The 72,089-nt window shown below is 42.8% G+C and overlaps 1 protein-coding gene, 1 non-coding gene and 1 pseudogene across 3 annotated transcripts; all 3 read left to right on the top strand.

Moving 5' to 3' along the window:
* The first annotated feature begins 5,354 nt into the window (after positions 1-5,354).
* Positions 5,355-20,452, top strand: LOC132230122 (DNA-directed RNA polymerases I, II, and III subunit RPABC4-like; annotated as a pseudogene).
* Positions 20,453-32,264: 11,812 nt separating this feature from the next.
* On the top strand, positions 32,265-35,028 carry CFL2 (cofilin 2). Of its 2 annotated transcripts, none has more exons than XM_059710516.1 (4): positions 32,265-32,423; positions 33,468-33,775; positions 33,897-33,973; positions 34,062-35,028. In XM_059710516.1, the coding sequence occupies exons 1-4, from the start codon at positions 32,421-32,423 to the stop codon at positions 34,172-34,174; spliced, it is 501 nt and encodes a 166-aa protein (XP_059566499.1). In that variant the 5' UTR covers positions 32,265-32,420; the 3' UTR covers positions 34,175-35,028. The 2 variants fall into 2 exon arrangements, with proteins under 2 accessions (XP_059566499.1, XP_059566507.1); XM_059710524.1 differs by lacking the exon at positions 32,265-32,423 and adding an exon at positions 32,688-32,804.
* A 24,869-nt stretch (positions 35,029-59,897) lies between these two features.
* Positions 59,898-60,060, top strand: LOC132224739 (U1 spliceosomal RNA). Its single transcript, XR_009450722.1, has one exon. It is a non-coding gene; the product is annotated as a U1 spliceosomal RNA (small nuclear RNA).
* The last annotated feature ends 12,029 nt before the right edge of the window (positions 60,061-72,089 follow it).

Genomic DNA, 72,089 nt, shown 5'->3' with positions numbered 1-72,089 from the left:
TTTGTTTAGTGCTTTTTCTGGAGTTTTTTAAAATTTATTTCAGAGAGTAAGGGAGAGGGAGAGAGAAATAAAACATCAATGATGAGAATCATTGATCGGCTGCCTCCTTACACACCCCTCATCAGGGACTGAGCCCACAAGCTGGGAATGTGCCCTGACCAGGAATCGAATGGTGACCTTCTGGTTCAGAGGTCCATGGTCAACCACTGAGCCACACTGGCCAGGCTGGAGTTTTGTTCTATTCTTTCATTTGGGACATGTTTCTTTGTTTCCTCATTTTGGCAGCCTCCGTATGTTTGTTTTTATGTATTAGATAGAGCTGCTACATCTCCTACTCCTGGTAGAGTGGCCTTATGTAGTTTGTGTCCTGTAGGGCCCAGTGGTGCAGCCTCCCCATTCACCGGAGTTAGATGTTCCAGGTGTAACACTCCACCTCCACGGGGCTGTGTGTACAGCCTGTTGCAGTTGAGCCTTGATTGCTGTTGGCACATCAGTGGGAGGGATTCACTCAGTGGAGGAGCTGCTGTGCAGGGGCCAACCCCACTAAGCAGCACTCATCTGGTGCCCAATGAGTCCGTCCCTTGAGTGTGTTGCTTGTGGAGGTGGTTGGATTGTGCTCTGGCATGGTCTGAAGCTCTCTACCTGGCATTCTAGCTCTAGGACCTTGTGCAGGCCAAGGTTACCTGCCGCTTGTGCCCTGCGTGAGCCAAAGAACAATCTGCAAATAGCTGCTACTTGTGCTGGGCTTGGAGGTGCCTGGAAAAGGTCACGCTGTAACCAAGGCAGGCTGCAGCTAGTACTGCTGCTGACTGGAGCTACTTAGCAAGAGATATGGGGCACTCTGAGGCCAGATGCTATTTGTTTGGGGTTTGTGATCCTTTGAAAGATTTTAGGAAAGTCCTCAGCGTGGTCATTTATATGGAAAAGCCACTGGAAATGGCTTGGGTAGGCCCACAGGTCGGATGGGGCAGGGTCTCAGGGAATCACCAGGGTGAAGTAAACAGTGTTAGCCAGGTTGATTGAGATTCAGATATGGCACCTGCCTGCCAGCTCTGTGAGGAAGGGATCAGCAAAGTAACAGTACTTTGTTACTTCTGTGTGGGAGAAAGCTGTCCCTCCAGCTCACACTGGACACTTCAGTTCCTCCCTGTGTGTACCTGGTGCCTTTCAAACAGCTGCCCATTGCTGCAGCTCAGAGTGAGTCAGTCAGTGAGAAAGTCTATGTATAGACCCTTTAAGAGGAATGCCTGGAACTCCAGCAGCTCTGTCTCAGCCACAATCCCCGCTGATTTTTACAGCCAAAGGTTATAGGAACTTCTCTTCCTGGCATTGGAACTTTTGGCTGGGAAACATGGGACCACCTCACTCCTCAGGGGGACCTGAGACCAGACCATTACACATCTCCACCCCTCCTACCAGTCTCGACATGGCTTTTCTTTATATCCTTAGTTCTAGGACATCCGTTCAGCTATATTTCAGGTGGTTATCAATGATGGTTCTATAGTGTCGTTGTAATTTTGATGTGGTTGTGGGAGAATGCGAGTACTACATTTACATTTACCAACTTCACCATTTTGTTGTTGTTGTTAATCCTCACCCGAGAATGTTTTTTCCATTGCTTTTCAAATAGTGGAAAGGAGGGAGGGAGGGGGAGAGACAGAGATACATCAATGTAAGAGAGCCATATTGATTGGTTGCCTCCTACATGCACCCCTAACTGGTGTCGGGGATTGAACCTGCGACACTTCTGTGCATGGGCCAATGCTCTAACCACTTAAACACACTGGCCAGGGCCCAACTTCACCATCTTGATCAGAAATCCCAGAAGCATGTTAGAAGCAGAAATGAAATACCTACGCCACACTTTGATGGTAGCTTTCCTCCAAGTAGAACATTGTCTCATTTGTTGCTTTTCTCCACTGTATTAAAATTGTTAGGCTTTTTCTTGAGAGAACAGGAGGTTTAGTGAGTTTCACACACGTGGGTACATTCTTTGATTTCCAAACAAATGAGCCGAATGCTTAGGTTGATTTCACTAACAACACCAAGAAGACTGTGCTTTCTGTATTCCACATTAGCCTTTACATGTACTGTTCAAGAGCTCGCAGTGCTAAGATATCAAAGCAGCCCTAGCCGGTTTTGCTCAGTGGATAGAGCGTGGGCCTGCAGACCAAAGGAAGAGTCCCGGGTTTGATTCCGGTTGGTCGAGGGTACATACCTTGGTTGCAGGCTCCTCCCTGACCCAGGCCCTGGTTTCTCTAACATCAATGTGTGTTTCTCTCACATCAGTGTTTCTCTCTCTTTCCCTCTCTCTTCCACTCTCCCTAAAAATCAATGAAAAAATATCTTTGGGTGAGGATTAACAACAACAAAAAAAGATATCAAAGCAAACCTCTAGATTAGAATAGATCTGCAGGAACAAGCAGTGTGTAAGTAATGTAATGGTATGCAAATGACCAAGCAACCCTTTGATCTTTCTATTCATTCTTTTCTCAGTGAAAGTTTTGTCTTTGGAGCCAGCAACCCTTTCTATCAAGGAAATTTGAAAACATATATTCAGATCATTGAACAAATCTATAAAATTTAAGATTGTGATCTAAGCCTTTGATCTAGTCAGTATTAGAGGGATATATAATACTTTTTTCCCCAGTAAAATGAAATGTTTACTACTTCTAGTCATAAAATTAGTGAAGGGCCATTGTCCAAAAAGGAGAAAAAAAAAATATATATATATATACATATATATATATATACATATATATATATATATATATATATATATTAAATTTGGTATATAATTTTTAAGATTATTTTCTTCAGCAAAAATGGGACCATGTCATACAAATCATATTTTAAGCAGCTTTTTCACTGAGCAAAATACATTGTGGATACTATGTGCTGTCCAATATTCCATTGTATCTGGGACTCACCTCAATTCGTAACCCTTCTCCAGATATCCTAGACATTCATTTATTTAACCGGTTATCTGATGACAGATTATAAAAAGTTATAATTTCCTTAGGATATTTTGGCTACCTATAATTAGCTCCTATTAGTAATGCCATTTTTATGCTTATAGCAGCTGTTTTTGTTATTAGATAATGATCGACTGATCAGAAGAGTGACAAACTAAAAAATGGATAACGGGCAATGTAGTATTTTACAGCAAATAGAGATTTAATTTTAAATATTTTTCTGCCTTGGATTCTTATGATTTTTTTTTTCTTTTGCCTGATCCCATGCACTTTTTACTATTCAGTCCATGCAATCCTCTAGGACAGGGCTTAGCAAACTTTCTCTAAAGGTCCAGATAGGAAATGTTTAAGGCTTTGCCAGCCACCTATCTGTGCTGTAACTATTTCTGCCATTGTAGCACAAAAGCAGCCAAAGGCAATATAGAAACTAATGTGTGGCTGTGTCACAATAAAACTTTATTTTCAAAAACAAGTGGTGGGCCAGATTTGGCCTGCAGGCTGTAGTTTGCTGATCCCTGATCTGGGATACATAATATAAAAATCATTTAAACAAAGGTATTGGATAATCAGGAAGAACTCTTCATTCTTTCACTAGTCCTTGCTCAGGCTACTCCTTAAAAGTCAAGATTCGTGCCCTAACTGGTTTGGCTCAGTGGATAGAGCGTCGACCTGCGGACTCAAGGGTCCCAGGTTCGATTCTGGTCAAGGGCATGTACCTTGGTTGCGGGCATACCCCTCAGGGGGAATGCAGGAGGCAGCTGATCAATGTTTCTAACTCTCTATCCCTCTCCCTTCCTCTCTGTAAAAAATCAATAAAATATATATTTTTTTTTTAAGTCCAGATTCACGTGTGCTCTCATCTTTGGTTCTCTTTTATTCTAGGTCTGTACATAGTTCCTGAACAAAATCACATATTCCCATGGTGAAACTTAGCTGGATCTCTGAAACTATGTTGGACCTCTACTTCTACCCATGGAGGAAGAATTGGTATAGGAATTTACATCCTACTATAAACAACTAGAAAACTGGACAAACTCTATGAACAAACTTTTCATACATTACACAATAGGCATTGTAGATCTCTGCAAGATCTACCTATTATTAGAGTTATCTTCCTAAATAACAAAAATAATCAATTCGATTTCTTATTTATAAATTTCCTTTCCTCATTACCTACAATGAGATTAGCTTGGCTTGCACGGTCTGATACCATTCTGTCAGCCTCATCTGTCACTTCCCACCACACCATCTTTGTACTGGTTCCTATCACACTGGACTTCATTGTTTCTCAAATATTATGACTCTTCTAAGATTCCATGCCTTTCACTTGCTGTGCCTTCCACCTGAAATGTCTTTCTACCACCACTTCACCAGCAGGAAGCAGATAACTAAATACTTGTTTAAAAACATTCAGAAAAGAGTTTCCATCTGGGATGATAATAAAATTTCTGGAAATGGAGAGTTGTGATGCTTGCATGACAGTATGAGTGTATTTAATGCCAGTGAACATACACTTAAAAATAGTTTTGTGTTGTGTATATTTTACCACTATGAAATATATAAATAAATTAAAACACCCAGAAATGCTAACTAAAATACAATGAGCACCTGTTTAAATTCATAGCTGAGTCCACAGAAAGTGGTTGAAAAACTATTGTGGCGGTGACATGAGCTGAAGCCGTAGCTATCCTGGTGAGGGCGGGCAGCAGGTGAAGGAGAGTTGATGGTCTTCATTCTACAGGGGCTTGGTTATAAAACCTACCTGGAGATAAGTCCTGGGGGTCATTCAAATCAGAGTTGAATTGAAAACCCATATAAAGCCAAAACCCACATAGGACTATTCCTTTATTAAAAATGTAGATGGGGAAAAACATATGCCAATATGTGGTCCAAAACATACCAGAAGAAAAACCAAGTTTAGAAAGTGATCCTTAGGCACACTTCCACTTCTGGATTGATGTGATCCTTTTCCCAAATCTTCCCACTCAGAATAACTAAAACCCTGGACATTATGTATATAAAGCAAATTTAAGACTAAAAGATATAGAAAAAAAAAGAAATTTAGAAAGGACGAAATAAAGACTGAAAGGTGGAGAGAAGCAGACTGAGCAAGAATCTTGGGATCCAAGGAAAGACAGTGTTGAATTCCTAGGTTTTCTTTCTGACTCATATATCCAAACAATGCTGGCAACGCTGGCAATCAGAAATACCAAATGGCACAAGTAAAACAAGAAAGCTACAACAAAAGCTTTCTTTAGCCAAAGGACCAGAAACGGAGCTGCTTAGCAAAAAAAAATTTAGACATAACCACTCCATTCCAGCCAAACACCACAGGAGAAAAAAACTGGCCTTACCGACACTCACACCAGCAAAAACTAAATGGGAAACTTAGACTTCTACCCTCATAAAGATAAAACGAGGTGCTCCAACATCCCCATGGGTGTGGTGTCAGAGAAGACCAAGTAGGAAGGCTGGACTCTCATCCCCACAGGCTGGGAATGAGGTCTGCCCGCACCCCGCCCCCCCCCCTTTCTCCACAGTGTCAGTGGAGACCATGTGAGGGGCCAGGATTCAATATTGACCAGCAATTATATGGAGCATCCCTTCTGATGTCAACAGACGCTGAGTGGGGAACTTGCACTTCTACCTGCACCTGGCAATTACAAGGTAGTGCCCCTACTTCCCAGGTCAATAGGTTAGAGAAAGCCAGCTAAGACAGCAAGTTTAAATAAGATACAGAATCTCATAATATCATACAAAAATATCCATGTTTCAGTCGAAAATTACTCATACCAAGAACCAGGAAGTTTGCAAACTAAATGAAAAAAAACAAAACAAAAAGGATGCCAACACCGAGATGGCATGCTAGAATCATTTGATAAAGATTTTGAAGCAGCCATGATATAAATGCTTCAGTGACAACATCAGAATTACATCTAAACTACAGAACAACCATCATTCAGAACTGCCTGAAATGTAGCTGGATGGAAGTCCTACAACTAGGGAATTGAAGAAAAAGCCACATTGAGACTGGGAGGAGGGGCAGAGCACTGACAGGCTGGTCCCACACCCAAGTGTGATGGATAAAAATATTGGGAGTGATATCTCAGCTGCAGAGGTCCCCCCAGGAGCGAGGAGTTCCAGCTCCACACCAGACCTTCCAGGCCAGGGGTCAAGTGACAGGAAGAGAAGTCTCCATAACTTCTGGCCATAAAGCCAGGGGGGACTGAGGCTGAAAGAGACAGAGCAGGGCTCTTTGAGTCCCAGGCAGTTCTTAAAAGGCGCAAGCACAGGCTTACTCAGACTCACTCCCTCTGAGCTCCAGCACTGAGGCAGCCGCTTGAAAGGCACCAGAGACACATGGTGAGGAACTGAATCATCTGGCATCAGAGTGAGAGCTGGGAGGGGCGGGGTGGGCAGGGGGATGCTTTCTCCCAGACAGAAGTGCTGGCAGAGGCCATTGTTCCTTTGTTGAGCCCTCCCCACACGGAGCAGGCAGGCCGGAGGCCATCTGAGACTCCACAACCTAGCACAGCCTGGCTCACACTGTTTGCCCTGCCCTGGTGATTCCCTGAGGCCACATCCCACCCAAAGTTCAGGCCCACCCAAGCTGTTTCCAGTGGTTTTTCCATACAAATGTCCTGTCTTGGTTCATGTTTCAGAGATTCCTAAAATCTCTCAAGCAGCATCTGGCCTCAGCATGCCCTGTGCCTCAGGCCTAGCACTTGCAGCAGCCAGCCTTGGTTCACAGCTTGGCCTTACCTGGGACCTGCCAAACCCAGCACAAGTAGCAGCCATCTATTGATGGCTTTGTAGCTCCCTGCTGGGTGGCCCCAAGCAGAACACAGGGGGCAGCTGACCTTGGCCTCACCCCCCGGAGGCCTCAGAGCCAATGCACCCAGTAGTCAGTTTCTGACCACATTGAAGCATCAACACCCAACCTCCTCCACAAGTGACACACTCAAGGGGTGGACTCGGTGGTCACCAGAGCCCTGCCGAAGTAAGTCCTGCTCTGTGGGGTGGGCTTCTGCACAGCTGATCCCCCACGGTGGACAGAGGTCGGTGGTCAATAGTTGCAGCCAGTCCTTGCAGTTGATTGGCTTAGGAGTAAATCTCTCCTATTGACGTGCCAACAGCAATCAAGGCTCAACTGCAAGAAGAGTGTCTAGCCCGGCCATTGTTGTTCAGTGGTTGAGCATCGACCGATGAACCAGGAGGTCATGGTTTGATTTCTACTCAGGGCACATGACTGGATTGTGGGCTCATTCCCTAGGAGGGGGCAAGTAGAAGGCAGCCAATCAATGATTCTCTCTCATCACTGATGTTTCAATCTCTCTCTCCCTCTCCCTTACTCTCTTAGATCAATAAAAATGTTTTTAAAAAGAGGGTGTACACATCCCACATAGGGTATGGGGCACACCTTGAGTGCCCAGCTTGAGTGATCAGGGAGGCTGTGACACTGGACTTTACAGAACACCTAGTACATCAGGCCACTCTACCAAACCTAGGAGATGTAGCAGCTCTACCTAATACATAGAAACAAACACAGTGAGGCTGACAAAATGAGGAGACAAAGAAACATGTCCCAAATGAAAGGACAGAACAAAACTCCAGAAAAAGAACTAAACTAAATGGAGATAAGCAATGTACTAGATACAGAGTTCAAAACACTGGTTATAAGGATGCTCAATGACCTAGTGAGAACTTCAACAGCATTAAAAAAGGACCTGTCAGCCCTGGCCAGTGATTCAGTTGGTTGGAGTGTCATCCATACACCAATAGGTTGCGGGTTGATTCCCAGTCAGGGCATATACAAGAGGCACCTGTCAATGTTTCTCTCTCATCTCTCTCTCTCTCCCTTCCCCTCTCTCTCTCTTTTTCTAAAAATCAATAAAAACATCCTCAGGCGAGGATTTTAAAAAAAGAACCAGTCAGAAATGAAGAATACAATAACTGAAATGAAGAATAGTTGATAGGGAATCAACAGTAGAAGAAATGAAGCTGAAAATCAATTCAGCGATTTGGAAAATAAGAAGACAAAACACATCCACTCAGAATAGCAAAAAAAAAAAAATAATAATAAAGAATCTAAAACAATGAGGATAGTGTAAGGAGCCTCAGTGAACACTTCAGCATTACAAATATTCACATCATGGTGCCAGAAGGAGAAGAGAGAGAGCAAAAAATAGAAAACCTATTTTAAAAAATAATGACAAAAAACTTCTCTAATCCAGTGAAGGAAGTAGACATATAAGTCCAGGAAGTGCAGAGAGTCCCAAAGAAGAGGAGCCCAGCCCAACTGGTATGGCTCAGTGGTTGAATGTTGACCTATAAACCAGGAGTCATGTTTTAATTCCCATTCAGGGCACATGCCCAAGTTGTGGGCTCAATCCTCAAGAGGGGGCCTGCAGAAGGCAGTCGGATGATTCTCTCTCATCATTGATGTTTCTACATCTCTCTCCCTCTTCCTTCCTCTCTGTGAAATCAATAAAATAACATTTTTTAAAAGATTAATCCAAAGAGGCCAAACCAAGTCACATCATATTTAAAATGCCAATAGTTAAAAAGAGAGAATCTTGAGAGAGAACCAAGATGGTGGCATAGGTAAACACTGTACTTGCTGCCTCCCACAACCATATCAAAATTACAAATAAAATACAGAACAACTATCATCCAGAACCACGGGAAAGCTGGCTGAGTGAAAGTACTACAACTAGAGAGGTAAAGAAGAAAGCACATTGAGACTGGTAGGAGGTGTGGAGGCGTGGCACTTCGGTGTGCCTCCTTTTTAATCAGGAAGGACATACAAGCTTCCACTTACTCTGAGGTCCAGTGCCAGGTGAGACTCTGGGGGACCCAGACACATACAGGGAGAAACTGGACTGTCTGGCATCAGGGCAGGAATGCAGGGGCAGCTTTCTTCCAGACAGAGGTGCTCCCAATGGTCATTGTTCCTGTGCTGGGACCTCTCTGGTTCAAGGCTGACTGGCAGCTATTTCTGTTTGCTCCACCTCGGATATTCCCTGAAACCCCGCTCCACCCAATTTACAACCCCACTCAAGCTGTGTGCAGTGGCTTTTGCATATGAACGGCCTGTCTTTTCTCAGGCTAAAACCTGTCAAACAAGCTGCAGCTGCGTCAAGGAGTCCCAAAGCTATCAAAAGAAGGCCCAAGGCCAGCAGCAGCAGCAGCAGCCTGCCTTGCTTCACAGCTGGGCCTCATTTGGGCACTTCCAAACCCAATACAAAAAGGAGGAATCTGCAGATCTCTCTGTAGCTCCTGCTGGGTGGCCCCAGGCAGTGGCTGAATTTGCACCTCCCTGGAGACCCAAGAGCCAGTGTACCCAGTGATCAGTGTCAGACCATACCAGATTACAACTCTTCACATCCATAAATGACATATTCAAGGGGCAGACTCAATGAGCACCAAAGCCCCACTGGAGCAAGTCCTGCCCCATAAGGGTGTGGCCTGCACAGCAGCTCTTCCATTGTAGGCACAGCTGGTCCTTATGGCCAATTGGCCTGGAGGTCAATTCCTCCCAGTGATACCAACAACAATCAAGGTTTAACTACAGCAAGACTGTGCACACAGCCCACAAAGGGGTGCACCAAGAGTGTCTACCACCTCAGGTGATTGGGGAGGCTGAGCCACTGAGCCCTATAGGACACCTACGACACAAGGCCACTCTATCAACTCAAGGAGACATAGCAGATACCCAATACATAGAAAGAAACACAGGGAAGCAGCCAAAATGCAGGCACAAAGAAACCTGTCACAAATGAAAGAAATGGAAGAAAGCAAACTACTGGATATAGAGTTCAAAACCAAACTTATAAGGTAACTCAAAAATCTTCTAGAAACCTCCAAGGAACTTAGTGAGACCTTCAAGGATCTTAGTGAGAATGCCAAAAAATGGAAAAGGACCAGTCAGAAATTAAGCATACACTGACTGAAATAAAGAATAATATACAGAGATTCAACAGTAGACTAAAGGGTCCCAAGAATCAAATCAAATATTTGAAATACAAGGAAACAAAAAACACCCAACCAGAGAGCAAAAGGAATCCAAAAATATGAAGATAGTGTAAGGAGCCTCTGGAACAACTTCTAGCATACCAACATCCGAATTATGGGGGTGCCAGAAGAAGAGAGAGAGCAAGATATTGAAAACCTATTTGAAGAAATAATGACAGAAAACTTCCCCTCCTGGTGAAAGAAATAGACTTACAAGTCCAGAAAGTGCAGAGAACCCCAAACAAGAGGAATCCAAAGAGGACCACTCCAAGACACATCATAATTAAAATGCCAAGGGCCAAAGACAAAGAGAGAATCTTAAAAGCTGCAAGAGAAAAGCAATTAGTTACCTACAATGGAGCTTCCATAAGACTGTACCATAAGCTGATTTCTCAACAGAAACTTTGCAGGCCAGAAGGGATTGGCAAAAAATATGCAAAGTAATGAAAAGCAAGGACCTACAACCAAGATTACTCTACCCAGCAAAGCTATCTTTTAGAATCAAAGGACAGATAAAGAGCTTTGCATTCAAGACAAAGCTAAAGGAGTGTATCACCACCAAACCAGTATTATATGAAATGTTAAAGGTTCTTCTTTAAGAAGAAAAAGAAGATAAAATATAAACAATAAAATGGCAATAAAAACATATATATCAACAATTGAATCTACAAACAAAAAGAACAAGCAGAATAGAAACAGACTCATAAATACAGAGAATATTTTGACTGTTGCCAAATAGGAGGGGGGTTGGGAGTATGCGAGAGAAAGGTGACAAGATTAAGAAATACAAATTGTTTGTTACAGAACAGTAATGGGGATGTAAAGTACAGCATAGGGAATAGCGTCAATAACAGTCTAATAACTATGTATGGTGTCAGATGGATGTGAAGCTTACTGGGATGATCACCTAGTAAGTTATGTAATGTCTGGGGTATATCACTGAAGCTAATGTAATAATGTATGTCAACTGCAATTTAAATTTTTTAATGCCCTAGCCAGTTTGGCTCAGTGGGTAGAGTGTCAGCCTTTGGACTGAAGGGTCCCTGGTTTGATTCTGGCCAGGGACACATGCCTGGATTGTGGCCTCAATCCTCTGGGGCGTGCAGGAGGCAGCCAATCAATGATTTCTCTCATCATTGATGTTTCTATCTCTCTTTCCCTCTCCCTTCCTCTCGGAAATCAATAAAATAAAAATTAAAATTTTTTTAATGATTTAAAAAAATATAACAATCACATTCAAAGAGTGATGAAAAAAGTATCTTGTCTGGATACTACAAGGTTAAAGACAAAAATAACTATATAAATGATGTAATATAGTTAGTAAACATATTTTCCACAGGAATATGGGTTAGCAATTCTGACACTACTTGATGTGTATACTAGAACTGAATAAGTAAAAATATTGTTGAAAAAGAAAAAGAAATAAGAAGTACTCAATAATTATAAACACACTTGAAAGAAATGAAAAAAATAGAAAAGTTCCGTGTACTAGTTTTCTATTGCTGCTGTAACAAATTACCAGAAACTTAGCAGCTTAGAAAATGCAAATTTATTAGTTGGTTACTGTAGGTTAGAAGTCTGACATGAGTCTCACTGGGCTAAAATAAAACTTCTGAATTGCTGCTTTCCTATTTAGGAGTTCTAGGGAAGAATCCATTTCCATGCTCTTTCCAACCTCCAGAGGTCATCCACATTCCTTGGCTTATGGCCTCCTTATTGCATCTGTATTACATTTCTCTGTACCTCTCTTCAATACTCACATCTGCCTCTGATCACTGCCAGGAAAGGGTCTCCTATTTTAAGGACCAGTGTAATTAGATTATACCCACTCAGACAATTCAGTATAATCTCCCCATTGGAGGTTCTTAAATTAATCATCTCTGAAAAGTATCAAGAGAAATAAAAAAAGTACATGGAACAGAATGAAAATGAAAAGAAAAAAACAGCATAACAAAATTTGTGGAACACAGCTAAAGCAGAACTTTAGAGGGAAATTTATAGTAATAAGTACATCCATTAAAAAAGAGGAAAATTCTCAAATCAATAGTATAAGCTTCTAGCCCTAGCCAGTTTGACTCAGTGGATAGAGTGTTGCCCTTCAGACTGAAGGGTCCCAGGTTCAATTTTGGTCAAGGGCATGTACCTTGGTGGAAGGCAGCAGGCTCAATCTCCAGCTCTGGTCGGGGATTGTGTGGGAGGCAACCAATTAATGTGTCTCTCTCACATCAATGGTTCTATCTCTCCCCTGCCCTTCCACTCTCTCTAAAAATCAATGGAAAAATATCTTTGGATGAGGATAAATAAAATTATAATAATAATAATAATCTATAATAATAAAAATGTACGACCTACCAGATGAAGTCACAGCTGCGAGGGCCAAGGCACGCCACAGCTGCAAGAGCCGAGTCCCTTGCATGAATTTCGTGCATCAGGCTTCTAGTAATAATAATCCTATCTAATAAAAGAGAAACATGGTAATTAGCCATACCTCCGCTACCCTTCCCATTGGCTAATCAGGGCGATATGCAAATTAACTGCCAGCCAAGATGGCGGCCGGCAGCCAGGCAGCTTGAAGCGAACAGGAGGTTTGATGCTTCAGTGACAGAGGAAGCTGATGTTCCCCGCCTGCCACTGCCGGCCTCTGAGCTTGCAGTTTGAAACATTGTTACAAATATAGAAGCTAAACAAAACCCCAGAAACCTGCTTTCAGCCAGCCGAGATCTCAGAGCTGGAGTTGAAACAGTGTTTCAATTATAGAACCCAAACAAACCAGATACCTGCTTTCAGCAGCCGAGGCCTCAGAGCTGGAGCCAAGCCTCAGAGCTAAAGCTGGCCCAGAATTAAAAAAAGAAAAAAGAAAAAAAGGAGCAGTTGGGAGCTTCAGTCACCTGCCAGCCTGAAAACAGCCCTCAGCCCCTCACCCAGACTGGCCAGGCACCCCAGTGGGGACCCCCACCCTGAAGGGGGTGTGACCAGCTGCAAACAGCCATTAGCCCCTCACCCAGGCTGGCCAGGCACCCAAGCGGGACCCCCACCCTGATCCAGGACACCCTTCAGGGCAAACCAGCCGGCCCCCACCCGTGCACCAGGCCTCTATCCTATATAGTAAAAGGGTAATATGCCTCCCGGCACCAGGATCAGCGTGACAGGGGGCAGCGCCCAAACCCCCTGATCGCCCTGCGGCTCTGTGACAGGGGGCGGCGCCCCAACTCCCCCCCATGGGCCCTGCTCTGTGTGTGACCGGGTAGAGCCATAACCTCTCCATCGGCCCTGCCCTGAGTGTGACAGTGGCGGCACCCCAACCCCCTGATCCGCCCTGCTCTGTGTGTGACAGGGGGCAGTGCCCCAACTCTCCTATCAGCCCTACTCTGTGAGTGACGGGGGGAGCTCCTCAACCCCCTGATCGGTCCTGCTCTGTGCATGACAGGGGGGAGCTCCCAACCCCCTAATCGACCCTGCTCTGTGCGTGACAGGGTACGGAGCCCCAACCCCCTCTGATGGGCCCTACTCTGCGAGTGACAGGGGGCAGCGCCCCAACCCCCTGATTGGCCCTGCTCTATGAGTGACAGGGGGTGGTGCCGCACCCTCCCCATCGACCCTGCCTTGAGTGTGACAGGGGACGGTGCCCCAACCCCCCAATCGGCCCTACCCTGAGCGTGACTGAGGGTGGCATCACAACATCCCGATCCGCCCTGCTCTGTGCATGACTGGGGGCAGCTCCCCAACTCCCCAGTCAGCCCTGCTCTGAGCCCGACCAGGGGCTGCACCTAGGGATTGGGCCTGCCCTCTGCCACCCGGGAGCAGGCCTAAGCCAGCAGGTCGTTATCTCCCAAGGGGTCCCAGACTGTGAGAGGGCACAGGCCGGGCTGAGGGACCCCCCCTGCCCCCCAAGTGCACAAATTTTTGTGCACCGGGCCTCTAGTTCTATATAATAAGAGAGGGATATGCTAATTAGCCCAAATATGCTAATTAGTCATGACCAGTATGCAAATTGACTGTCACTCCAACACACAAGATGGTCATGTGGTCAAAGATGGCTGCCACAAGATGGCCACCACAAGATGGCCATCAGGGGAGGACACTTGGGAGTGACCGGGACTGCAGGGGAGGGCAGTTGTGAGAGACCAGACCTGCAGGGGAGGGCCATTGGGGGTGATTGGGCCGGTAGGGGAACAGTTAGGCATCAATCAGGCTGGCAGGAGAGTGGTTAGGGGGTGATCAGGCTGGCAGGCAGAAGTGGTTAGGGGCAATCAGGCAGGCAGGCAGGCGAGCGGTTGGGAGCCAGCAGTCCTGGATTGTGAGAGGGATGTCCACTGCCTGTTTAGGCGTTTAGGCCCTGTGGGATCAGGCCTAAACATGCAGTCAGACATACCTCGAGGGGTCCCAGATTGGAGAGGGTGCAGGCTGGGCAGAGGGACACCATCCCCCATGCACAAATTTTGTGCATCAGGCCTCTAGTAATAATAATATAAGCTTCTCCCTCAAGATTCTAGGAAAAGAAACCCTTGGGGCTAGTCATATCTGCTGTACCTAACAGAAACAAACTCAAAACTAGTCATATCTGCTGTGCCCAACAGAAACAAACTCAAAACTAGTCATATCTGCTGTGCCCAACAGAAACAAACTCAAAACTAGTCATATCTGCTGTGCCCAACAGAAACAAACTCAAAACTAGTCATATCTGCTGTGCCCAACAGAAACAAACTCAAAACTAGTCATATCTGCTGTGCCCAACAGAAACAAACTCAAAACTAGTCATATCTGCTGTGCCCAACAGAAACAAACTCAAAACTAGTCATATCTGCTGTGCCCAACAGAAACAAACTCAAAACTAGTCATATCTGCTGTGCCCAACAGAAACAAACTCAAAACTAGTCATATCTGCTGTGCCCAACAGAAACAAACTCAAAACTAGTCATATCTGCTGTGCCCAACAGAAACAAACTCAAAACTAGTCATATCTGCTGTGCCCAACAGAAACAAACTCAAAACTAGTCATATCTGCTGTGCCCAACAGAAACAAACTCAAAACTAGTCATATCTGCTGTGCCCAACAGAAACAAACTCAAAACTAGTCATATCTGCTGTGCCCAACAGAAACAAACTCAAAACTAGTCATATCTGCTGTGCCCAACAGAAACAAACTCAAAACTAGTCATATCTGCTGTGCCCAACAGAAACAAACTCAAAACTAGTCATATCTGCTGTACCTAACAGAAACAAACTCAAAACTAGTCATATCTGCTGTGCCCAACAGAAACAAACTCAAAACTAGTCATATCTGCTGTGCCCAACAGAAACAAATGCAATACTATTCTGGATGGACTATGCCTCAGTCCATGCTGTATAATATTGCAGGTAAAGCCCCACTGAAAATGAACCCACCGTCCAAAACTACACAAACAATATAATGAGTGTCCACTGAGTGGCAGTGTGGTGTGACCAGCATAGTGCAGGCTTTTTTTTATTGTTGTTAATCCTCACCCGAGGATATTTTTCCATTGATTTTTAGAGAGAGTGGAAGGGAGGAGTAGAGAGGGAGAGAAACATCAATGTAAGAGAGACACATCGATTGGTTGCTTCCCACAGCCAGGGCTGGGAATGCAGCCTGCAACCAAGGTACAAGCCCTTGACCGGAATCAAACCCGGGACCCTTCAGTCTGTGGGCTGACACTCTATCCACTGAGCCAACTCAGCTAAGACTGTAGGCTTTTTTTAAAAAATATATTTTTATTGATTTTTTACAGAGAAGAAGGGAGAGGGATAGAGAGTTAGAAACATCAATGAGAGAGATCAATCAGCTGCCTCCTGCACACCCCCCACGGGGGATGTGCCCGCAACCAAGGTACATGCCCTTGACCGGAATCGAACCTGGGACCCTTCAGTCCACAGGCCAACGCTCTATCCACTGAGCCAAACTGGTTCGGCAAGACTGTAGGCTTTTAATGCAGAGATACCAGGGTTCAAAACTGGCTGTGTCTAGTCAAAATAACTACTGTAATCTTCAGTTTCGTCATCTGTAAGATGAAGATGACACAATATTCATCACGGTACTTTTGTAAGGGTTAAATGAGAATAAAAACATGCAAAAACTCCTGGTATATAGTACCCAATTTTTAACTTTTTCATTTTAATGAATTTCTCTTGAGATTTAGTTTCAGGAGAAAACAGTTTCTCCTTACCAACTTTGTGCTTGTTTTAATTAGCTAATTAGAGCTATTTAACACAAGGACTTTCCCTTTTGCCTTGACCAACAAGAAACTTAAAACTAAACCTTATTGTTTCATCATCCCTATGCCCCTTAAAAATTTGAAATATAATATATGGATAATGAAGTGCAATATCTCAACTCTGTGTCTTTTAAGCAACTTTAAACTCTTTTTTGGAGGAATTACAGTGTAAATAAATAATGGAATGATGCCTTACAGTCATTTTCTCATTGTTTCAGACTTTGTCAAACTTCATTCAACTATCTCATCTCTGTAATTTTTCTGTTTAACCCAAGCTTGGAAATCTCTATTTGAAGAGTTCAAAAAGCAATATGACTCAGAATGATTCAATCTGTATTATGGTAGCAAATGAGCTTACACTTTCAAAGTTCATGGATGCTGATGCCAGGATATGGACCACATGATGAGGAATGTACCAGTGGGTAGTAGAAGTGACAAACTCATCAATGACATTTTTTTTTTCTCAGAGCAAAATGGAAGCTGCAGAGATAATTAAGTACTTGGTGTTCTCTTTCTCATTTTATAATGGTTCTTATTTTTTGTGGTTACGAAAAGCTGAGGATTAGTAATGGTGAGAATATCTCTTCTCTGTGTCCCTCACAAGTAGCTATTCTTTACCATAAAGACAAATAAGCAAAGACAACCAGAATGTACTTCTTAGAACAATGTATATCTGCTTTAAGAACTATTGCTGAATTGTCTGCTTAGTTTGCCCTTAGGGTTAATAATGGGTTAGTTGAGCCTTTATGTAGAAAGAGTCGGGCAAATAGAATACCAAACATATTGTGGATACTCAATAAAATACTATGGCTGTGAAATTCGCAAGAAAGAAAGCCAAGAGATGCATGCTGGCTTGAATTACAACAGGGTATTTCACCTCATCCTGAGATCGCCTGGATCTCAGTAAGACTAGACAGACTCTCTTTGATTCTGAACAAGAAAAAAATTTTTTTTCAAACCACATTCTTCTTCCTAATACTCTTCCTCCATTTCAACTCAGATTTTTTTTTTCTCTCTCCCTCTCTAAAGTCTAGACTAACTATGGCAGAGTCTGCAAAGTACTGTATTTGTTTAATTCACTGGGTGGCCTAACAATGCTAACTCTTGGAACACATAAAGATAAAGGGTCCACCAGTCCAGACCATTTCTTGACAATTTCTTGGAGGGAAATGAGCAAAATACAAATCAAAAGAACATCTGAAAATCCATCCTGTATAATAGAAAGCAAGAGATCTATAACTAAAGCAGTTGTTAGTTGGTGGACTCACTATGAACAATTTGGCTACATCTGGTAAAATTAGAGGAAGTATGGTGAGAATTCACATGTGTTGGAAATCCCAGCAGATCAAAGACTCTTAGCTTAACTCTTTCCTAGTAGATCTAAAAACATCTGCCACTCCACGACCCCCTCCCACCTCAAATGTCTTCCTCTCTAAATGTGCATGTTACGTTGAAAGGAGGAATTCCAAGAGCAGAGTATAATGATCTAACTTTTTGAGATGAAGGCTTTAGCAAAATTATTTTACTAGATAAATAATGCAGTTATCACATTACAAAAAATTTTTGGCCCATGGTCAAAAAGCAACCACAGATTTCAAAATCATTTAATAAATGTCAAATATTTCCTTTGGTTATTCCTATTCATAGACAATAATCAGCTTCATTCTTTAAATTTGGATCAAAAAAGTCTGTTTCCACACAGCCAAGACAAATGTCCTTGTTGGTTTGGAAAGGGCTTTCCTAGGACAAATGCTGTTATACCGGTAGGCCCCCGCCAACTACACAAGCATTTCTTCTTGAAGTAAAAGTCTTCTTCTCTGGTCTTCTCCTATGGTGTTCCTTCAGAGACACCAGGGATTAGAGGCCTAAATGAGAAAAACAAACAAACAACTTTATATAGAAAAATATTTTTATATCAAGATTGGAAAGAATTTCCTCTATATTTTATGCTTTTTATTATGGGAAAAATTTAACATATACAGAATTAGATAGAATAGTATAATGAACCCCCATTGCTCAGCTTTGACAATTACCAACTCATGGCCAATCTTGCACCAGCAACTCCCTCCTCATATTATTTTGAGGAAAATTTCACGCATTACACTATTTCATCTGTAAATATTTGAAACTGCATCTCTAAAAGAAAAGGGACTCTACCCAAAAAAAGACCTTAATATCATTATTACACTAAAAAAACTTTTATACTAATTACCTAAGCTGGTCAAATTGCTGGTCGGGAAGGATTTCTTGAAAGAAAGGAAGAAGTCTCTTGGGAAAGGAGGGAGAAGAAGCCAAGGAGAAGGAAAGGAAGAAAGGGAGGGGGGGGGGGCGGGAAAGAATAAATAAGACAAACCATAACTATAAAGCAAAAGGCACAGCTCTAAAGGAATAACTTGATGCATTCTACCACATAATTTTTTAACTTATTTATTTGAGATACCATAAACAAAATTAACAAATAGTCCAGAGAATGGAAGAAGATATTTGCAATGCATATAACAGGCAAATGGTGGTTATACTGAATATATAAAGAACTACACAAATAAGGAAAAGAAAAATAATCCTAAGAAAATTTTATAAAGTATGTGAACTGGCATAGCTAAGGATGGTCAATAGCACCAGTAATCAGGGAAGTGCAAATTAAAATCATAGTGAAATACCAGTTCACACAGTCAAACTGGTAAATATTAGAGCCAGACATATACTAGTGTTGGCAAAGAAGTGATCAATGGGGACACATCCACCACTGATATGAGAATAAATTCCCCTAATCTATATCAGGGACCCCTGTTATTTTCTCCATAAAGACAGGGACCATAAGCTTGAAAATACTGGATTTGATAGAAACAAGAGAAAAGAAAATTGATAATGGTAGATGCCATTATCAAAATTTTTTGAAAATGTACAGAAAAGGGAATCACAGAGTGAAGAGTTTGTCGGTGCTGTGGACTAACAGTGGACACTCAGAAGGACATCCAACCGCCAAAGCATCAGCCAATGATATATATCTGTGGAGAATGTCATATATGAAGTGAAATTAAATCCAGGGATACAATCAGATACAGAGAATGTAGATACAGAATAATGTGCAAGAAAAGGACTAAAAGATTGGTGGTTTTTGATGCTCAGTGAAATATGGAATTCAAAAGAATATCTTTGTTCTCATTTGGACTTGCTGTAATTGTTGTATAACTTTTGATTAGTGTACTTATCTTTATTAACACAACTATATACACATGATTTCATTTTTAAAACAATATTGTATTTAGGTATCTATTCATAGTTTATAGCCTGGCTGGCAAGGCTCAGCAGTTGAGCATTGACCTATGAACCAGGAGGTCACGAATAGATTCTCGGTCAGGGCATGTGCTCGGGTTACCGGCTCAACCCCAGTAGGCAGCCTGCAGGAGGCAGCTGATAAATGATTCTCTCTCATCATTGATGTTTCTGTCTCTCTCCCTCTGTCTTCCTCTCTGAAATCAATAAAAAATATTTTTTTAAAAAAATAGGTATATAAAGAAATTATTTTTTGTTCAATTACATGATATGTAATTTAATGTTATTGTATATGTCATGTCAGGATGAAGGTTAAAAGTGCTTCCCCAAACCACACTTTTAATGAAAACCTAAGATCACTGGGGCCTTTGTTAAAAAAAAAAAGTTTTCACCCTGGCTGGTTTTTCTCAGTGGTCAGAGCCAAATATACCTCTGTTGCAGGCTCCAGCCCCGACCCCAGTCAGGGCACATGCAGGAGGCAACCAATCGATGCTTTCTCATATCTATGTTTCTCTTTCTCTGTCTTTCCCCCATCCCTTTCACTCTCTGAAAAAAAGAAAAATCAATGGGAAAAAATATCCTCAGGTGAGGATTAACAAAACAAAAATTAAATAATACAGTTTTCTAGGCCGGCCAGTGTGCTTAGTGGTTGAGTGGTGGCCCGTGATCCAGGAGGTCACGCTTTGATTCCTCATCAGTGCACATACCTGGGTTTCGGGCTTGATCCCCAGTAGGATATGTGCAGGAGGTGGCCAATTGATGTTTCTCATCATTGTTTCTAGCTATACCTCTCCCTTCCTCTCTCCAAAAAATCACTAAAATACATTTTTAGAAAATGAAATAAAATAAAGTGTTCTAGGGCTCTCTATAAAAAAAAAAAAGCACAGAAAAAAATTTTAATGTTCAGAAATTTTTTTAAATTATGTACAGAAAACTAATACAAAAATCAAATCTTTGGCCCTAGCAGGTTTGGCTCAGTGGATAGAGCATTGGTCTGTGGACTGAAGGATCCTGGGTTTGAATCTGGAAAAGCGCACATGCCCGGGTTGCTGGCTCAATCCCCAGGAGAGGGTGTGTAGGAGGCAGGCAATCAATGATTCTCTCTCATCATTGATGTTTCTATCTCTCTCTCTCTCCCCTCTCTCTTCCTCTCTGAAATCAATAAAAAAATATTTTTTTTTAAAATCAAATCTTAGTTGTAACATCCACAAGGTAAAAAACGCGTACTACTAAAACTAGTTTTGGAAAATCAGAAAAGAAAATGGAGATTAAAAATGGCGGCAGCGTAAGTGGATGCTGCACGCACACACTCCCAGAAACAAACTGGAATTACAACTAAAATACAGAAAAATTTCCTGAATAATCAACAGAACACTTGCAGGAGAGTACCCTGATACCCAAGGACCGAAAGTGGAGGCCGCATGGAGACTGGTAGGAGAGGCGGAGGCACAAAAGGGCTGGCCAGACGCCCACAGACAGCAACCGAAGTTCCAGGGAGATATCTCAGCTGTGGGGGGTGGCCACTGAAAACTCTGGGGTCTAATCCCCAAGCTGGGGCCCCCCAGCAGAGAGCACCACAACTGAGAAGAGTACCCACATAACACATGGCTGTAAAAAGCAGCAGGAGTGCTGTCTGCCAGAGAACAAAGGCTGGAAATTCAGGTATCCTCTTAAAGGGCCAACACACAAAATTCCCTGTGGAGCCACCCACCTTGTGCTCCAGCAGAGGGAGGGTGGAGTGGACTGCAACTGTGTGAGCAGAAGCCAAGATTGGGATTCAGGAGTTAGAGCTCAGAAGGCAGACACCCCCACTTTCCTGTGCTGAGTCATTCCCTCACACTGAGAAGGTCATCTTTCCCACACAGACATTTGCCTTGCCTCAAGGGGAAGAGAGTTGACCCACCCTATTGTAAAACACCTTTCCTTAAGGCTACTTAAGAGACTAAAAATAACAATTAGCCTCCAGGCAGAAGCAACTACCCCATCCTGTTTTAAAAAAAACTCTGGCCAGCCCTAACCGGTTTGGCTCAGTGGATAGAGTGCCGGCCTGCAGACTGAAGGGTCCCAGGTTCAATTCTGGTCAAGGGCATGTACCTTGGTTGCAGGCACATCCCCAGTAGGGGGTGTGTAGGAGGCAGCTGATCGATGTTTCTCTCTTATCGATGTTTCTAACTCTCTATCCCTCTCCCTTCTTCTCTGTAAAAAAATAAATAAAATATATTAAAAAAAAAAAAAAAAAAACTCTGGCCACAACTGAGGACAATTTCCTGGGGGCAATTCAAGTCGGAATCCTATCAATCTGTAAGCAGAGGTGGTCTCTGGAGGATGTGAGTCTTTGCCTGACCTAATTAGTCAGAAACAGCATTTGACACTATTCTCTACTAGAGATTGAGAGACATAGAGGATCTACCTAATACATAGTCACAAACCCAAACAGACAGCCAAAATGAGGAGACAAAGAAACAAACCCCAAATGAAAGAACAAGAGATTTCTCCAGCAGAAGAGATAAATGAAGCAGAGATAACAGAGTTCAGAGTAATAATGGTAAAGATGTTCAACTGCATAAATAAAGATATAGTAACTATGAAAAAACAACAGTTGGAAATAAAGAACGACATCCTATCTAATAAAAGAGAAACATGGTGATTAGCCGTAACTTTGCTACCGTTCCCATTGGCTAATCAGGATGATATGCAAATTAACTGCCAACCAAGATGGCGGCCGGCAGCCAGGCAACTGATGGGAACAGGAGACTTGCTTGCTCCAGTGACGGAGGAAGCCAATGTTCCCCGCCTGCCGCTGCTGGGCTCTGAGCTGCTCTCTAAGAAACATTGATACAAATATAGAAGCTAAACAAAACCCCAGAAACCTGCTTTCAGTCAGCCGGGATCTCAGAGCTGGAGTCACAACAAAGTTTCAAATACAGAAGGTAAACAAAGCCAGAAACCTGCTTTCAGCAGCTGAGGTCTCACAGCTAAAGCCGGGTCTCAGCTTCAGTGACAGCCATAGAAGGTAAATAAATCCAAGAATAAAAAAAAAAAAAAGGAAAAAAGAAAGGAGCGGTTGGGAGCTTCAGTCACCCGCCAGCCTGAAAACGGCCCTCAGCCCCTCACCCAGACTGGCCAGGCACCCCAGTGGGGACCCCCACCATGAAGGGTGTGTGACCAGCTGCAAACAGCCATCATCCCCTCATCCAGGCTGGCCAGGCACCCCAGTGGGGACCGCCACCCTGATCCAGGACACCCTTCAGGGCAAACCAGCCGGCCCCCACCTGTGCACCAGGCCTCTATCCTATATAGTAAAAGGGTAATATGCCTCCCAGCACTGGGATCAGCGGAGCAGCGAGGCCTCCCAGCACCGGGATCAGCTGAGCAGCAAGGCCTCACTGCCCCGGTGTCACGCAGAGCAGCGAGGCCTCCTAGCACTGGGATCAGCAGAGCCACGAGGCCTTCTGGCCCCTGGAGCAGCGTGACAGGGGGCAGCACCCAAACCCCCTGATAGCCCTGTGGCTCTGTGTGTGACAGGGGGTGGGGCCACAACCTCCCTATCCACCCTGCTCTGTTCGTGAAAGGGGAAGGCGCCCCAACCCCCTGATCGGCCTGCTCTGTGTGTGACGGGGTGGAGCCGCAACCTCCCCATCGGCCCTGCCCTGAGTGTGACAGGGGGGAGTGCCCCAACCCCCCAATCGGCCCTACCCTGAGTGTGATTGAGGGTGGCATCACAACCTCCTGATTGGCCTTGCTCTGTGCATGATAGGGGGGAGCTCCCTAACCCCCTGATCGGCCCTGCTCTGTGTGTGACAGGGTACAGAGCCCCAACCCCCCTGATGGGCCCTGCTCTCTGCGTGACAGGGGGCAGCGCCCCAACCTCCTGATCAGCCAGCTCTGTGAGTGACAGGGGGTGGCGCCGCAACCTCCCCATTGACCCTGCCTTGAGTGTGACAGGGGGCAGCGCTCCAACTCCCCAATCAGCCCTGCTCTGAGCCCGACCAGGGGCTGCACCCAGGGATTGGGCCTGCCCTCTGCCACCCGGGAGTGGGCCTAAGCCAGCAGGTCATTATCTCCTGAGGGGTCCCAGACTGCAAGAGGGCACAAGTGGGGCTTAGGGACACCCCCCCACCAGTGCACAAATTTTTGTGCACCGTGCCTCTAGTCCTATCTAATAAAAGAGAAACATGGTAATTAGCGTACGACCGCTACCCTTCCCATTGGCTAATCAGGGCACTATGCAAATTAACTGCCAGCCAAGATGGCGGCTGGCAGCCAGGCAGCTTCAAACTAACATGAGGCTTGCTTGCTTCAGTGACGGAGGACTCCAACATTCCCCGCCTGCGGCTGCAACCCTAAGCAACTATGTAACAAATATAGAAGCTAAACAAAACCCCAGAAACCTGCTTTAGTCTGCCGGATAGCAACATTGTAAGCAAAGGCCAGAAACCTACTTTCAGCAGCGGAGGCCTAGGAGCTGGAGCCAAGCCTCAAAGCTAAAGTTGGCCCAGAATAAAAAAAAAAAAAAAAGAAAAAAAGGAGCAGTTGGGAGCTTCAGGCACCCCCAGCCTAAAAACAGCCCTCAGCCCCAGACTGGCCAGGCACCCCAGTGGGGGCCCCCACCCTGAAGGGTGTGTGACCAGCTGCAAACAGCCATCATCCCCTCACCCAGGCTGGCCAGGCACCCCAGTGGGGACCCCCACCCTGAAGGATGTGTGACCAGCTGCAAATAGCCATCATCCCCTCACCCAGGCTGGCCAGGCACCCCAGTGGGGACCCCCATCCTGATCCAGAACACCCTTCAGGGCAAACCAGCTGGCACCCACCCGTGCACCAGGCCTCTACCCTATATAGTAAAAGGGTAATATGCCTCCCAGCACCAGGATCAGCAGAGCTATGAGGCCTCCCAGCACCGGGATCAGCATGACAGGGGGCAGCGCCCAAACCCCCTGATCGCCCTGCAGCTCTGTGACAAGGGGCGGGGCCACAACCTCCCTATCCGCCCTGCTCTGTTCTTGACAGGGGAAGGCGTCCCAACCCCCTGATCAGCCCTGCTCTGTGCCTGATAGGGGGGAGCTTCCCAACCCTCTGATCGCCCTGCGGCTCTGTGTGACAGGGTGCAGTGCCCCAACCTCCTGATCGGCCCTGCTCTGTGTGTGACAGGGTGCGGCGCCCCAACCCCCTCCCCCCCCCCACTGGGCCCTGCTCTGTATGTGACGGTGTAGAGCCATAACCTCACCATCGGCCCTGCCCTGAGTGTGACAGTGGCGGCGCCCCAACCCCCTGATCGGCCCTGCTCTTGGGTGATAGAGGGCGGTGCCCCAACCCCCTGATGGGCCCTGCTCTGTGCATGACAGGGGCAGTGCCCCAACCCCCTGATTGGCCCTGCTCTGTGCGTGACAGGGGGTGGCGCCGCAACCTCCCCATCGACCCTGCCTTGAGTGTGACAGGGGACGGTGCCCCAACCCCCCAATCGGCCCTACCCTGAGCGTGACTGAGGATGGCATCACAACCTCCCGATCGATCGCCCTGCTCTGTGCATGACAGGGGGCGGTGCCCCAACTCCCCAATCGACCCTGCTCTGAGCCCGACCAGGGGCTGCACCTAGGGATTGGGCCTGCCCTCTGCCACCCCGGAGCAGGCCTAAGCCAGCAGGGCGTTATCTCCCGAGGGGTCCCAGACTGCGAGAGTGCACAGGCCGGGCTGAGGGACCCCCCTCCCCACCGAGTGCACAAATTTTTGTGCACTGGGCCTCTAGTAATAATAATAAAAGGCTAATATGCAAATTGACTGAACAGCAGAATGGCCGGTTGCTGTGATGTGCACTGGCCACCATGGGGCTGATGCTCAATGCAGGAGCTGCCCTCTGGTGGTCAGTGCACTTCCGTATGGGGAGTGCCACTCAGCCAGAAGATGGCTCATGGCTGGCCAGTGCAGAGGTGGTGGCAGGAGCCTCTCCCACCTCCGTGACAGGACTAAGAATGTCCAACTAACGGTTTAGACCTGATCCCTTGGGGGCCTAAGCCTTTAGTTGGACATCCCCTGAGGGCTCCCTGGCTGCCAGAAGGATGTCTGACTGCAAGCTTAGGCCTGATCCCCCGGGGAGTGGGCCTAAGTCAACAGGTGGACATCCCCCAAGGGGTCCTGGACTGCAGATGGGCGCAGGCTGGGCTGAGGGGACCCCCCCCAAGTGCACAAATTTTTGTGCACTGGGCCTCTAGTCCTATATAATAAAAGAGAAACATGCAAATTAGCCATCCCTCTGCTACGCTCAAGCCATGCCCACCAGCCAATCAGCATGATATGCAAATTAACCTAACAAAGATGGCGGTGGCCACGGAGCTGAAGGCTTGGGTTGCCCCAGTGACTGACAGAAGAAGCCAAATTTCCCGCCTGCTCTGGCCTCCAGTGAAGGAGTGGCTAGGGGCCTGGGTCGCCAGGAGTGGGGTGGAAACTACGCAGCCGGGAGCAGGGCGCTGGGCAGTCGGGAGCGGGGCAGGAACTTCCCAGGGTGGGTGCCAGGCAGCCGGGAGCAGGCTGGTAACTTCTGCCGCATTGCCATGGTGACACGGCAGAAGTTCCCACCCCATAGCCACTTGCTCATTCACTTACTTGCACATTCATTCACTCATTCACTTACTCACTCACTCATTATTCACTCACTCAGTCAGCAAACACTCCCAGGTCCCTGGCACCAGGCCAGGCACTGAAGGTGAAACAGGATAAGACAGAACTATGTCCTCAAGATGTTAGTAATTCAGTAGGGCGAAGCAGGCACATGAACGAGGCAGTTGTATGCACAGACACATTGTACTGGGTTCGGTGAGGGCTGTAACTAATGCTGACTTTGTTCTCTTGATAAAATGGGGCCTCAGGAGCCAGGCCTCCCCAAGCCTGTAGGCCGGCACGTAGGCCCGGAGCGGCCAGGGTCCGGGAACATGACAGAGGGTGCAGGTCGGGCTGAGGGATCTGCCTCCCCACCCCTGTGCACGAATTTCGTGCACCAGGCCCCTAGTAGTACAAATAAAGAACACATTGGAAGGAATAGACAGCAGATTAGGGGAAGCTGAGGATCGAATCAGTGAATTAGAAGACAGGGTTGAAAAAATCAATCAGAGAACCAAAAAGAAAAAACAATTAAAAAACAGGAGGACAGCTTAAGGGAGCTGTGGGACAATGTGAAACAATATTAGAATAGCAGATGTACCAGAAGAGGCAGAAAGGGAGAGAGGGATAGACAACATGTTTAAAGAAAAAATGGCAGAAACTTCCCTAACTTGTAAAGAAAAAAGTCACACAAGTTCAGGAGTCACAGAGAACCCCAAACAAGAAGAATCCAACAGGCCCACGCCCAGACACATCATAATTAAAACGCCAAAAAGTAAGGACAAATAGAGAATATTAAAGGCAGCAAGAGAAAAGCAAACTGTCACCTACAAAGGAGTCCCATAAGGCTGACATCTGATTTCTCATCAGAAACTCTACAGGCCAGAAGGGAATGGTATGAAGTACTCAAGGATCTGAGTGTGATGGTGTAGAGTCCATGAGTCAAATTAAGGATCTGAAACCAAGATTACTATCCGGCAAGGCTATCATTCAAAAAAGACGGTCAAATAAAGAGCTTCCCAGACAAAAAATGGCTAAAGGAGTACATCACCACCAAGCCAGCATTACAAGAAATGCTAAAGGGACTGCTATGATAAGAAGAAACAGAGAGAAACCTAGGCATACAGAATTAAAATGGCAATAAATAAGTACCTATTATTAATAACCTTAAATGTAAATGGATTAAATGCTCCAATCAAAAGGCATAAGGTAGCTGAATGGATACAAAAACATGACCCAACTATATGTTGTCTACAAGAGACCCATCTCAAAACAAAAGACACGCACAGAACGAGAGTGAAGGGATGGAAAAAAAATTTCCATGCAAATGGAAAAGAAAAAAAGCTGGAGTAGCAATACTCATATGCGACAAAATAAACTTCAAAATGAAGGCCATCACAAGAGACAACAAAGGCCACTACATAATACTAAAGGGATCGATCCAACAAGAGGATAGCACCCTGGAAGGGAAGGAGGAATGTGGAGTGAATGCTGATGGATATGGGATGTTCTTTTGGGAGTGATAAAATATTCTAAAATTGGTAATGGTTGCATAATTGTGAATATCTTAAAAATATTGAATGGTACACTTTAAAGGGGTGACTTTCATGGTATGTGAATACTATCTCAATATAGCTATTATTAAAAATACACATTTGAAAAATCTTGACTGGCCTTCTCTTATTCATGTCTGTTAATACATAGTTTTCACGTTACATTTTCCATGTCTGTATAATTTCTGTCTATGGTTTAAAACCCTACATCTTTTATAATAAAGCACGCTAAACAAAGGATTTCCACCTTAAATAAATTACTAGGAGGTTGCTTTTCTCAGATGCTGTTTTTGTATATGGTTTGGGTAATTTAGGTAACCAGCTGCTACTTATTATCATGATTGAATTAATATCACAAGTAACTGATAGTGGATCTGATAAATGTGTCTGTGAGCTAATGAACTGAAACAGGTATTTATAGATATAGAATTTGAAACTATTTAAACTACATTTCACTATTTACTCCATGTCACTGTTGCTATCCTCTAGCTCATTACCTCTTCACGTGACATAGACTGCTAAATTCCTTTATTGTGAGGTCATATTCCTAAATTAAAAAGCATTAGAGATGAGACATGTAAAACCCAAAATGAGTTTTGTGGCTCAGAGAGTGAGTCACAGAATTAGACTTCAACACATCTCCCATTACATTTCTTTCTTTTTATTAGAGAGAGAGAGAGAGAGAGAGAGAGAGAGAGAGAGAGAGACAGACAGACATTGATTTGTGGTTGCTTCTTGTACGTGCCCTGACTGGGGATCTTACCTGAAACCTTGGTGCATAGGGAGGACACTCTGACCAACGGAGCTACCCAGCCAGGGCCCATTACATTTATTTCCTAGTTATAAGCTCAAATTTGAATTTAGAAAAGTACATGATGTGACTCCTTACCGGTCTTTTAGCTCGGGCGTGGGGTAGGAGGGATGTGTCAGAATAAAGGAGGCAGGTGGGTAGAAAGGTACATTTTGAAGTTGTGAGTGTCTTCATGCTTACATTTGTCTTTGTCAGGAAGTGGCTGTGGGAGCTGAGAGTGATGTGTCTTGACAATGAGTGGGGCTCAAACAGAATTTTTCGGCATAACCTTCCAAATGTATTGTTTTAGATGGCACCTGAAAAAATGATCTTAAACTTTTACATGCCACAGAACTCTATCAAGGTCGTTTCTCGGGAGAATATACATTAGGAGGTATTCACTTTTCCAATTTTCTAAGGACTCTTGAGTAAACTAACTTTAGCTGAGTCTTACAAATCAATACAATGAGGCTTGGGATGCTACATGACTGTGGCCTGTAAGAGTAAAAGCATGCTCTCGCCTTCATTCACTCTGCACTGGAGGTAACAACAGCCCTTGGGTTCCTATTCCTGTGCTGGAAGCTTTACATACACTGTCTCACTTGATCCTCACCATGATCCCAAGAGGGAGGAGGTAACATAATCCATTTTATACACGAGGAAAAACCCTTAGCGCAGTTAAGTAAATGACACTACTGTGTCAGAGCTGAGATTCCATTCAGATCCAGCCTCTTTTTTTTTTTTTTAATTGATTTCAGAAAGGAAAGGAGAGGGAGAGAGACAGAAACATCAATAATGAGAGAGAATCATTGATCAGCTGCCTCCTGCACGCCCCCACTGGAGAGCAACCCAGGCATGTGCTCTGACCCCTACCCGGGAATCGAACTGTGACTTCCTGGTTCATAAGTCCGTGCTCAACCACTGAGCCATGGCAACCAGACTAGATCCATCCTCTTTGAGGTTACTCTCATTTGGTTCCTAATGGTTGTTTCTAACTGCCATCCCTGTGTCCAGCAAAGGGAAAATTAGAGCTTAGATGTGTGTTCTAGTACTGAATTGTTCAGGATCATACCTGTTCATTGTTTGTTTGGGCTTGAAATTGCTAAAGAGAACATCTGTGGTGTGGTAGGAAAAATAATGGCCCCCAAAAGATGTCCCTATCCTAAACCCCAGAACCCAGAACATAAGGATTAATATAATGATTTTGAGATGAGATATTTAGAATTACCCAGGGGTCCCAACCAATCACAGTAGTCATTAAAAGTGGAGGAGGGAGGCAGGAGAGAGTCAGAGACAGGATGACTAAAGCAGATGTGAGGGTGGCGCAATTGCTGTCTGGGAGCCACAAACCAAGGTACATGGCAGCCTCTAAGCTGGAAAAGGCAAGAAAACAGATTCTCCTCTACTGTCTCCAAAAGCAACGAACTGCTGCCAATAGCCTTGATTTTAGCCCCATAAGAATCATTTCTGACTTCTGGCCTCCAAAAATTGTAAGACAATAAGTTTGTGTTGTTTTTAAGCCACTAAATGTGTGGTGATTCGTTATAGCAGCCACGGGAAACTAATATAGATGATATTTAACATTCAGATCCTTCCACGACACAGGGGCCACAATTCATGCAGCAATGCTTCATAATGCTGTCCCTTTACCACGGAAGCGGTGGTAGGTGTTATAAATCACAGGTATGAAGAGAAGGAGTTGCTACTGCCCCTGAGGTTCTAAGGGCCAGCCTCACAAGGACATGTAGAAAGGCCCCACAGTCTTCAGGAGCTTCCTTTTTGTTCTCTTAATAGCACTGAAGCATCTTAAATTCATTATTTCATCATCTACTGAGCACCTACTACGTTCCAGGTTCCAGAAATTCGAAGGTGAGTAGGACTCAGATTCATAAGGAGCTTGCAGTCTAGCAGGGTGGCAGAACACATAAACAAGTTATTTCAAGGCAGCAAGATATCTGCAAAGACAAAAATATCTTCCAGAAAAGAATCCTAGAGCATGGGAGATGAACTCTGCTTAGGGAAGGTGAAAGGAGCAGGGAGGTTTGGGGAGGGGTTGATGTCACAACTGGGGGTGTCTACCATCTTCGGAATCCCCAGCTTTGGTGGGAGAGGTTCTGACACCTAATCTAGGGGCCCCTAGATCTAGTTTCTGTGAGGGCTGTGGCCTCTGTGGAATCTCTTTGCTGCAAATTTAAAGGCTGAGAAGAGAGGGAGTCCCTGAGAGGAAGAGTACAGGAAGGAGAATTGCTGATACCCACACACAGCAGGTGCTTGGAGCCATTCTCCATGATTTCCATGGAATTTCAAAAGAGAGAGCCTTGCTGGCGTGGCACAGTGGTTGAGCATCAACCTAAGAATCAGGAGGTTGGGGTTCGATACCTAGGAGCCAGGAGGTTGGGGTTCGATTCCCGATCAGGGCACATGCCCAGGTTGTGAGCTTGATCCCCAGTAAGGGGGGGCGGGTGCAGGAGGCAGCTGATCAATGGTTCTCTCATCATTAATGTTTCTATCTCTACCCCTCTTTTCCTCTCTGAAATCAATAAAAAATATATTTTTTTAAAAAGAGAGAAAGTGAAAGGTTTCATAAACTATAATGTACCAGCTAGATGTTAAAGTATTATTATCTACTTGCTTGGGATTCATGCTTAGATATTGGGAAATTTTTTCTCAATTTTTTGTCTCTAAACTAAGTCATTCTTCCTCTTAAGAAAATAAACACAACAATGGACATAAAAACTAGACCTATGTTTCCTGAGCAATACTTAAGCATGCTCCATTTAAATTATGTTGATTTTGGATACAAGAATTTATCATTTTATACAGACTAGAACAGCCGTGGGCAAACTACGGCCCGCGGGCTTGAAATGAATAAAACTAAAAAAAAAAGACCGTACCCTTTTATGTAATGATGTTTACTTTGAATTTATATTAGTTCACACAAACACTCCATCCATGCTTTTGTTCCGGCCCTCGGGTCCAGCTTAAGAACCCATTGTGGCCCTCGAGTCAAAAAGTTTGCCCACCCCTGGGTTAGACAGTGATTTTCCACCTGTTTATCATTTTGTTCTTTCGGAGTCAATCAACTGGGTAACCCCTAGAGCAGTAGTTCTCAACCTGTGGGTCGGGACCCCTTTGGGGGTCCAACGACCCTTTCACAGGGGTCGCCTAAGACCCTCGGAAAACACATATATAATTACCTACTGTTTTTGTGATTAATCACTATTATGTTCAATTTATAAGAATGAAAATGCATCCTGCATATCAGATATTTACATGACGATTCATAACAGTAGCGAAATTACAGTTATGAAGTAGCAAGGAAAATAATTTTATGGTTGGGGTCACCACAACATGAGGAACTGCATTAAAGGGTCGCGGCATTAGGAAGGTTGAGAACCACTGCTTCAGACAGTGATTTTCCACGTGTTTATCATGTTGTGTTTTCCGGAGTCATTGGATCAACTGGGTAACCCCTAGTGTTTCCCTCATCTAACTGGAGGAAGATCTGACAGTTCACCGGGTCTCGCATGGGGGGGCTTTCCAAAATGACCCCAAGAGTTGGAATCCAGCCCCTTTGCAGGGAAGCCCCGGCGGAGAGAAGACTCCTCCGTGCGTCACCGCCTCACGCGCAGCCGACCCGGGCGCAGCGCCCCGCGGAGGCAGCGCGGAGACGCCCCTCGGGAGCCGCGCTCCGGCCGGGCGGTACCCCGGAAAGGAGGCGGCTCCGCGGCGCAGGCCCGCCGGCGCGCGCCGGGGTCAGGTCGAGGACGCGGGCGGGGCGGAGGCGGAAGGGCCGGCCGGGGCGTGCCCACGTGACCGCCCGCCCGCGCCGCAGCCCCCCAGCCGCCGCCGCCGCCGCCTCTCGGGCTGCAGCTCCCGGCGTGCCCCGCACTCGCCGCTCCCCGCCCCGCCTCCTCCTCCTCCTCCTCCTCCGCCTCCCTGTGCCGCCGAGCCGGAGCCCAGCCGCGCAGCCACAGCCGCGGGCACTATGGTAAGGCGGGCGCGCCGGCCCGGGGCCGGGGGCCGGGGCGGGGGGTCGGGGCCGGGCGCGGCGAGCCTGGGAGGAGACCGCCATTTTAACCTGATTTTGGCCTCAAAGGTGGTTGCTCCTGCGCTGCGCCCCGCTGCTGGGTCTCCGCCGGCCTGCCTTCCCGCCGCCAGGCTGGGCCCTGCCGCTCCTCGGATTCCTGGGGCGGGCGGGCCGGGGCGCGGGCGCGGGCGCGGCGGGGGGCCTACGCCGGCGGCGGGGGCGGGGGCGGCGGCGCGGCTCCGGGAGCGGGGACCCGCGCGGGCGTGGCTGCGGAGCTGCCCCGCGCGCGCCGCGTTTGCCCTTCGCTGCCCGGTTTGGGTTAACGCGCGCGATCTAACATCGGTACGTGCTCCGACGCCCTTGCCGCGGGGTTTCGGTGAGGGGCTGGGCGGCCCGGGGAGGCTCGGGAGGGGGGTAAAGGTCTCTCAAAACGCTTTCCCGGGTGAAAAGCCTTTGCACCAGACCCGTTAGGTCGGTGTCTGCATTTGCGCTGCGAGGCGGTTACGTTGAAGCTGTGGGCGGTTTGGAGTTCACACTTGATTCTCTTTCCTTATGAGGAAACGGCACTGGCTAGAGGACTTTAAAGAAAAAAAATAGTAGAAGCATTAACTGAAATCCAAGTGTGTTTTTTTAAGGCCTGCAGAGTTGACACAATACAGAAGGTATTTTTGCTGCTGCTCCCGAAGCTCTGACATCACCCAGTGAAAGAGGAAACATTTCAGGGATGGGACAGCCTGTATTTGTCCCTTTCCCTCAACCTCCCATTCACTCCAACCAGCAAACCACCTTTAAAAGGATGGGTGGGGCAGGATGAGTGAGAATCCTGAGATGCATTAATATGCTGGCACTTAAAATGTGGCAAATATGATCGGGCTGCTTGCACGGGAAGGTGCGATTTTTGATGTCCAGACGAAAGTGAATCCTCTCCAGACAAATAGTAATTTTGGTTAAACCAAAATACTTGTTCTGATTTACTGTTCTTTTTTTATTATTATTTATTTTTAGGCTTCTGGAGTCACAGTGAATGATGAAGTCATCAAAGTTTTTAATGATATGAAAGTAAGGAAATCGTCTACACAAGAAGAGATCAAAAAAAGAAAGAAAGCGGTTCTCTTCTGTTTAAGCGATGACAAAAGACAAATAATTGTAGAGGAAGCAAAGCAGATCTTGGTGGGTGACATTGGTGATACTGTAGAGGACCCCTACACATCTTTTGTGAAGTTGCTACCTCTGAATGATTGCCGATATGCTTTGTACGATGCCACATACGAAACAAAAGAGTCTAAGAAAGAAGACCTAGTATTTATATTCTGGTGTGTAAAAACAAAAGAAAAAAGCACTTTTAAAATGCAAGGATTGTTATTAACATAGTCAGTTTTGCCTTTGTTTTTCTTTTAAGTGGTGGTCAACAGTTTTTTTTTTTTTCTTCTGTAGGGCTCCTGAAAGTGCACCTTTAAAAAGCAAGATGATTTATGCTAGCTCTAAAGATGCCATTAAGAAGAAATTTACAGGTACAAACATGGAATATTTTGTGCAGAGGAATTACTCTTTTTTACTTATAATAAGGTAATGGGATACATTTTTTTTTTTTCTTTTTAGGTATTAAACATGAGTGGCAAGTAAATGGCTTGGATGACATAAAGGACCGTTCAACACTTGGAGAGAAATTGGGAGGCAACGTAGTCGTTTCACTTGAAGGAAAACCCTTATAAAATGACAGTCAAGTGCCATGTGGATCTTAAGGAGCTTCCATTTCTCCAGCTCAGTCAATTGGGATAGTATTAGGTTTTTGTTTTTCTCCTCTTCCCACTGGGTCCTTCCAACACAATGGATGAAGGAAATATCATTCATGTAAGCAGCCTATCAGTGATTGCCATTAGACTGTTTAATACTGTTACTTTGATGTAGAACCCAAGGAATGCCTTCCCATGACATTATAGCCAAAACAACTGGTTACATGCCTCCCTTGCAGCAAGCACTACACTGAATGTGATTGTCAATGTGAATAGCTTAGAGTACTGCAAAGGGTAAGCTAATTGAATGCCTTGAAAGTATTATCCACTGGTCAGATGGTAAACTTTATTCAGTATTATTTATCGTTGCATTTGATTGCAGTTCTATGAGGCTCCAGCATTCATACACCTCGCCTGCCTTGGCAAGCCTGTTTTTGTGACATGGCAGCACGGATATAACACTATGCATTGAGAGCACTTTTTTTTTGTATTGAGTTTAACTTCCCACCCTCAAAAGGAATGCCAATTAAGTTGTGTTAACTGTGTCATCAACTTACCCAAGTAAGTCAGTGTTCATTCCTGTTACCTGCATATCTTCTGAAAAGAAGTAGCTGTTATTAATGCCTTTTTGTTTTCCATTGAGTGTACACTACTGATTAAGTGTAGGTAGGAGTTTTATGTTTACCATGTAAGTCTTGGCAACACTAAAGATACTTTATCAGTCATGATGGCAATTTCTGTATAAAAGAGCCTTAAATGGAACGTTGTTTTTGAGATCAAACTCCCCACCCTCACAAAAATGGCCACTTTGCAATAAAAATTGTGGCATGTTACGGAACGTTGCCTTGTTTTCCTTGGACATTTTGCAAATGTTATGTGAAGCAAACAGCTATTATTAATCTCGGCATTGGTCATTTAAGAATTTTTTCGTACGACATTCATGCATGGTATTTTCCAGTTTTGTTGGGTTTATTTGGTTTAAAACGATATACTATCCTAAAGCCAACTAATATAAAAAATATTGGAGGGATACTTTTATAAGCATTAGTTTATTTCCTTATGAATTAATATGGAAATCAGAAATACTTTTTTTTTTTTTTGCACTTTGACATAAATACTCTCCAGTACCTGATTTGTTCTTTGAATAAATTAGGGTATTATTTTTTAATTCACGTTTACATTTTTAAGTAGTTAAGTAGTATAAGTAGTAGAAGCAGGAAGCTCTTATTGTGTATTTGATCATAATAAAAATAATTTGTAAAATGTCCACAAGTTTAATAATACTTCTCATAGTTAGAGACTTTTATTTTAGCTACTATTTCTTAATATATTTTACAAATTGGAAAAAAAATAATTGATGTAACAGTTTTAAACATTAGGAGTGGGGTTTGGCTGTGGTCCAGACTGCTCTCCTTATAGAGAATTTGATCTGCTCAGTGTGAGCAGTTTGCTGTTAGCCAGAGCTATTTATGGCATACACATGCTTTTGTATCTTGTCATAGTTATCCACAAATGGCAAAACTGGACTGGATTCTACTGGTATGCAAAACAGGCATGCTAGTAAGCAGTCAGTGGTGGCTGAGAAGAGAACTTAACCCCATAGCTCTGAAGAATGCTCTTATCACAAAACAGGAAATGAAAAATCTCCCCTTTTTAATGTGTACAAGTAATTTGAATATGTTAATTAGATATTTTACCATATTTTCAAAAGATTTTTTAGTTGGAAACAAATAGAAGTTAAATGTCTGGGCTTCCATTTAAAATTATATGAATGGCTTGGGATCTTTTGCACTGAGCGATTTTATTTCAGGCTTCCAGCTGTCCCTGTGAATTACCCTGAACATTCTGATAGCTTTTTGGTAAGGCCAAACTCCTCTAAGTAAAGCAGGAAGATACTGACATATACAAAACCATATGTGTAATTGATACTTGTACCTTGGAATTTTCCTCATTTTTCTAAGAAATAAGGAACTTTATATAAGTTATGTAGTATCTTTTGGTTTTTTATAGCTGATTTCTCAATTTTCGTATATGCCTCTTTAATTATATAATTTCAGAGATTAAATATTGCTTCAACTGTGGTACTTTGATTTGTTAGATCAACAGAACTGATTTTACTATTAAGTTCATCTGTGAAATACATCTTTGTGCATAAAGCCAAACATACTGATAAAATTAATGGTTCACATGTTATTTGAGACTAATTTGACATTTGATACCATTTTATTTTACAATCATTTACAATGAAACAATGTTCCAGTTAGCTTTAAAAGGTATACGGTGCTAATTAGTAAAATATTGAGGATAATATTTTACTGCTAGCTTGCAAAATTATAAGTGTTAAAAAATAAAATATATGAAAATATATAAAGCTGTTGAGATGTGTTTACTTCAGAACATTAAAATTTTTAAAACTAATATTGTAAATCAGAGAGGCACCATTATCTTGAGCCTTTTTTAGGATTTTAGTTGATTGTACTTTCTCATTTAGAGATAATTATTTTCTTTGAAAACAGTGTTGTAGCAATTAATTTTAATATTGTCAGACAAATGGGAACAGTTGGCATGTATCCCAAACTGGCTATCAGCTGTTGTTTTCCATCATTATGTAATGTGGCCAGCATCGTGTATTTAATGTACCTTTTCAAATTGGAAGAAAAGCCTTTTGTTCAGTTTGGAGTTTCTCTGATATAGGTCCTTTGTAGCAACTAATTTATGGAATCTGGCAGATGAGCTTTGGAAGAAAACAGTTTTAAAAGTGTTTCCTTGTTAAGAAATAATCTCAGCAGTGGTAAATCATAGAGGAGTTGGAAGCACCTTTCATTACATTTGCCACTCTGAAAAAATAATCTGGTTCTGCTTTTTATAGGTCCTGTTTTTGCTTTCAAATTTAATACTTTGAGATCCAAAACAAATATGATTATTCTTTTTTCAGTGGACATTATTGCTATGAGAGAAATGTAGGCAGGCTCCAGTGATTATTGCTTATCAGACAGCATGAATTTATAGAATAGATACTCTGTTTTGTTTCAACCAAGAGGAAGTCTGAGGCCTTTCTTTTGCTCTTAAGCATTGAAGTAATTGCTTTCTTTCCATGTAGAATTGGGAGTCATCCCTCCACTTCAATTTCTTGTCATAAAGCATTTAGGCAAATTAATCTCTTTGAGCTTCAGTTTCTTCCTACTATGAGAATGTGACTATCTGTCTACCATACCTGGTTGCTGAGGATTAAATATGGCAAAGCCTTTTACAAAACAGGAAAAGGCTATGAAGATGTAATAATCTATTCATTCTAAATGAGTGTAGTTAAGTAGGTTAAAAAAACATGTTAAAAATAAGAATTACAGCCCTAGCCAGTTTGGCTCAGTGGATGGAGCGTCGGCCTGCGGACTGAAGGGTCCCGGGTTCGATTCCGGTCAAGGGCATGTCTGATCAATGTTTCTCTCCCATCAATATTTATAACTATCCCTCTCCCTTCCTCTCTGTAAAAAAAAATCAACAAAATATATTTTTAAAAAAATAAGAATTACAGTCCTAGCCGGTTTGGCTCAGTGGACAGAGTGTCAGTCTGAGGACTGAAGGGTCCCGGGTTCATGTCAAGGGCACATCTGTTGCAGGCTCGACGCCCAACCCTGGTTGGGGTGTCTGTGGGAGGCAACCAATTGATGAATGTTGCTCTCTCTGTCTCTCCTCCCTTCTATTCTAAAACATCAATGGAAAAATATCCTTCGGTGAGGATTAACCAAAAAAAAAGTATTATAAGTCTTTGAACCTCTTTATTTTTGTAACCAACTTAATATGACCATTTAAAGACTAATTAGCTGATATGTAGCATCTTTTTCAGAATGAAGAATAAAGTGTGGCCTCAGTTGATGTTTGTTACTATTAATTTTTTTAATGTAGTTTGCTTGTTCACATGTGACTGATCAGATACTATTTTTCCCCAAAATAATTTTGAGATAAAAAATAATTTTCTGCCCTGGATGGTGTGACTTAGTAGGAGTGTTGTCGCATGTTCAATTCCAGGTCAGTGTACATACCCAGGTTGTGGGTTCAATCCCTAGCCAATCAATGTTTCTCTCACATCGATGTTTCCCTCCCCCTTTCCTCTCTCTGAAATCAATAAAAGGCATGTCCTCAAGTGAGGATTTAAAAAAAGATTTTCTTAGATGTTTCAGTATTGTAAATTTATGGGATTATGGAAACCATAAGGACTATATAGACATTTTCCAGAAAGCTGAAACCTCTTTATATAATTATTTATATATATCTTCATCCTAAAACCTTGCATATTTCCCTCCTCCTGCTCAGTACTCATCTTCCTAAGGAGAGAATACTATGTATTATAGTGTTTTAAGTCCTAGGACTTTGGTATCAGATGTCTAGGTTATTCACATGTAGGCTTTAGGCCTTTAACACTTACTATTTGAATGATATTAGGGACATCATTTAACCTGTCAGTCTTATTCATGTTTAAAAGAGGGGTAATAATTGTACTCCATTTCAGAGGATTATGAAGACAAGTGAAAGCACCTGGAATAAATCCTGGCACGTAGTAAACAATAGGATGACACTAAAAGTTATAGTCCAAACCAGGACACGTTTGTTTTTTATTGCTTAAAATATTACGAGTAGTACATTTGTCTCCTATTTTTTTTAAAGTTAAATCTTTATTTTTCAGATTATTACAGTTGTTCCTTCTTTTTCCCCCCATAGCTCCCCTCCACCTGGTTCCAACCCCACCCTCTGCCCTCATCCCCCCTCCCCCACTGTCCTCATCCATAGGTGTACGATTTTCCAGTCTCTTCCCGCACCCCCCACATCCCTTCCCTCCCACCCCCGAGAATAGTCAGTCCACTCCCTTTCTATGCCCCTGATTCTATTATATTCACCAGTTTATTCTGTTCATCAGATTATTTATTCACTTGATTTTTAGATTCACTTGTTGATAGATATGTGTTTGCTGTTCATAATTTTATCTTTACCTTTATCTTCTTCCTCTTAAAGGATACTTTTCAGCATTTCATATAATACTGGTTTGGTGGTGATGAACTCCTTTAGCTTTTTCTCAGCTGTGAAGCCCTTTATGTGACCTTCAATTCTGAATGATAGCTTTGTGGGGTAAAGTAATCTTGGTTGTAGGTTCACTTTGAATATTTCTTGCCACTCCCTTCTGGCCTGCATAGTTTCTGTTGAGAAATCAGCTGACAGTCATATGAGTACTCCCTTGTAGGTAACTGACTTTTTTTCTCTTGCTGCTTTTAAGATTCTCTCTTTGTCTTTTGCCCTTGGCATTTTAATTATGATGTGTCTTGGTGTGGTCCTCTTTGGATTCCTTTTGTTTGGGGTTCTCTGTGCTTCCTGGGCTTGTAAGTCTATTTCTTTCACCAGGTAGGAGAAGTTTTCTGTCATTATTTCTTCAAATAGGTTTTCAGTATCTTGCTCTCTCTCTCTCTCCTTCTGGCACCCCTATAATTCGGATGTTGGTACGCTTGAAGCTGTCCCAGAGGCTCCTTACACTATCTTCATATTTTTCTTTTTGTTTTTCCGGTTGGTTGTTTTTTGCATCTTCGTATTTCAAATCTTTGACTTGATTCTTGCGATCCTCTAGTCTGCTGTTGGAACTCTGTATAATCTTTATTTTAGTCAGTGTATGCTTAATTTCTAGTTGGTCCTTATTCATATCCTCAAGGGTCTCACTAAATTTACCGGCGATTTTTAGAAAATTCTTCGAAAACCTTATAAGTGTGGTTTTGAACTCTATATCCTGTAGTTTGCTTTCCTCCATTTCTGTCATTTGTGACCTGTTTCTTTGTTTCTGCATTTTTTATGCTTCCCTGTGTTGATAGAGTGGCTTTCTGTGCTAGGTGTCCTATAGGGCCCAGTGGCTCAGCCTCCCCAATTACCTGAGGTAGACTTGGTACACCCCTTTGTGGGCTTTGTGTACAGCCTTATTGTAGTTAAGCCTTGATTGTTGTAGGTCTCACTGGGAGGAATTGACCTCCAGGCCAATTGGCTGTGAGAATCAGCTGTGTCTACAGTGGGAGAACTTCTGTGCTGGAGACACCCTTCTGGGGCAAGACTTGCTTCAGTGGAGTTTTGGTGCTCACTGAATCTGCCCCCTTGTGGATCTGAGGAGTTGTAATCTGGATGGTCCCACTCTGACCACTGGGTACACTGGCTCTTGGATCTCTAAGGAGGTGCTAATTTAGCCTCTTCCTGAGGCTACCCAGCAGGAGCTATGGAGAAATCTGCAGATTCCTCTTCTTTGGGGTTTGGATGTGCCTAGATGAGGCCCAGCTGTGAAGCAATGCAAGCTGCTGTGGGGCCTTGGGCCTTCTTTTGGAAGTTCTGGGTCTCTCTGGCCCAGCTGCAGTTTGTTAGGTAATTTTCAGATTGCAAAGGCACAGGCCTTTCATGCAAAAGCCTCTGCACACGGCTTGGGTGGGGGTGGGTCTCAGGGAATCAGCAGGGCGGAGCAAACAGCGATGGCTGATCCTCAGTCCTACCCTAAGAGGCCCCGGGTCTCAGTGTCCCGCGGTAATCACTGCAAGCACCTCTGAGAGAAAGCTGCCCTCGAGTTCCGACCGATGCCAGACAGTCCACTTTCTCCCCATATGAGTCTGGGTCCCTAGAGACTCGCCCTGAACTGGAGTTCAGAGCAGTCAGGAGCTTGAGACTCCCTCCCGATTGAAAAAGACAACCGTGTCCTCAGTTGCCAGCCCTTTCCACGTGCGCCTCTGTACCTCTGCACTTTACTTCCGCACCTCCTCTGAGTCTCTGTGCTTTTCTCTTTCCTTCTAGTTGTAGAATTTCCACTCAGCCAGCCTTCCTGTGGTTCTGGATGATGTCCGTTTTGTCTTTTAGTTGTATTTTTGAATTTGTTGTGCGAGGCAGCAATTTCCAGTGTTTACCTATGCCGCCATCTTGGTTTCTCCCAAACCAGGACACTTTGAAGCTTAAAGGGGAGACCTAGTAATAATTATGCCAGGACAACAGTCTTAAGCTGGGACGATCCCAAGCAATCCAGATGTGGTCACCCTATCAAGAAGTAGGCTGATACAAAATGTAATACTTAAACAGAAGGAACTGTATTGAAGACTCAAGGTCGTCATTAATTTCAATTATATAAAATACTAGCATGCTGACTTGAGAGTCTCCTGAAGTAGGTAAAATTACTCGTAAGTAACCTTAGAAGGGTCAACTTTGGCCTTTTATGCCTTTTTTTTAAATAGCTTTCCTTTTGATTTTCATACTTGTAACTTTCAGATACTGCATTTTGCTATTATTGGTATGCTTGGTCTATAGTATCTTCTCATAATTGCTTTTTTATTTTTTGGAGGGTTTTCTTAGAATGTGAGAGTGAGACATCAGTCAGCTGCCTCCTGCATGCCTCTGACCCAGAATCGAATCAGCAACCTTTTGGTGCACATGAAGACACCCAACAAACTGAGCCACACTGGCTCGGGCTCATAATTGTTGCTTTTCATCTCATGTGGATTTGGAAATCCATGTTTGTTAGAATTCTGTATAAAAAAAGTGAATAGATTCAGAGTAAGTTACCTTGAGAGCAAAATGCCTGAGAATGTGACCTGTCTAACATTCCTTTTGTCTGTGTAAAGAACTTTGGTGCACTTCTTGGGTTTTGGTTTTATCTATGTATATAAAAGGCTAATTTGTTAAGTTTATCTATGTATATAAAAGGCTAATTTGTTAAGTGTCCTTCCCTCTGTCCAGGTAATGACATCAAGTAGCAACACCTGGCTTCCTCTCCCTAGCTATGACTAGCCTCCTTGCAGTTTCTTTAGCCCAGGAATACAACTTGCTTTGTACCCAGGTAGAAACATTTACACTTTAACCAAATGTCTGTGAAGTGTTTTCATGTGCCTCATCTCATTCGATCCTCACAGAAGTCCTGGAGTAGGTAAATAGGAGAATAGGTGGAATCCTATTTTCTTTTCATCAGCCAGAAAATGGAGATTTAGAAAGCTTAGAAACTTGACCCGACTGAAAAGAGGTAAGAAATGGTGGACCTTGAAAATGACTTCAGGTTTTCTCACTGCACAGAATATAGTCAAACACTGCTGCAGTTAAATATTTTACCCTTTGTTCTCCCTGCGTGATCTACAATAATAATCTGCTTCGTGTTGATATTTACTGCTGTGTTGCTGACAATTACCTGAAAGAGAAGTTGGGGTGCTTCACTAGCTACATCAGAAAGCAGGTCTAATTAAGCAAGTTTGTTCTATATCTATAATAGGTTAAATTGACTTGTGCATGCACGATACATATACTGTAAAGCCCTTGCTGGCGGCAATCGCACACATGTGTTTTGATCTGTCATTGTCATGAATTTGGTTCACACTTTTATTATAGAGAAAGGACGAATAGTGATATTTAAATATTCTAATTTCCTTTCAATGTGCACAAATTTTGTGCACCAAGCCACTAGTTCAGTGGTTCTCAACCTTGGCTGCACATTAGAATCACTTGGGAATGTTTTTAAAATCCTGATTTCTGGGCCTCATCCTCCGGAAATTCTGTTATTTTGTTACTAATGTTTTGGCCCCACCCCATAACAAAGAAACAGAATTTCCGGAGGATGAGGCCCAGAAATCAGGATTTTAAAAACATTCCCAAGTGATTCTAATGTGCAGCCAAGGTTGAGAACCACTGCACTAGTTTCTTTATAAATAAGGTACGTAAGATAGCTGAGCTGTAAAGGAGCTATTACTGTATCTTAGCGAGGTATGTAAAATGTCATTAATATTTAAACAAGTCATATTTGCCTTTGACTGTACCTATATCATTAAAGGCACACAAAGGAATTGGTTTCTATTAAGAGAAAGAAGGTTTATTCTTGATCAACTTTTTTTAATTATTGAAAGATAAGCAGAGTAATCTTAAAAAATGTAAAATACCAGTTGACTTCTTTTTAACCTATTAGATTTTTCTTACATGCACCCTAGACATGTTGACTTAGAAATAGTTGTGATTGCTCTTCATCTAGATATAAAAATACTTTCTTTATTCTTGACTTCTGACAGCTAATTTGATTATATGTATACAACATTTTAGTAGTTTATTTGACAAAATTTTGGAGCAGATTTTTGTTCAAATGTATAATTTTCTCGCAAATGAAAAAGCACTTCTTTTAATAGATACTATTTTCTTTTATCATTTTATTTCTCATTTTATATAAACATTTTTTTAAATATATTTTTATTGATTTTAGAGAGGAAGGGAGAGGGAAAAAGATAGAGCACCAGTGATTAGAGAGAATCATTGATCAGCTGCCTCCTGCACACCTCACACTGGGGATCGAACCCACAACCCAGGCATGTGCCCTAATCAGGATCAAACTGTGATCTCCTGGTTCATGGATTAAGGCTCAACCACAGCCACGCCAGCCTGGCTTGTTTTATATATTTTTTAATAGTGGAATTTCAAATATTTCCTTTGGGAAGTTGATAGTTACGGAATGAATCAGAAAATTCCTGGGCATATGGCCCAGAGCCTTCTATGTGTTCCTGTGAGCTGATGGAGACTTTTTTTTTTTTTATTAGCTGCAAACTAAATAAACAGATAAAAAGAAAGGCATTTCTTATGTTAGCATAGTTAGACACAGTTTTGTAAAAATGGCAACAGAGTATTTATTATGTTCTAGAAATCATAAAGCTTTGCTATACCACACAAGAAATAAGATACGAGCCCTGGTTGGGTGACTCAGTTGTTTGGAGCATCGACTACACCAAAAGGTTGAGGATTTAATCCTCATTTAGGGCGCTGAGAGGCAACTGATTGATGTTTCTCTCTCATATCCCTGTATTTTTTTTTTTTAAATCCTCACCCAAGGAAATTTTTTTCCATTGATTTTTAGAGAGTGTAAGAGAGGGAAAGACAGAAATATCAATGTGAGAGAAACACATCCTGCATGAGCCCTGACCAGGGCCCAGGCCAGGGAGGAGCTTGCAACCGAGGTATGTGCCCTTGACCAAATCAAATCTGGGACCCTTTGGTCCACAGGCCAACGCTCTACCCACTGAGTAAAACCGGCTAGAGTATCACTGTATCTTTCTCTCCCTCTCTTTCTCCCTTTCTCTAAAATCAATAAAAACATATCCTCCAGTAAGGATAAATTTATATATATATATATCTCCTATCTAATAAAAGACAAAAGGGTAATTGACCGTACCTTCACTACGCTTCCCATTGGCTAATCAGGGCGATACGCAAATTAACCGCCAACAAAGATGGCGGCCGGCAGCCAAGCAGCTGAAGCGAGCAGGAGGCTTGCTTGCTCCAGTGATGGAGGAAGCCAAGGTTCCCCACCTGCCACGGCCCAGCTCTGAGCTCCGAAAGCAACTAAGTTTCAATTATAGAAGCTAAACAAACCCCAGATACCTGCTTTCAGCAGGCCGTAGCCTCAGAGCTGGAACCTCAGCTCCAGTGATGGCAACAAACTTTCAATTATAGAAGGTAAATAATAAATCCCAGAAGAAATAAAGGAGAGGCTGGGAGCTTCAGTTGCCGGCCAGCCTGAAAACGGCCCTCAGCCGCTCACCCAGACTGGCCAGGCACCCCAGTGGGGACCCCCACCCTGAAGGGGGTGTGACCAGCTGCAAACAGCCATCAGCCCCTCACCCAGGCTGGCCAGGCACCCAAGTGGGACCCCTACCCTGATCCGGGACACCCTTCAGGGCAAACCAGCCGGCCTCCACCCATGCACCAGGCCTCTATCCTATATAGTAAAAGGATAATATGCAAACTGACCCTAACAGCAGAAAGACTGGGAATGACTGGTCACTATGACACACACTGACCACCAGGGGGCAGATGCTCAATGCAGGAGCTGCCCTCTGGTGGTCAGTACGCTCCCACATGGGGGAGCTCTGCTCAGCCACAAGCCAGGCTGATTGCCAGTACAACGGTGGTGGTGGGAGCCTCTCCTGCCTCCTCAGCAGCACTAAGGATGTCTGACTGCAGCTTAGGTCTGTTCCCCGCTGGCAAGTGGACATCTCCCGAGGGCTGCCGGGCTGCCAGAGGGATGTCTGATTGCCAGCTTATGCCCAATCCCCCGGGGAGCTGGCCTAAGCCAGCAGGTGGTCATCCCTCGAGGGGTCCCAAACTGCGAGAGGGCACAGGCCTGGCTGAGAAACACCCCCTCCCCGAGTGCACAAATTTTTGTGCACCAGGCCTCTAGTATATATGAGAGATGTAGACTTCACGAAATAAGTGGAAAAGAATTGTACATAAGGGTTAAATTAAATGGTTTATACCTTTTTTGTAAAATAGCTATTGATCAAAGATTTATTACTGCTTATTGTTAAATGTGTTAGAAATGTATAGAAATCATATAGTCTTTCTTTCAAAAAGTCATTTATATGAGGGGGATGGGGATGAGTTAACAAAACTGGTGTTAGCCATTTTCCTAATTTGAAATATATATAGATTTTACAATGTATCTGATTTTTTTAAGGCTTAACTGCTTTTTTTAGAGTAAAACAAAATTGTTGATTTGTTGTTTTAATTTTTCAAATATATTTTTATTGATTTCAGAGAGGAATGGTGAGGGATAAAGAGATAGAAACATCAATGATGAGAGAGAATCATTGATCAGCTGCCTCCTGCATGCCCCCCATTGGGGATTGAGCCCACAACCCGGGCATGTGCCCTGACTGGGTATCAAACTGTGACCTTCTGCTCATAGGTTGATGCTCAACCACTAAGCCACACCAGTTGGGCTATAGTTTTTAATACTATTGCATATTGAGTAATATGTATCCTTTGAGTTGCTGTATTAGAATTATATTTGTTATGACGTTGATTTAGCAGTACTTCCCACCTTACCTTAGTTTTGTTTTTATCTGCCTGCTAAAGAAAAAAATGCTTTATAGTTATAGTACAGCAGTTCTTAAGAAATATCAGGTGACTGAATTAATATCTTGTATCCTGGCCATAGGAAAAAGTTTTGGAATTTCTAGACTTATCATTCAGTGTCATTGCCACTGCAACAAATAAGTTTCCTTCTTGAGCTGGGTATTTTATTTCATTCAGACTTTCTCTTGGCAATATGTAAAGTAAATGAATAGAATTCTAGAAAATGAGCCTTAGGTGAAAAAGAAAATTTAATGACATTCTCATAGCAAAACCCTAAAATTATGGGCCATGCTAATTAATATGGTTGATATTCTTCTGAGTAACTCGTTAAAATAATTGTGTTTGTATTTAAAAAGGAACATGTTCAACCCAGCTGGCATGGCTCAGTAGTTGAGCATCGACCTATGAACCAGGAGGTCTTGATACCAGTCAGGGCACATGCCCATGTTGTCGGCTCCATCCCCAGTGTGGGGTGTGCAGGAGACAAATGATCAATGATTCTCTCTCATCATTGATGTTTCTGTCTGTCTCTCCCTCTCCCTTCCTCTTCGAAATCAATAAAATATTTTTTAAAAAATAATAATAACTAAATAAAAAGAACCGTGTTCAGTGTGGAACCTCTGCAAAATACAGAAAAGAACAAGGAAGAAAGGTAAATCATGAGCTAATTTTTTTTTCTTTTTCAGAGGGGAAGGGAGAGGGAGAGATAGAAACATCAATGATGAGAGAGAATCATTGATTGGCTGCCTCCTGCACACCCCCTACTGGGGATGAAAACCCCTACCCGGGCATGTGCCCTTGACCAGAATCAAACCCAGGATCTTGCATGATGAGGAGCCAGAGCAGAGTTTTTAGCAGAGGAGTGGCATGATCTTTCTGAACCGCACAAATCTGACCATGTTGAGAATGCATGGGAGGGTGAGGAAATTGGAGGCAGTTAAGAAGGGAGGCTTTATTAAGGCAGTGGAAAGTACATTTGGAGCGAATATATTTGAGAGGAATGTAGAATTGATAGGACTTCATTAATTTTATAATTAAATGAAAGGTGTAGCTTTAATCATTATTTGCAAAAGGTTAGCTATATTTTTAGTATTATTAATATTTAAAGTCACTTAAGCATCAAATTGGCTCAAAAAAGACAACAGGAAATCTGTAAATGTGAAAGGAGGGAGAAACACATTTTTAATGATGGTAGTAACATTTTGAAAGCATGAAACAAATCATTAACTAAAAAATCACAGGTCTGGTATGTGAATTTAGTTTTACAACCCAGATTTGCAGTAATTTTCATATAACTGGTTTCAATGGGTAAGAAAATTTAAAAACTACCATAGCTATAGCATCTTTGAAATGGAATATCCTATAGTTTTAAAAATTACAGTTGTATATTCCATTATTCTGTATGAGCTTTTGTCATAAAAATCTTGTCTATCCACATATAAGCCATGGCTAAATTCCTGGATCAAATATTTTAGAAGGAATTTAGCAATGTTTTTCATCACATAATCTGTCTGCTCATTAGAGAAAGCCTGGACACTCTGCTGTTGATAGAAATTGGAATTTTCAGGTCATCTGAAAGATCACTTTCTATTTTAAAAGATTTTTAATTCCTACTAGTAAATAAAAGCTATTTATAAATGTGTCTTAATTCCTTTCACAAGTACTATCCAGAATCAAAGATTTTTCTTTTTTCACCACCTTGAAAAAAAATTACTTAGCCTTATTAATTTTTAATGTTGCTGTTATGGTAAGTAAATTTACTTTTCTGGGAAGTCCTACACTCATCAGGAAGCATTTATTGAGTGTCTATTTGTAGAACACTATTCTAGCCATCCTGAGAAATAAGTTTCTCAAGGGCACTTTTATAATCCACTTGGTGAGACAAAATAGACCTGTGAACTAATAAATATTCAGTGACAAGCAACTGAAAAAGCACTATGGGGATGCAGGAAAACTGAAGGATCAAAGGAAAATATTTCCTAGAAGACAGTTTTAAATAGAACTTAGAGAAAATAAATGTTTTTTAAAAGTCAAGACATTTTCCCTTCAAATACAGAATTATTTTTTGACATGAGGTTCTTTCTTCACTGAGTATACCTGTTTTCATGGGTTCCCTGAATTATTTCTATGGATCCATTATCAGTTTAGCAATTACCTGAGAAGCCCTGGTAAGTAAAAGATCCATTTCAAAGAAGCTGTTTTTATTTTATTTTGTAATAAGATTTCATTTGGAATAAAAATGGTTTCTGGGCAAGAAAACCAAGATGGCAGCGTAGGTAAACGCGGTATTCCACACCTCCCACAACAACATCAAAATTATTACTAAAATACAGAACAACCATCATTCAGAACCGCCTGAAATCTGCCTTAATGGAAGCTCTACAACTAGAGAAGTAAAGAAGAAAGAACATTGAGACTGGTAGGAGGGATGGTGATGCAGAACGAGCTGGTTAGACACCCACATGTGACATTTTTTATTTATTTATTTTTTAAAAATATATTTTATTGATTTTTTACAGAGAGGAAGGGAGAGAGATAGAGAGTTAGAAACATCGATGAGAGAGAAACATCGATCAGCTGCCTCCTGCACATCTCCTACTGGGGATATGCCCGCAACCCAGGTACATGCCCTTGACCGGAATCGAACCTGAGACCTTTCAATCCGCAGGCCGACGCTCTATCCACTGAGCCAAACCGGTTTCGGCACATGTGACATTTTTTAAATCAGGAGGGATATCTAAGCTGTGGAGGCCTCCGGTGAGAAACTAGGGGTCCCAGCCCACACCAGGCTCCCAGCCCAGAGTTTCAGTGCCAAGGAGGAGGAGTCCCTATAACTTTGGGCTGTAAAAACCAGTGAGGATTGCAGCTGAGTGACAAGGAGGCTGCTGGCGACCCAGGCAGTCCCTCTTAAAGGGCCGGTGCACGGACTTCTGAGCTCCAGCCCTGGGGCAGTGGCTTGGGGAATCCAGGATATACAGGGAGGAACTGGATTGTCTGGCATCAGAGCAAGAACTAAGTGGCTTTCTCCTAAATAGGGGAGGCTTGCAGGGATCATTGTTCCTATGCTGAGATCTTCCCCACAGCAGAGCCGACTGGCAGGCACCATATCTAAGTCTCCATCAACCTGGCTCACACTGTTCACTCCTGCCTAGTGATTCTCTAAAACCTGGCCCCATCCAATTTGCAGCAGCTTTTCCATATAAATGGCCTGTCTTGGCTCAGGCTTCAGACTTTCCTAAAATCTCTCAAACAAGCAGGAGCTGGCATCAGGATACCCCATACCACTCAATAACAGGCCCCGGGCCTAGAACTAGCAGCAGCCTGCCTTGCTTCACAGCTTGGCCTCTCCTAGGCACTCCCAAGCCCAACACAATAGTAGCCATCTGCAGATTACTTTGTAGCTCCTGATGGGAGCCCCAGGCAGGGCACAGGCAATGGCTGACTTTGCACCTCCAGGGGGCCCCAGAGCCAGTGCACCTGGTAGACAGCTTCAGACTATGCCAGATTACAACTCAACATATCCACAAGCAACACACTCAAGGGGTAGACTCAGTGAGCACCAAAGCACCACTGAAGGAGGTCCTGCTCCATAAGGGTATCTCCTGCACAGCAGTTCTTCTGCTGTAGTCACAGCTGGTCCACACAGCCGGTTGGTCTGGGGGTCAGTTCCTTCCAGTGACACCAACAACAATCAAGGCTCAACTACAACAAAACAGTGTACACAGCCCACACAGGGGCACATCTAGAGTACCCAACTCAGGCGACTAGGGAAGCTGAGCCACTGGGCCCTATAGGAACCTTCTACACAAGGCCACTTTACCAATTCCAGGAGACAGAGGAGCTCTACCTAATACATAGAAATGAACACAGGGAAACAGCCAAAATGTAGAGACAAAGAAACATGTCAGAAATAAAAGAACAGAAGAACTCTCCAGAAAAAGAACTAAATGAAATGGAAGCAAGAAAACTACTAGATAAGAGTTCAAAACAATGGTTATAATTATGCTCCAGGATCTTTTCTTTTTAATTTATCTTTATTGTTGAAAGTATTACAGCTGTCTGCTTTATCTGTTTATTTTTCCTTATTGACCCCCTCCTTCCCATACCCACCCCTCCCAAGCCTTTGCCACACTATTGTCTATGTCCATGGGCTACACATATATGCATATAAGTTCCCCAGATAATCTCTCCTTCCCCACCCCTCTACCCCACCTTGTGTCTGAAATTCATAAGTCTGTTCATGGTTCTATGTCTCTGGATCTATTTTGTTCATTAGATTTCACATATGAGTGAAATCATGTGATACTTGTCTTTCTCTGACTAGCTTATTTCGTTTAGCATAATACTCTCTAGGTCCCTTCATGCTGTCTCAAAGGGTAAGTGATCCTTATTTTTTCTGCTGCATAGTAGTCCATGGTATAAAGGTACCACAGCTTTTTTTATCCACTCATCTGCTGTTTCCAAATCTTAGCTATTGTAAATTGCACTGCTTATTAACATAAGGGTACAGGCAGTATTTCCTATTAGTGTTTTAGGTTTCTTAGGATATAGTCCTAGAAATGGGATCACTGGGTCAAATGGGAGTTCCATTTTTAATTTTTTTAAGAAATTCCATACTGTTTTCCACTGTGGCTACACCAGTCTTCCCACCAGCAGTGTACTAGGGTTCCCTTTTCTCCACATCTTCGCCAGCACTTGTCACTTGTTGATTTGTGTTTTGTTTTGTTTTATTGGTTTCAGAGAGGAAGGAAGGAGAGAGAGATAGAAACATCAATGATTAGAGAGAATCATTGATCAGCTGCCTCCTGCACACCCCACACTGGGGATCAAGCCCACAACTCAGGCATGTGCTCTCACCAGTAATTGAACTGTGACCTCCTGGTGCATAAATCAACATTCAACCATTGAGCAACACTGGCTAGGCTGTAAATTTATTGATGATAGAGCATCAACCTGCAGACTGAAGGGTCTCAGGTTCGATTCTGTTCAAGAATTCCCAAGTTGGGGGCTCAATCCCCAATAGGGAGCATGCAGGATGCAGCTGATCAATGATTCTCTCTCATCATTGATGGTTCTATCTCCTTCTCCCTTCAACTCTGAAATTATAGATAGATAGATAGATAGATAGATAGATAGATAGATAGATAGATAGATAGATATAGATAGATATATTTGTTTGTTTTGTTTTGTTTGTTTTTTAAAGCAGCTAGAGAAAAGCAGTTAGTTACCTATAAGGGAGCACCCATACTACTGCCACCTGATTTCGCAACAAAAATTTTGCAGGCCAGAAGGGAGTGGCAATAGATACTTGAAGTAATGAAAAGCAAGGACATATGACCAAGATTACTTTACCCAGCAAAGCTATCATGTAGAATTGAAGGTCACATAAAGAGCTTCCCAGACAAGAAAAAGCTAAAGGAGCTCATCACCACCAAACCAGTATTACATGAAATGTTAAAGCAGAAGAGGAAGAAGAAGAAGAAGAAGAAGAAGAAGAAGAAGAAGAAGAAGAAGAAGAAGGAGAAGGAGAAGGAGAAGGAGAAGGAGAAGGAGAAGGAGAAGGAGAAGGAGAAGGAGAAGGAGAAGGAGAAGGAGAAGGAGAAGGAGAAGGAGAAGGAGAAGAAGAAGAATGAACTGGCAATAAATACATATCTATCAACAATTGAATCTAAAAATCAAAATAAACAAGAAATCAAATTAACAAAATAAACTGATGAATAAAATTGAACCAGATGGCGCGGAAATATGGAACAGACCGATGAACCTCAGAGGCAAGGGGAGAGGGAGAGGTCAGGAAGAGATTAACCAAATAATTATATGCATACTAGAGGCCCGATGCATGAAGTCATGCAAAAGTAGGGCTTCCTTCCCCTGGCTGCCAGCATTGGCTTCCCTCCGGCTGCCGGCACCCAGGATCTGGGCTTCCCTCACAACTCTGGCTTCATCCAGAAGGTTGTCTGGTCTGCTTAGCATATTGTGCTTTTATTATATGCATACTAGTAGCTCGGTGCATGAAATTCGTGCACATTAAACGGGAATTAATTAGCGGAGATATTTTAATATTGCTATTTTCCCTTTCTCTATAATAGAAGTGTGAGATATGAAAGGAAATTAGTAAAATGTATATGAAAATAATATATAAATTTATTAATAAATAAATAGTAACAAAAGAATATAACAACAACAGAGGCATGATATAAAAATGACAAAAACATGATATGAAAACAACATTGCAAACAATGACTGATAAAGTGATTAAACTTATTCTAATATCTCCCTGTACACCACATTAAGAGTGAAAACACTTTCAGAGTGCTTGACTAATTTCCCTTGTGATGAAGTATTTAGAACTTTAACTGTAATGACACATCTCCTCAAACTCAAGAGAAAGCAACATATAACTGACCATGTGCGAAAATGGGTTCAGGTAGGAATATGCCTACTCTGTCTAGAGTTTGTCCTTGTGATTTATTAATAGTCATCACAAATGCTGGCATCACGGGAAACCGTCATCAAATCAATTTAAATGGGAGGCCAGTGTCAGAGGGGGACAAATTAATTCTTGGAATCAGAACAACCTCTCCCTCTGCAGATCCTGTTAATACTTCAGTTTTGATAATGTTAGGTAATAATCTTTTGATAATAAATCTGGTACCATTACAAAGACCCCATTTACTATTGAGATTTCTCAATAGCATAATGATTGCACCCACTTTCAATTTTAATTTATGACATGGCATTCCCGAAGGAGTAATACTATTCAGAAATTCAATGGGAAAATTTTCCTTTTCAGTATCATCTGTGGAATCAATGGAATCGTCACTCAAATATGTGTGAAAATCTCCATCGAGTATATCCAAAATTTCTTCATTTAATTTTTGAACATGCTCATTTTTTGAATGAAGAATTGCACATTTAGATATATTTTTAATATCTATAGATATAGTATTTCCAAAGGTAGCATCAATAATAGATCCATTACAAATCATTTCACAGGGGATTTCAATAATATCCATTCCTAAATGAAAACTGCTATCAAGTTTGCCATCTCCAAGTTTTACTAACCATCCATTCTAAGCAGAATCCTCTGATCTCATATTTGTTGTAAGAGACAACTTTCTGAAACATCCCCAAACATTACAGTACTTTAAACTCTTTGTACTATGGCCGATCACATAGTATGCAGTACAATATGGAGACATTGTCGAAAGTCCCCTCCAAGAACTTTCCCACCAAATACAACATTCAGACTCATAATTTCTCTTAGTAATCCGTCTATGGCATTTATAGCATGACTGGATGCCATGGTGCATTCATCAATAATGAGAAGTTGGGCCTTTTTAATAGTTTTAGCAACTTCACTCTTTATATTGAGTCTAGATATTGAAGCTTCATTTAATGGAATCGGTAATTTATATTGGGAATGAAAGGTGCTTCCACCGAGAAGTAAATTTGCAGCAATTCCTGTAGACACTGTGGGTAAAACAGTACCACCACGACCTCTAATATAATGTATTAAAACTTTATACAGATATGCAGGTGAATAGGATTCCTAGCTGGCAGGCCCCTGACAGCAAGCTGGCCACCTGTCAATTCCATGAGGAATGGGGCTTCCTCCTCCCTCCTGTCAGGGTCTGGGGTGCAGGTGAATGGGGTTCCTGGCTGGCAGGCCACTGACAGCAAGCTATCCAACAGCAGATCCTGTGAGGAATGGGGCTGCCTCCTCCCTACTGTCAGGGTCTGGTTTGAAGGCCGGCCACGCCCCCTGTTGAGTCAGATCCAGAGTTCTACCACACTGTGGCCTCTGCCTCAGCAACCCAGGACTGACTGCTGCAGGGCACTCCTGGCGCTCTGAGGGTGGGTTCTTCCCTCAGGCCTCAAGGGAAACAGGCCAGAGAGGGCGCAGCCCTTGGCAAGGCAACCCAGGACTCAGTACTTCCATGCTCTGCTCTGAGGGCGGATTCCTGCCTGAAACCTCGCCCTTCGGGGAAACAGCTGGGGGAGGGCACAGCCGTTTCCAAGACGACCCCTGCAGGACTGACTTCCTTCCGGTTGGTCGAGCTTCCAGATGTGATGTTACACCCAGGGTTTTTATATAAGTAGATATGCATTACCTATGGACCCAAACAATAGGGTGGTGAAGGCCTGGGGCGGGGCAGGAACCAGATGGAGGGGGGCAAAGGGGGGCAAAAAAGGGGGACATCTGTAATACTCTCAACAATAAAGATGTTTTTTAAATGTTTTTTTGTCTCTGGCTGATGTTCCTAAATGGTTAGAGCATTGGCCCACAGCTCAAAGGTTCTCAGGTTTGATTTCCAGTCATGAAGGAGGCAATCAATCTATGTGTCTCTCTCACATTGCTGTTTCTCTCTCTACTTCCCCCCTCCCTCCTTCCATCTTACTCTCTCTCTAAAAATCAATGGAAAAAATATCCTCAGGTAAGGATTAACAACAATAATAAAAAAGGTTTCTGGGGCTAAATAATGTATAATTTTGAAAATTATAAATGATTCTCTGTTTATCTTGCCTTTTTAGCTTAAGCTGGGTTTCTTTTTTTTTAATTAATAAATCTTTATTGTTCAGATTATTACAGTTATTCCTCTTTTTTTCCCCCATAGCTCCCCTCCACCTGGTTCCCACCCCACCTCATCCATACCCCCTGCCACTGTCCTCATCCATAGGTGTAAAATTTTTGTCCAATCCCTTCCCACACCCTTTACATCCCCTTCCCCCCAAGAATTGTCAGTTCACTCCCTTCCTATGCCCCTGCTTCTATTATATTCACCAGTTTATTCTGACTTAATTTTTAGGTTCACCTGTTGATAGGTATTTATTTGTTGTCACTTTATTGTTCATAGATTTTATCTTTACCCTTTTCTTCTTCTTCCTCTTCTTAAAGGATACCTTTCAGCATTTCATATAATCCTGGTTTGGTGGTGATGAACTCCTTTAGCTTTTTCTTGTCTGTGAAGCTCTTTATCTGACCTTCAATTCTACATGATAGCTTTGCTGGGTAAAGTAATCTTGGTTGTAGGTTCTTGCTATTCATCACTTTGAATATTTCTTGCCACTCCCTTCTGGCCTGCATAGTTTCTGTTGAGAAACCAGCTGACAGTCGTATGGGTATTCCCTTGTAGGTAACTGAGTTTCTTTCTCCTGCTGCTTTTAAGATTCTCTCTTTGTCTTTAGCCCTTGGCATTTTAATTATGATGTGTCTTGGTGTGGTCCTCTTTGGATTCCTTTTGTTTGGGGTTCTCTTCGCTTCCTGGACTTGTTAGTCTATTTCTTTCATCAGGTAGGGGAAGTTTTCTGTCATGATTTCTTCTAATAGGCTTTCAGTATCTTGCTCTCTCTCTCCTTCTGGCACCCCTATAATTCGGATGTTGGTACGCTTGAAGTTGTCCCAGAGGCTCCTTACACTATCTTCGTATTTTTGGATTCTTTTTTCGTTTTGCTTTTCTGGATGGGTGTTTTTTGCTTCCTTATATTTCAAATCATTGATTTGATTCTTGGGATCCTCTCGTCTGCTGTTGGAGCTCTGTATATTATTTTTAATTTCAGTCAGTGTATGTTTAATTTCTGACTGGTCCTTTTCCATTTTTTTGACATTCTCATTAAGATCCTTGAAGGTCTCACTCAGTTCCTCGGAGGTTTGTAGATGATTCTTTTTTTTTTTTCTTTCTTTTTTTTTTTTAATTGAATCTTTATTGTTCAGATTATTACATTTGTTCCTCTTCCCCCCCCCCCCATCCTCCCAGCTCCCACCCCACCCTCCGCCCTCACTCCCCACCCACTGTCCTCATCCATAGGTGCACGATTATTGTTCAGTCTCTTTTCGCATCTCCCACACCCCTTTCCCCCCCAAGAATAGTCAGTCCATTCCTTTTCTATGTCCCTGATTCTATTATGATCACCAGATTATTTATTCACTTGATTCTTAGATTCACTTGTTGATAGATGCATATTTGTTGTTCATAATTTTTATCTTTACCTTTTTCTTCTTCCTCTTCTTAAAGGATATCTTTCAGCATTTCATATAATGCTGGTTTGGTGGTCGTGAACTCCTTTAGCTTTTCCTTATCTGTGAAGCTCTTTATCTGACCTTCCATTCTGAATGATAGCTTTGCTGGATAAAGTAATCTTGGTTGTAGGTTCTTGCTATTCATCACTTTGAATATTTCTTGCCATTCCCTTCTGGCCTGCAAAGTTTCTGTTGAGAAATCAGCTGACAGTCGTATGGGAATTCCCTTGTAGGTAACTGGGTTTCTTTCTCTTGCTGCTTTTAAGATTCTTTGTCTTTTGCTCTTGGCATTTTAATTATGATGTGTCTTGGTGTGGTCCTCTTTGGATTCCTTCTGTTTGGGGTTCTCTGCGCTTCCTGGACCTGTAAGTCTATTTCTTTCACCAGGTGGGGGAAGTTTTCTGTCATTATTTCTTCAAATAGGTTTTCAATATCTTGCTCTCTCTCATCTTCTGGCACCCCTATAATTCTGATGTTGATGCACTTGAAGCTGTCCCAGAGGCTCCTTACACTATCTTCGTATTTTCGGATTCTTTTTTCATTTTGCTTTTCCAGTTGGGTGTTTTTTGCTTCTTCGCATTTCGAATCTTTGACTTGATTCTTGCGCTCCTCTGGTCTGCTTTTGGGTGTCTGTATAATATTCTTTATTTCAGTCAGTGTATGCTTAATTTCTAGTTGGTTCTTTATCACAACATCGAGGGTCTCATTAGATTTCTTGAGGATCTCACTACATTTATCAGCGGCTTCTAGACAGTTCTTAAGAGACCTTAAAAGTGTGGTTCTGAACTCAATATCCTCCATTGACAGTTTTGTCCTGTTTCTTTGTCTCCACATTTTTTTTATGCTTTCTTGGTACACCCCCAAGTGGTCTTTGTGCGCAGTCTTGTTGCCTTTAAGCCTTGATTGATGTCGGCAATACCGGGGGTGATTTGACCTCCGGGCTAACTGGCTATGAGAGTCAGCTGTGTCTGCAGTGGGAGAGCTTCTGTGCTGGATCTCTAGGGCGGTGCTAATCTAGCCTTTGCCTGAGGCTATCCGGCAAATGGTTCTGCGCAGGGCTTGGGCGGGGCGGGTCCCTGGGGATCTACAGGGCGGGCCGGAGCGAGCAGTTATGGCTGCTCTCAGTTCCTTCCCCAGGGGCTCTGCCTCTCAGAGTCCCAGCAATGGCTGCAAACCTCGGAGAGAAAGCTGCTTTCGAGTTCCGACCGAATCCAGACAGTCCCGCTTCTCCCGTTTGAGTCTGGGTCCCCAGAGATTCGCCCGGATCTGGAGCTCAGAGTCTGAAACTCCCTCCCAATTGAAAACAACAACCGCGCCCTCCGCCGCCAGCCCACTCCGCACCTCAGTATTTCACTTCAGCACTGCGCCTCCTCTGAGTCTGGGTATGATATTCTCTTTCCTCCTAGTTGTAGAATTTCCACTCAGCCAGCCTTCCTGTGGTTCTGGATGCTGTCTGTTCTGTCCTTTAGTTATATCTCTGAAGTGGTTGTTCGAGGGCAGCAATCTCCGGTGTTAACCTATGCCGCCATCTTGGTTTCTCCTGTTGTAGATGATTCTTGAGTAACCTTATAACTGTGGTTTTGAACTCTATGTCCTCCATTAGTTTGCTTTCCTCCATTTCTTTCATTTGTGACATGTTTCTTTGTCTTCGCATTTTTGGCTGACTGCGAGGACCCACTGTGTCTATAAGAAGAACTGCTGTGCTGGAGACACCGTTATGGGGCAGGACTTGCTTCAGTGGGGCTTTGGTGCTCACTGAGTCTGCCTCTTGAGTGTGTCCCTTATGGATGTGAGGAGTTGAAATCTGGTATCTGACCAGGGGTACCCTGGCTCCTGGATCTCCAAGTCAACCACTGTGTGAGTCCACCCAGCAGGAGCTACAGCAATATCAGCAGATTTTTCCTCTTTGTTTGGGATTTGGAAGTTTTGGAGCTCTCTGACCCAGCTGCAGTTAGATTAGGCTGCAAAAGCCGAGGTGATTCCTTTGTGCGGCTGAGCACAGCTTGGGAGGGGATATAATTTGAGTGGGGCGGGAGAATCACCAGGGCGGAGCAAACAGTAATGGCTGTCATCAGCATCTCCACGTCTCCACGACTCTGAGTCTCCGCAGTCCCACGCCCACACAGCAACAATGATCCCTGCAAGCAGCTCTGCGAGAAAGCCACCCTCACTTTCCAAACCGCTGCAAGACAGTACAGTTTCTCCCCGTAGGAGTCTGGGACCCCAGAATCTCGCCTTATACGAGCTCAGTGCATTCGAGAGCTTGTATCTCCTTCCAATTAAAAAAAACTGCGCATCCAGATGCAGCCTGCTCACGCGCGCCTTTGTACCTCTGTTCTTGGCGCCTCTGCACCTCCTACCTGGTCTCAATACACTTCTTTCTTTCCTTCTAGTTGTAGAACTTCCACTCGGCCAGCTTTCCCGTGGTTCTGGATGATAGCTGTTTTGTCTTACAGTTGTAGTTTCGATGTTGTTGTGGGGGGCAGCACGCACAGGTTTATACCTTATGCCGCCATCTTGATTCTCCCTGGGTTTCTTTTATAAATCTTCTAAGCACATTAGTGTACCATCAAGTTTACAACACCAGAAATAGAAATTTAGAAGTCAACAGTATATAGTTGAAGCCATGGAACATCAATCAATAAGATTGTCCAGCAATAATCTGTATGAGTGTAGCATGAGAAGAGAAAGAGGCCAAGGAGTAGGCAGAAGAGATGCCTGGAAAGAAGACAGAAAGAAGGAGTTGACAGGTACGTCTGGGAACACAACTTACATAATGTTACAGAAGCAAAGGGTGTCAAATGCTACAGAGATGTTTCATGTGATGAGGGGGAAAAAAATCACCAAACTTGGCCATAGGAGGTCAGCGGCATTTTTAGCAGAGTGAGGAGGGCAGATGCCAGATTGAAATGGTTTGAAGACTGAACAAGAGATGAAGTGGAGTCCGTATGCTTTCGTGGTGAAGCACGATATCTGTAATTTCCAATCTGTTGTGGACTAACAACAGCCCCGCTATGTGACCAGTATGCCACTTGTGGCAGAGGCAAGGTTTCTGAGATTTGGATGACAACCAAGCTGGTATATATTCTTTTCAACAAGACAAGTCTGCTGATGACAGGCTTTTATGCTGTGGCCATGTCAAATTGCCATAAGAGGTTCTAAATGCTTATTCTTAATTCTATTCAGTGGTAGAGGTATAGACTATTTTTTTCAAGGAGCTTATTTGTCAAGGAAGAGAGAATAGCCAATACTCTAAGGGGCATAATAGGGTTGAGAGAAAGTTTCTACCAATATTATTTCTTGCAACTTTTCCCCCTGACTATCTCCTAATGTTCTTCATGCTTCACATTCTTTTCAGCCCTTAACTTGGATCTCCCCCATCTAAATAGTTCCTGATACATAGAAAGCATTTAAATTAAATAGTTGTTGAACAAATTAATGAAATTTCATGTGCACTGTGGAGGATTTAAGAGGTCCTGTGTTTCCAGATTTTACAGTAGGATATCCTGCTCATTTAATCGCTAGATATTTATTTTACTGGTAGTCAGGGAATTATCAGGGAGGCCCATAACCTTCCCAGTCTTTGAGTGCATTAAAGCTCTGCTCTGTGTGTTCAAAGCTGAAATCACTTACTTTTACTTAGTAGGACCTGTGCTTTGAGTTTCATTTGTTTGTTTGTTTTCTCAAAATTGGTAGTGAATTTGCCTCTTGCCTTGCCTTCCCTTTCCTCTTCAAGGGCATACATTAACAAAACACTAAGAAGGTTTGGGACTATAATGTGGAACTGATAAAGAGAACTGAATTGACACCTGGCAGGGGACATAGCATGATCGCCAAGGTGGTTTTCCCAGGGCGAGGCTTATCCATTGCACTCTGATATGTTGACCCCTGTGAATTCCCCAAATGTGGGAAACTTGACTGCATAATTTGTGGTGGTGGGGGACTGCGTACACACTCTCCGCTACAAGAAAAAAGGGAGAGAACTGATTGACCTGCACAGAGCTCAAACCTAAAATAATAGTTTAGTGTAAAAGAACTCTGGTTTTTTTGTAAACCTCTTCACTTTCCTCTTTTTCTAATTGGACTATTTTCAAACATTCCTCTTATTTTCTTATCTACAGCATTGCCCCTAGCCCACACAGTGGAACTCAAATCTGTACCTACAAAAATGAGAATTCTAATATAAAATGTGGACATTATGAATAGGAGCCAAAGCAAAGCGGACACTTTCAGTCACTCGTACAACAGACATTTACTGAATGCTTAGTATGTGCCAGACACGGCCCTGCGTGCCGGGCATGTAATTTCCCTCTGGTCCAGTTGGGTGTGGCAGGCTAGACTTCTATATTTAAGAATTCAGCCAGACTTGTTTCCCACGGCAGTTGGAAGGCTTTTCACATGTAGATGGCTTATATAGCTCCAGACATCCTATACTAGATTGTTAAACTTAGGCAGGCATTATTTAACAGGTTTAAGGAAAATCCTAGCTGTGTATGTGTGTATGGTTTGGGGAGTGAAGTACATAAAGGAGATTAAATGGGAACTTTCAGTACTTTGGAGGATAAGAAGCAGTTGTTTATATACTAGTAGCTTAATCAATAGGGTTATTATGGCTTTTTGTTCAATTCTGGGATGAGAGGACCTTAACTCTTGAGTTGTAAGTCTTGTTTTTCATCTGGTCCTTAGCACAAAGAACACAGCTGCAGGAAAAAACTATTGCTACATTAGAGCAATAACTGTTGAAGTGTGTGGCTTGCATGTGTTTGTTCATTCATTCAAAAACAATCTAGTGAATACATTCTATGTTTAACACCTTTAACTGTGCTAAAGGGCATTGGCTGGTAACAGAAGAACTGTATGTCAGTAGCCATAACACAAGGTGGAAAGTGTTCAGTACTGTACTTATTTAAAACAGTGATTTTCCAACCAGTGTGCCACAAGAATTTTGAAAACATGCAATACTTGACTATTTTGTCAGGGGCACTAACCTCTTTTCTTTTTTAAAATATGTTTTTATTGATTTCAGGGAGAGGGAAAGAGAGAGATAGAAACATCAATGACGAGAGAGAATCATCAATGGGCCACCACCTGCATGCCCCCTACTAGGGATCAAGCCAAAAGGAGGGCATGTGCCCAGACCAAGAATCAAACAGTGACCTCCTGGTTCAAGGGTTGACACTCAACCACTAAGCCATGCCAGACAGGCTGACCGCTTTTCTTTTAGGTTGTCAAGTTTTAAAAAATGACAGCCAACACAACAATAGCTGTTCAGTGTGAATGAATCAAAATGATACCTTTTTTTTTCGTCAGATTGGCAAATTTTTGGAGTGCCGCAGAATTTTAGTAATTAATTTATGTATGCCATAGGATGAAAAAGGTTGAAAATCACTGACTTAGGTAATACATAATTCCATTAACCTGGCTGGGTAAAAACAGTCCATGGCCATTCAGAAATACCACATGAATAGAGGGAAAGTCTGCTTGTTTCTCACAAAGCCAAATGGTGATCTTATGGAATTCCCTTTATGTCAGGTGATCAAGCCGGAGAAGTTTGAGGAATTTCAAATAAATAATATCACTTTGGTATAAAAGGCTATGTAAAAATTATGTGTGTGTATGTTAGCACACAAGTGTACTCAGACTTGCTTTCTCTGAGTTCTAGCACCAAGCTGCTCTGGGAGACCCAGACATATACCAGAAGAAACTGGATTGTCTGGCACCAGGGCAGAAACTCAGGGGTGGCTTTCTCCTAGGCAGAGGTGCTGGCAAGGGTCATTGTTCCTGTGCTGGGACCTCCCCTGTCTCAGGTCTGGCTGGCAGTCATATCTGAGTCTCCATCAGCCTGGAGCACATTGTTTGCTCTGCCCTGGGGATTCCCTGAGACCCCGCCCCATCCAATTTGCAGCCCAAGCTGTTTGCAGTGGCTTTTCCATATGAATGATCTGTCCTGGCTTAGGCATCAGACTTTGCTAAAATCTCTCAAACAACCTGCAACTGGTGACAGTGTGCTCCAAACCTATCAATAAAAGGCCCTAGACCTGGCACTAGCACCAGCCTGCCTTGCTTCACAGGTGGGTCTCACCTCCTGCACAGCTGCTTTTCCACTGAAGTTCCAGCTGGTCATCACAGCCAATTGGCCTGGAGGGCAACTCCTCCCAGAGACACCAACAGCAATCAAGACTCAACTACAAGACTGTGCACACAGCCCACACAAGGGCACACCTAGAGTGCTCACTCAGGTAACTGGGGAGGCTGAGCCACTGGGCCCTACAGGACACCTAATACACAAGGCCACTCAACCAATTCCAGGAGACAGTAGCTCTAATACACAGAAACAAACACAGGGAAGCAGCCAAAATGCGGAGACAAAGAAACATGTCACAACTGAAAGAAATGGACACAAGCAAACCACTATATACAGAGTTCAAAACAATGGTTATAAGGTTACTCAAGGATCTTAATGAGAGCTTCAAGGGACTTAGTGAGACTTTCAAGTATCTTAATGAGAATGTCAAAGATATGAAAAAGGACCAGTCAGAAATTAAGCATACACTAACTGAAATAAATAACAATTTACAGGGATTCAACAATAGAGTAGAAGATTCCAAGAATCAAATCAATGATTTGGAATATAAGGAAGCAAAAAACATCCAATCAGAAGAGCAAAAAGAAAAAACAATCCAAAAATACAAAGATAGTAAAGAGCCTCTGGGACAACTTCAAGTGTACCAACATTCCCATTATGGAGGTGCCAGAAAGGGAAGAGAGAGAGCCAGATATTGAAAACCTATTTGAAGAAATAATGACAGAAAACTTCCCCAACCTATTGAAAGAAATAGGCTTACAAGTCCAAGAAGCACAAAGAACCCCAAACAAGAGGAATCCAAAGTGGACCCCTCCAAGACACATCAAAATTAAAATGCCAAAGGTTACAGACAAAGAGAGAATCTTAAGAGCAGCAAGAGAAAAGCAGTTAGTTACCTACAAGGGAACACCCATACCACCATCACCTGATTTCTCAACAGAAACTATGCAGGCCAGAAAAGAGTGGCAAGAAATATTCAAAGTGATGAATAGCAAGAACCTACAACCAAGATTACTCTACCCAGCAAAGCTCTCATTTAGAATTGAGGGTCAGATAAAAAACCTCACAAACAAACAAAAGCTAAAGGGGTTCATCACTACTAAACCAGTATTACATGAAATGTTGAAGGGCATTCTTTAAGAAGAGGAAGGGAAAAAAAGAAGAACAATAAAATGGCAATAAATACATATCTATCAACAATTGAATCTAAAAATCAAAATAAACAAGGAATCTAATGAACAGAATAAACTGAATAAAACAGAATCAGAGGCATGGAAGCATAGAATAGATTGACACATCTCAGAGGGAAGTGGGTAGAGGTGTGGGGGAGAGGGTAGTAGGAAGAGATTAACCAAAGATCTTACCAATGGACACAGACAGTAGGATAGTGAAGGCTTGGGGAGGGGCAGGAACTGGCTGAAGGGGAACAATGGGGTGGGGGGTGAGGGGAGACATCTATCATACTCTCATCAATAAATATTTTTTTAATTCAAACCATCACAACTGTGTGTGTTTTTAAAGGTAGCAGGAACTTTAGCTCATATGCTATACAAATAAGCCTAAAGCAAAATAAGAAATCTTATTTACTAATTCAGGACTTTTCACATCCTCACGTTTTGTGTGGGGACATGAGGAAGAGGCTGTGAAAGAGAAGTGACTAAAGCTGAAGTTTTACCAAAAATGCCAACAGGAAGAGTAATGTGAGCAGGTGAGAAGTAGGGTCATGTGCTGCCAGGTCTGCTGCCTGAGTCCCACTGGGCCTGGCCCTGAGATTCTGAGTCCTGGCTATGCATCAGAGAGAGACCATTACTACACCTAACAAAATTAACAATTTCTTAATATAATCTAATACCTGAACTATATTAAAATTTCACCAGCTGCCTCCAAAATACCACCAGCTGGTGTGTTCAAACCATGGTCCTACAAAGTCCCCACATTGCATTTGGTTTTATTTTTATGAGCCTGTTGTAATCTAGAATCGTCTCCAAAACACCTGTAATTTATTTTGCTTTTGTTAATCCTCACCCGGGAACATTTTTCCATTGATTTTCAGGAGCGGGCCTGACACCGAGGTACGTGTCCTTGACCAGAATCAAACCAAGGACCCTTCAGTCTGTGGGCCTACACTCTACCAACTGAGCCAAACCAGCAAGGCAAACACACCTTTATTTTTAATGCTATTGAGTTGTTAAAGAAAGTCAGTGTATTCAGTAGAATATCCCACTCTCTGTATTTGTTTGATGGTTTCCTTGTGATGTCATTACCCTGTTTCTCTATTCCCTGTAAACTGGCACTTACGTCTAAAAGGTTGGTTAGATTCAGGTTAAACATGTTGGTAAGAATATTTCACAAGTGATGCTGTGTCCTTCGTACTACATCACATTGGGCACACGCATAATAGTACCTGGTTGCCTGATAATGAGGCCAAGATTGATCCCTACCATTACAGAGTTTTGCCTTCTCTATGACCAGTTAACTAATCATTGGAGTGATACTTTTTTTTTTAATATATATTTTATTGATATTTTACAGAGAGGAAGGGAGAGAGATAGAGAGTTAGAAACATCGATGAGAGAGAAACATCGATCAGCTGCCTCCTGCACATCTCCTACTGGGGATGTGCCCGCAACCCAGGTACATGCCCTTGACCGGAATCGAACCTGGGACCTTTCAGTCCACAGGCCGACGCTCTATCCACTGAGCCAAACTGGTTTGGGCTGGAGTGATACTTTGATCCTTCTATTTATTGTCACCTTGTGCAGTAATCTTCCTAGTTCTGGAACATTAAAGGGAAAACAAAATAAAGAATTGTCTTTCTTTTTCCATTTTTAATCAGTAAATTGAAACAAGTATGTTTTATGCCCACAATGGAGTGAAGTTAGAAATTAATAATAGAAAGAAAATTAGGAAATCCACTAAGACGTGGAAATTAAACAACTCCTAATTTTTTTCAATTAAATCAAGACTGTAAAAATTGGTTCTTTACAAAAGAATAAAAAAGATTGTCAGCCAGCGGACCACAGGGTCTCAGGTTTGATTCCTGGCTAAGGGCAGGTACCTCCGTTGCAGGTTCAATCCTCCCCCCGTCCCCAGTCCCGGCACAAGCAGGAGACAACTAATCAATCTTTCTCTTTCTCTCTCTCTCCCCCTCTTCCCTTCTTCTCTCTCTAAAAAATCAATGGAAAAAATATCCTCAGATGAGGATTTAAAAAAAAAAGATTGTCTAATTCAGCTTCATGATTGTAGCCCCTCCTCCAAACTTGCTTCCTTGCAGGCATTCCTGATGCAGAGACAACGCCTCCAGTTCAGCAAGTCAAACCCAGGCAGCATCCTGACACCTCCCTCTCCCTCACCCCTCCCTAACCAACCCATCGCCAGTCCTCCAAATCTTACCTTCTAAAATACCTCTCAGATTTGTTCACTTCTTTCCATGTTCCCTAGTGCAGGCTGCCATCATCTCTCACCAGGATTACTGTTAAATTTCCTCACAGTCTCACCCCACTTCAGCCTGTCCTCCACACTGCAGGTGGGGGAATCTTTCCCAAGTTCAGAGCTCGTCCTGTTTACAATCCTTCAATCTCTTTTCATTTTAGGATAAAGATCAAGATCTACAATGAGGCCTCCAGGGCCCAACCCCCACCTCTCTTGCTTTCTGGGCTACAGCTACTCCAGAATGTTCCTCAAATGCCCCGTGCTGTTTCCTCCCACAGGGCCTTTGCATTCGCTGGCACCGCTGCCTAGAATGCTCTTGTCCAGCTTCGTTGTTCATCTGGCTCCAACTTTTCACTCAAGCCCAATATTACTTCCTCCAAGAGAACATGTGCCTTCCCTTTTTATCATAGTATGTACTTATAATTTTATTTTATGATCTGTGGATTAATGTGAGTTAATCTCCCTCATTAGACTGCTAACTCCCTGAAGGATGAGACTGTGCCTCTTTTACTCACATTGTCTCTCTTGTGCCTAGCACAGTAGCTGACACATAGTAGAAGCTCAATATATACTTGATCATTCATATGAATGGAACAAAAATTTAAGTAGGTGTTCACCACAGTTTTATGATACAAAAAAAAGAATCAATATAGAGGTTAAATTATAGGACATTTATACAATGAAATATGTAGGCACTTAAAAATCATGTTTCTGGGGCGGGGTGGGGGAATCCTGCTGATGAATGGCAGGGAAGAAGAGAGTAAAGGGAGGAAAATAGTGACAGAGGGAGAGTCTGGGTGGTGAGCACACAACGCAATATACAGATGATGTGTCATAGAATTGTACACTTGAAACCTATATGATGTGTTCAACCAACATCACCCCACTAAATTTAATAAAAAACTAAAGTAAATAAATAAAAATTATGTTACTGAGTAACACTTAATTATATTGAAAAGCATGCATTATGTAATGTTAGATATACTAATAAAAAACATGATGAATGTGGAGTAGGAGTCCCATTTATCATTTCCACGTATTTTTAAAAAGTAGTTACTCAATGTAGTTTTGTTTTCTGCTTTTCACTTAACATTATATGCAAATATGTTATTCCCCTTTATCCTAAGTTTTGTTTTCCTCGATTTCAGTTACACATGGTCAACCTTGGCCCGAAAATATTAAATGGAAAATCCCAGAAATAAATAATTCATACATTTTATATTGCACATTGTTCTGTTCTCTCCATCTGTTCTCTCCAGTAGTGTGATGAAATATTATGAGTTCTCTCCATCCCTCCCCAGACACAAATCATCCCTATCCAACTAAATATACCACATTCATTACCAGCCTGTCAGTCAGCTAGTAGCCACCTAGGTTGTCAGAAGACTGCCCTGGTATCTGGTATCGAAGTGCTTGTATTCAGGTGACCCTAATAGTAGCCTAACACAACATCACAATGCCTACATAACTCGCCTTACTTCATCATATCAAGTAGGCATTCCATCATCTCACACCATCACAAGAAAGGTGATTATAGTACATGTTGATAGTTTGAGAGAGATAGAGAAAGGCCACATCCACATAACTTTATTACAATATATTTTTATAATTGTTCTGTTTTATTATTAGTTATTATTATTATTAATCTCTTTCTGTGCCTAATTCATAAATTAAACTTTATCATAGATATGTATGTGTAGGAAAAAACATAGTATATATAGAATTTGATATTATGCATGGTTTTAGGCATCCACTGGGGGTCTTGAAACATATCCCCCATGAATAACAGTGGACTACTAGGTAGTAAAGAAAAAGAAATTGATAACAAGGTTACTGGTGATTTGTTGTGGTAGATAGGATTTCAGGGGGATTTATTTATTCTTCAAACTTTCTGTATTTTCCAGGTATTTTTACAATAGTCATGTATGTTTTTATAATTGGGAGGCAGCTATAATTAAAATATGGACTTTGGTGTTAGCCAGGTCTAAGTTCCAGTTCCGGCTCTACCTCTGCCAGCTAGTAGCAGAGTGACTTGGGCATATTACTCTACCTCCCCTAAGACTCAAAAGAATACCTACCAACAAGTTGTTGCAAGAAGCAAATGCTATAATGCACATAAATCACTTAGCACAATTTCTGCTAAATCTTGTTACAGATTTTGACCTGATAAAGATGTCACTTGTAAATTTTCAAAAATCTTATCCTTGGGCCCTGGTCGATTTGGCTTGGGTTTGATTCCAATCAAGGGCATGTGCCTAGGTTGCAGGCTCAATCCCGGCCCCAGCTGGGGCACATGCCAGAGGCAACCAGTCAATGTGTCTCTCACATCGATGTTTCTCTCTCTGTCTCTCCCGCTCCCTTACACTTTCTCTCAAAATCAATGGAAAAAATATCCTCAGGTGAGGATTAACAAAAAACAAAAACAAAAAACTTTTTCTTGGGAAAAAAGAAACAAAGATTAAACCCACATCTAGTTTCAAGTATATTTTCAAATAGAAAAAAATGAGTTTAAAGTCACCAGAACTTTGAAAATGTGAAGGACTGCAGGACCCGGGGGAGCAACTGGAGGAAGCAAGATAATTGGATGTCAGGAAATAATTCCTGAGTCACTTTCTAAAAGCAAAAACAAAACCCTGATGTTGCCAGCTTAAAGAGAGGTGAGAAAGTAAGCATCGAATGGAGTCATATACTGAAGTGCAGCTGCTACAGCTGAGCCCCTCAGAGCTGTTAATACCATGATTTCGGGCAGGAAATAATTTAGCCAAACTGACTTGTGTCAACAACATAGGGGCCAGCTTTGAAGGCTGGATAACCCTCTACTCAGTGAGCACAGACTTGCAAGACATCAGCTTCTCCATACAAAATTGGCAAATTGGCTCCATAATCAGGTTGATAATTTGTAAGCTAGCCAAGATTTGGGCATCATGCTCCAGTCAGGGCAGTGTAGAGTCCGGGAGACCAACTTTGTAACACTTGTTAGGTTTTCTCTAGTGCAGTGGTTCTCAACCTTCCTAATGCCGCGACCCTTTAATACAGTTCCTCGTGTTGCGGTGACCCCCAACCATAAAATTGTTTTTGTTGCTACTTCATAATTTTGCTACTTTGTAATTTTGCTACTGTTATGAATCGTAATGTAAATATCTGATATGCAGGATGAATTTTCATTGTTACAAATTGAACATAATTAAAGCATAGTGATTAATCACAAAAACAATATGTAATTATATATGTGTTTTCCGAAGGCCTTAGGCGACCCCTGTGAAAGGGTCGTTCGACCCCCAAAGGGGTCGCGACCCACAGGTTGAGAACCGCTGCTCTAGTGGAAAGACCTGTTTTCAATCTCAGCTCCACCACCTACCCTGTTTTATGATTTGGAGCTACAACAACCATTCGTGAACTTCGTTTTCTCTCTTATAGCTGAGACTGATGGTTCCTACCTCACCAGAGGGCTGTGCAAATGAAAAGAATGATGTATGTGAAAGCCTAGAACAGAGCCTTCCGACTGGCAGGATCAATGAGTTACTTCCCCCTCCCGTGGCAAGTCAATCGCAAGACAGAGCCAAGCACACCGTGCCGATGTCTGAGCAGTGAGATGTGCAGCCCATGTCCTTCATGGGACATACGTCCAGTGAGCAGGGCTTTCTGCCAAGTGGTGCAGGCCTTTAGGGAGGGACTGACACAACCCCTGTCTTCAGGAAGCAGCATGCCTAAGCAGCCTTTCAACAAATAGAATAGTTCAAACTGTTAATGGTTTTGAATAGGTAATGGTCACATTTGCTTTCTTAAATGATTATGCCTCTGAAATTTCTTTTTTCATTTTTTTACATTTTTATTTGTTGATTTTTAGAAAGAGAAAAGGAGAGAGTGTGAGAGAAACATCGATCTGTTGTTCCACTCATTCACGCATTCATTGGTTGACTCTTGTATGTGCTCTGACCCAAGATGAACCAGCAACCCTTGTGTATTGGAACGATGCTCTAACCAGCTGAACTACCAGGCCAGGGCCACCTCTGAAATTTCTAAATATAAACTTAAAGCATGATACTCCCTATGCATACACACACACACACACACACACACACACACACACACACACGCACACATGCAATCCTTGAATCAGAAGAGTGATGGCTTTTCCCCAAATTTTTATTTTGAAAAATTTCAAACATATAGAAATGTTGCAAGTAGCACAATGAATATCTGTGCTGTTCACTTAGATTTATCTATTGACTTTCACTGCATTTCATTTCTTCCTTTCTGTTCTTTTATTTTTTATATTTAGTTGAACCATTTAAGATTTAATTATAGTCACGGTGACACTTCATCCCGAAATACTTCAGAGTGTATTTCATAACAAGGACAGTCCTCCTATATAGCCATAGAATATTGAACATTAATGCCCTTGTGTTGTTAATATACAGTCCATAATCAAATATTCCCAGCTGTCCTAGAAATATCCTTTATAGGTGTTTTTTAAAATCCATACTTTAAAAGAAAAAAATTCACACGTGGCACTTAATTGTCTCATCCAGTTACTCTGAAATTCTGCCCTTCTCCCATTGGAGCTAGAGCTAATTGTTTTCCTCTTAATTTTCCTTTACACCAATGGGCCTCAAAACTAAAACCAGCAATTTCTTATCTTGATTTTCTTAATTGATTTTGAGAGAGAAAAACATCAATTTGTTGTTCCACTTATTTATACCTTCATTGGTTGATTCTTGTTATGTGCCCTGACCGGGAATCGAACCCACAACCTTGGCATATCTGGATGATGCTCTAACCAACTGAGCTACTCAGCCTGCGGTCATCTTCATTACTGACCCATATGCTTTAAAAAAAAAAGTGCTTTGTACTAAATATAACCCCACCATGTTTCAGTTCTTAGCTTTAAACCATATTTAAATAGAATAACAAATGTTCACAGCATCTACACAATGACAGGTCTGGGCAGGGGAGGAACAGGGCATTCAGTTTGGGGCACATTCAAGTCAAGGTAATGACAGAATATTCAGGTGACAAGACAAATAGGTCCTGATTGAAGATGGGAACCTGAATCTCTCCCTAGGTCATAAGGTAAAGAAAGTCACCTACAGAGAGATGAGAGGGGGAGCCACAGAATGGTGACTTTCCTAAGGGAGGGACTATTCTATGAGAAGGGTCAATCTGAACCTTGGGAGACTTCAGGCCAGAGGGGAAGGAGCTGGAGTCTCCAGCTGGCAGGCTGGAGACCCAGAAGATCCAGGGAAGTGGGGTGTCCTGGGAGGCAAAGGAGAGAGGTGACCAGGTAATGAGGAAGAAACAATGAATCTCACCCCAAGCCACTTACGGTTTTTAGTTCCAGATGCAAATTAATTCTCAGGACCAGGCCAGGAGAGGGGCCCTCCGGCCTGGAGCGATGACAGCTGGAGTCGGATCAGTCAACCTTCTTGTGGATCAGGGTGGAGGCCAGGCTAGAGGTGCAAAGCCCCCACTCAGATCTCCTGAGGCAAAACTCCTTCGGATAACACTGGAGACACAGTTCAAGAATAATCATCAGAAAGAGAAGTTGCTGAGGAGACCGTGAAGGGACAAGCTGGGGGACAAAAGCCAAGTCAGCTGGGGCGGCCAGGGAACAAGCGGGAAGAATGTGTGTCCTTGATCATATTGAGCCACTGAATTAACCAGCTCCAAAACTGCCCCACCTTTGGACTTCTTGTTACGTGAAATAATAAACGTCTGTGCCATGAAAAAGCAAGAGGCAACCTAAATCGATGAATTAAAAAAGTTTCTTAAAAAGCATATTTACCAAGAACTTTTAAGAACCAAGAGAATTAAGTAAAAATATCAAATAGGTGAACATAACATAGTCACAATGGCTGCAACAAGCTCACTAAGCTCCTTAAATAGATCTTATACAGATGATTATATTTGGAAGTTCATGGAGTATAAGCCTATCAGCCAGTCACTCGGTGATTATAAAAGATCAAAGAGAAAAACCAGAAAGGCAGGCAAAGGAAAATCTGCCATATAGGCCCTCAGTTTCTAAAGACAAGACATATAAATACATACTCACAGGTGCATATTACTACATATGTGTATATGCACATGTGTGTATGTACATGCGTATATGTGGTTTTACACAACACATATATAGATATATACCTCTATGCCCATGCTATATGTGTGTGTGCATACACAAAATTTGTCCCGCACAGGAAGCCCTGATGAACATGTAAGCATTTCTTATTACTCAGGTGGTGCAAACAAGAAAAAGCAAGGTCCAGGCCACTAAAGAAGTTTGAGGTGCTCTTACCACCTAACAAGGGAATTGTTGTCAGAGTAACTAGAATTAATAGAGCTTTCACAACACACCCGTTTTCATAAGGTTTCAGACGGTGTGAGTAATGGAGGGGAAGTGTCATAACACTGTTTCCATTGCCGTGCTTCTCCGATAAACTCTTCCCAGCAGATCCTGACTCAACAGGGGAAGAGTATCA

Source organism: Myotis daubentonii, chromosome 1 (assembly GCF_963259705.1).
Source record: "Myotis daubentonii chromosome 1, mMyoDau2.1, whole genome shotgun sequence".
In the NCBI taxonomy this organism is placed as follows: domain Eukaryota; kingdom Metazoa; phylum Chordata; class Mammalia; order Chiroptera; family Vespertilionidae; genus Myotis; species Myotis daubentonii.
The sequence above is the reverse complement of the archived record's forward strand: the minus strand, read 5'-3'. Positions and strand labels throughout refer to the sequence as shown.

Bases quoted from the DNA above. Each gene is read 5' to 3' on its own strand.
- CFL2 (XM_059710516.1), top strand. The intron at 33,776-33,896 runs GTGTGTAAAAAC...TTTCTTCTGTAG, and splicing joins GACCTAGTATTTATATTCTG to GGCTCCTGAAAGTGCACCTT. The intron at 33,974-34,061 runs GTACAAACATGG...TTTTCTTTTTAG, and splicing joins CATTAAGAAGAAATTTACAG to GTATTAAACATGAGTGGCAA.